Here is a 72,089-nt window from a genome sequence, read left to right as displayed (position 1 = left end):
TTCACATAGGCTAAGCAGCAATCCTCCTTCATGCCCCAGGGACATTCAGGAGGGGTCAGCAACATCACACATAGAGTCCCCAGCAGCGTCAGACACAGGGCGAGTGAGGCAAGTGTCTGTGTAGAACCTGCACTCGGGTTAGCTATAGGAATGACAGCATGCCTCCTCTGAGTTCACACAGGCCTGGGCCCTGGAACAGGGTGCGCTAACCTTCCCAGAGCCCTGCTGAAAACCCAGAAAAAGCACCTGATGTCCCTGTGATCAGGCGAGCCCAGGGCCTCCTGGATCCTTTGTGTCCTCTGGACTTTGCTCATCTCTGTGGACAGATCTGAAAATCCTCCAGACAGGGCGATCACATCATGGCTGACCTTTAGCCTCCAAAGCATAAAACCCTTCTAGTGTCTTGTTTTTCTCGGTCAGAGTCCAGGCTGCTGGCTCCCAACTCACATGGACTGGCTCTGTGCCAGCTGCTGCCCCAGAACGAGGAAGGGCAGGAACTAATGACCCCCAATTGATATGTAACTTGCCCTAATATTGACCCTGGCCCCATGGTTAGCGAGTCTCATTGCAGAGTAAATGATTGGTCTGAGTTGGGTTTCACCCCACTTGACTCTCCTGGGTTAAAACTGTGACATATAGGAGCAGCCCTCTGCACGGGCTGCCAGGGAAAAGCACACTTCTGAAGCTTGGTGGATGTGGTGACCAACTGTACAATGTGTCTCCTGAATGCCTGAGGGAGTCTACCTGCACTTTCATTAAATACAACTATGCCCAGACCTTGTTGGAAGTGTGTCTGTGCCACACTGCTCGAATACTGATACTAATAATTGAGATCGATATTCATCGGACACAAAGAGGGTCCACTTATTTCTCAATTACTGACTCCCACACATCCGCTAAGCTCTATATACATACCCCTGTGGTTACAACCGAGTCCCTGCCCTTTTGTGAGGTGACAGGCTATCATTAGGTCTAGATCACCAGAGATGTGAGAATGTTATTATTAGGACAGAGACTGTGTGTGTTTACTACACAGCAGAGGTCACATTTTAACACCATTACCATTTTCATTCTTTTCTATGGCTGAAGATCAGAATTAAAGTAACAAATCCAAGGCCATACACCTGGTGTAAATCATGGGCAGAAGTGGAATTCCCTCCTGGCTGACTCCTGAGCTCTTAACACAAGAGATGGGCTGTTCCCATCCAAATCACAGCTCTGCCTCTTAGTAGATGCAGGCAAGTTCCTGCTCTCTGGACTCTTGTTTCTTGGTCTGAAAATTGAGTTTTAAATCACTCCTTTCACAGAGTGGTCATAGGAAGTGGTGAGTTGAGTAGGAAAAGTGATTGGGACAGTCACCATATGACTTCCACACTGTGTAAGAGCCTGTGAGTTTACACACTGTGTCACAAGAACATTGAACATAACTCTAGCAGAGCTGGAGAAGGGACAGCAATGTTAATGCTGGATGAGCCATTAAGACCTTGTAGATAGGAAGGAAGAAGGTAGAAGAGACCCTTTTCATAAGGACCCCATGCTCTGGCACACATGGCCAGCTCAGAGTGACACACTGGCTATCTAGGACAATGGGAAGACAACTGTGTAGACATGGAGGAAGCAGGAGCTGGGGCTTCTGCAGAGGAGGGTGAGTGCTTCCCTATGGGTTGTGGGAAGATGCTGAGAACAGGAAGCAGGCAAGCGACTCACTCCTCCCCTGAGAATGGAAGGCTCTAGAACCAACACAGGTCAATGCTAAGACAAGTCTTTCTTGTGGACAGATGGGATACCATTTCTTCCTCTTTCTCTCCCTTCTCCCCTCCTCTTCCATTTTTCTTTTTTTCTTCCCTCTCCTCCTTCTCCCTTTCCTTTCTTGCTCCTGCTCCTTTCCCTCCTCTCTCTCCTCCTCTTCTCCCTCTCTCCCTTTCTTCCTTCCTTTCATCCTCCCTCAATGAGAAGTTTCCAAGGAGAATTGTAGTAATAAGGGCGGTGGGGCTGCATCCCCAGCACCCCAGTCGCCTGCTCGGCTAGCTTATGCCCGAAATAACAACACACAAACTGTATTCATTTAAACACTGCTTGGCCCATCTCTTCTAGGCTAATTCTCACATATTAATTTAGCCCATTTCTAATCATCTGTGTTGCGCCCCTAGGTGCGCTTACCGGGAAGATTCTAGCCTATGTCCATCCTGGGTCGGAGCTTCATCCTGGGAGCGGGGCATGGCGTCTCTCTCAGGCGTCTGCTCCCGAGAGGAGAGCTGTGGAGATTGAGCTCACTTCCTCTTCCTCCCAGCGTCCTGTTCTACCTACTCCTTCCACCTATCTTCCAACCAATAAAATGGGCCAAGGCAGTTCCTTTATTATCCAATGACCTTCCTCCATCAGAGAATCTGCCTTCTATCTGCATTCTCAGAGATCCCAAGCCCTATGGTATCACAAAGGGCCTGAGGAGTGTGCTAAGCTTTCAATTAACTTCCCATCTATAGGCAAATACAGTATCACCCATGGGTAATGTCACAGCTCATGTGTTCAGAGCATGAGGATCTTGTTGCTATCACTCATGGGTGTATGTCACAACTCATGGACCATGGACCAAGGTTATGGGATTAACAGTGGTTTGCAGGTCCATGGGCTCTGAGGCCTGTCAGAACATGATCCACTGAAGTACAGAGCCAGCCCTGACAAACTGGGAGTTCAACTGAACAATGTCACCAGGATCAGAGGACTGTCCCTCCAGGAGTCACATCTCAGAGAGAGACTGCAGCTAAGTGGACAGACCTGCCAGGACCTCTTCATAGACACTTCTGTTCTCAAGAAAGCATCAGAATGGAAAACGGAGCTTGATGGGTCTTAGCCTGGTCCAAAGGCCTCCTGCCAGCCCCAGGGAAGAGAGCCTGCCTCCACTGGTTCCCAGATCCATGTGGGCTATCACAAAGGAGCTTTTGAGGGTAAACAAATGCAGAATTGAGAAAATAAGGAAGGAGCCGGCATGCAAAGAATGTGAATATTTAGAAAATGCTGGGGAGTAGAGACAGAGTGGTCTGTTCTGTTGGAGGCTGGGTGGCTGGTAGCCTGGGATGGGGGAAAGGGAAGGAAAAAACACCGTCTTGGTGGTGACAAGGATCAAGCTCCTTCAGAGTGGACTGTTTCCTAGAGCCTACACAAGCTAAGGACATGGAGGGAATAATGAGGAGGCTGACACTTCCATAGGTCAGACCCTAGCTACTATGACACTCCGAAGGTTACACCACAGTGGACAGTATAGTTCACATCATAAGAACGTATCGTCTCAGTGACTGGCTTCTAATCCTGGCTTGAACACATTTACCTAGAGGAGCTCTGAAAGGTACTGAAAAGTCCATTTTATTTGTCTCCTTAGTTCCCAGTCAGATAGGTTTAGGTTTTTGTCGTATAGAGGGAACATCTGATAACATCTGGAAACAGCATTGGCTGACACAGATGGGCCTGGGGAAATAAATGATGCCACATCAATTCCTGGTCAAGCCAGGAATACTGCTGAAATGTCACTGAGGATGGTCCTCACGACTGTGGCTGCTCTAGGCCCTGTCCCCCATGCTAGCAGGATGCAAGTTTAAGCCCCAAGAGTACATCAAAATAGAAGTAGCACTGAGAAATTGGAGGTGATGCCTACTATGCTTGCCATGTTGCATGGTGCATGCTGGGTAGGTGCCAGCATGAACCATACCAATGGGTATAAACAGCATATCAATTGCACTGTTCTACGCTCTGGTTCATAACACCTTCATGCCTAATTGGAAAACCACTTCTATAGCCAGATCCAGATCCAGTGTGCATTTTTCAGTGTGCATTTTTCACAGAGGCCTTCAGTGGTGGAGAAGACATTGTTCACACTGGCTTGGGTGAATAAACTCCCAGCATCCTTGAAAACGCTCATGCTTGGCCCACTCCTCACTAATTCCTGGGACAGAGGCCAAGTACTATTGTGGCCATTTCCACCCCCATTAAAACAATTGTTATCATGTATCTGGCACTTCATATACATTATTTTAATTTAATATTTTCTATAACCCAGCAATTAGATCTTATGACTGCCCAGATGGCCAAGGCTCAGAAAATATGAAGCAACTTGGCCCAAATTAAAGGGCTCTAGAGAAAAGCAGTAGCCAAATTTAATCTCATCTCCACTTGCCTCTGATGGACCATTCTAGGCTCCCATCATGGCCTGCTGGGTTTGGATAGAAATTCACAATGAGGTAATTGCCAGGATCTGGCCCTTCGAGTGTTGGAGTTTCTCCTTCAGGTCTCTGGCATTGTGAACAGCCCTTAGGTACCCAGTTGGACATACAGGTTTCGTTCATTGAGAATAGATGTAAGGATTAAGCCTTGGAGGCAGGCATAATGGCTCGCACTGTTAAGCCCAGAACTAGGTAGGCTGAGGCAGGAGGTCACGATACGTACAAAACCAGTCTCTGGGAAAAACAAACAAACAAACAAACAAAAAAGAAAAAACAGAGAAAATAAGATTTCAACCTCTAAGCATCTGTTATTATTTATTCACAAGATATTAAAACCTCATTTTCTAGAACACTGATAAGTTCCCCCTCCAAGTTAGCAACAGAATCTATGCTTTTACAATCCATAACTCAAAGGCAACCTTGGGAGAACTGTTACAAAGACAAACGTGTTGCTGGTGATGTGTGCTTATTCAATGATGCTGCCCCTGTTGAGCAGGGGAATTAGGCCTGTGGTAGATGTGCTTTTGAATGAGATGTCTGCAGAATTGAGGGACTCTGAAAGACATTTTTCTTCTGGGGACAACATGTGGCCCTGTGTACCTCTGTTCTTGAAGTTCCTTAAAAACACATTGGCCTTTCCCCTTCCTTTCAGACTCAGGTTTCCAATGCCTGCTCATCCATTCATTTTCAAGATGCTTTTAACCTCTCTCTCTCTCTCTCTCTCTCTCTCTCTCTCTCTCTCTCTCTCAATAGAATAGGAAAATATTTCTCGAATTTAGGCCTATGTTATTATCTATGTCAACTTTTCCATTGTAGATGCTTTTAATCTCTCTCTCTCTCCTCTCTCTCCAACACCCACACAAACACACAGCACACATCTTGGAAGACACGCACATGGGTGCACACATATACACACCCATGTTACATTCATGTGTGGGCATGTACCTGCGGTGCAGCTTCACTGTTTTGCATAGTCTAAAGGATAATCTACACTATTTGTATATTCTAGTTTGAATGAATGAGTGTAGAATGTACTCAGCAAACCACAGGGATATAAAAAAGATTCTGTAGCAGGTAGATAGATGATAGACAATCATCTTCATGGTAGTTTGAATGAGAGTGGCGAGCCCATAGTCTCCTACTTGAATGTTTGGTTCCCAGCTGATGGATGAATTAAGAATGATTAGGAGGTGTGGCCTTTTGGGAATAGATATATCAGTGGGGGTGAGCTTCGAGGTTTCAAAAGCCCATGCCAGGCCCAGTCTCTCTTTGTGCTTGTGGATTAGGCATAAGCTCTCAGCTACTGCTCCAGCACCACGGCTGCCTGCCTGTTGCCATGCTCCCTGCCATGATGAAAATGTACTAATACTCTGAAACTGTAAGTAAGCTCCCAATTAAATGCTCTTTTAATACTTGCCTTGCTCATTGTGTCTCTTCACAGCAATAGAACAGTAACCAAGACGATCATCCAACTGCATGTCAAAAATCCCAGCACAAATCATCTGGGAGAAGGCCCTCTGAGGCAAATGGAAAATAGAGCTGAGTGTCTCCTGGAGTGAGACTTCTGTGTCAAAGAACACATAACATCAGAGAGAGAGAGAGATGGCATCGCTAAATTGAGTGCTTACAATGCCCAGCAGAAGTGGACTGAGGAAGCAGAGGCAGTCAGTTGGCATTTCCAACTGAGATTTCTCACCATGGCTGAAGTTCCAACTTCTGTCTTCCACCACAGACAGCTTTACCTTTGTATCATGGGAACAAGAGCTGAGCCTGTTCACCTTGGGAAGGTGTCTGAGGTGCAGAACTTACCAGCAAAGTGCTGCAGATAAGATACTGAGCACTTAGCCCTAAATGGGACATCTGTATCAGCACCGCTACCCAGAAGGCTCATTTTGAACATTACAGAAGAGGATGCAGAAAGAATTATCTTTTACATTACTCAAACTTTATCTAGTTGAAATAAAGAGAAATTATTCAAAAACGTATATACAATTGCAATATAAACTATTTTTTTATCATATTTACTTTGATTTATTTGTGTGTGTGTGTGTTTCCTGCACACTACAGCCTGTCTCTGAAGGTCAAAAGACAACTTGTGGTTCTTCGTTCCATTATCTAAGTCCTGAGGAATGAATTCAAGAGTGTTGGGCTCAGTAGTAAGCACCTTTACCCATTAATACCTGTCACTGGCCCCAAAATGCTTTTATTCCAACTGTAATAATTAAAAACACACAGAAATGCTTTGGGATAATCAACAAAGGAATGGAAAACAAACAACAGGCATACCCCCCCCCATACACAAACACACAAGCACAAACAGGATTTCTGTGGCTACTGAAACAAATCAAGAAACAAGGGTCAGGGGTGGGGTAGCTGTGGGTCAGGTGCTTGTTGCACTAGCTTAAAAACCCAACACCCACAAAACAAGCCAGCTGTGGTAGCACCTGCTTATAATCCCAGCACTAGGAAGGATGCCTGGAGCCTTTGAGCCAGGCAGATTAACCAGTGGTGATTGATCCCAGGTGCCAGTGAGAGACTCTGACTCAAATATATATCTCAAAGACATACACACACACATATCTATACATACACATATATCTATACACACACACACACACACACACACACACACACACACAGTCTCAAAAAACATTGTATATATGGCTCCTGAGGAAGAACACCCAAGCTTGGCCTCTGGCCTTCAAAAGCATGTTTACACACTCACCTACATGTACACAATAATAAACAAATGATTTAATTAATCAATTAATGAATTAAATTGGGTTTGGCACAGTAGTGAACACCTTCAATCTCAATATCTGGGATGGAGGAATTGGAGGATCAAGAGTTTGAAGCCAGTTGGGCAATAGTGGTGCATGCTTTTAATCCCAGTGCTTGGGAGGCAGAGGCAGTTGAATCCCTGCAAGTCTGAGGCCAGCCTGGTCTAGAAAGCGAGGTTCAGGATTGCCAGGACTACACACAGAAAACCTGTCTCGAAAAACTAAAGAAAGAATAAGCGGATCTCTGTGAGTTCGAGGCCAGCCTGGTCTACAGAGCTAGTTCCAGGACAGCAACCAAAAGCTACAGAGAAACCCTGTCTTGAAAAAAAAAAAAGTGTGAAGCCAGCCTGGAATTACAATGCCATGCTGTCTCAAAATAAATAAATACCTAGGTGGGGAGAGAGAGAGAAAGAGAGAGAGAGAGAGGTGGTAGGTAATGGCGGTTCATGGGAGAGGTGAAAGGGGTCTTACTGTGGAACTTGCTCATTTTAAGATGTGCCCTGAAGTGGGAAGCCAAGCTTCCCTTTGGAGGAGAATCCCTCTGAGCTTTCTCATGGTTCTACTACGTATAGACCCAGTTCCATTCTGACTGACAAGATGAGAGGTGAAAGGGGTCACACCTTGTTTACATTTGTAAAATTTTCAAAGAATAAATTTGCAGTATTATTTTAAAACCAATATAAACCAATGGGGTGGATTCCTGAATAGGGAGACTTGGGAAGGGAAAGTGGAGAGTGGTGGGTGCATCTGTCTGTGCACATATGCATCTATTCACCAAACATCCCTCCCAGCACTGAGAGGCAGGAAGCATCTCTCGTTTGACCCACTCCTGGCTTGTATTGATTTCTATAAATCAAGTGAATGAATAAAAGAAAAGTAAAAAGAAAGGAAATATAGTCTGTTTCTTGGTTTTTGTTAAGGATTACTGTTCTGTTTCTTGTTCCCTTGCCTATCCCTGAAGGAGAGCAGCTTGTAGTGAGGGTCTTACTGTGGAACTTGCTCGTTTTAAGATGTGCCCTGAAGTGGGAAGACAAGCTTCCCTTTGGAGGAGAATCCCTCTGAGCTTTCTCATGGTTCTACTACGTATAGACCCAGTTCCATTCTGACTGACAAGATCACTTTTTCTTTGCTCTCATTGTACATCACCCTTGCCCAGGAGGCGGGAAGTATGCCCGGAGGTGTCCCAGCTAAGTTCACATTGTAGGAAGCAGCAGAATCAATTCCCCAGGTAACACATCCGACTCTAAATCATATGGGGAGCAGAGGCCCAGCATGATTCCAGCTACTCGTGTCTTTAAAGATGTCACTCGTTGAGTCCTACGCTTGGATCTCTTAGGAATATGGACGACTACTTATCTTGTTGTAAGATGGCAAGCTCAAAAATCATGGTCTTCTGCCTTCAAACTATTTCATAGTTGTTTGACTTCCTTAATGTGTGCGTGCTGACTTCTGTCATTTATAAGACAGTGATCACAACATGGCTGGCTGCCCTTCAGGGACTGTTGTAGAATTAATGAACGGATGCTCGCAGCACAATAGAGGAGATGCCTAGCTGACAGAAAACAGGCTGACAATTGAGAGCAGTAATGGTTAACATTAAATCTATTCTGTAACCTAGTTACTGGAAGCCTCAGTTTCCCCCGTTACAAAATGGAGGAAGTAATTCCCTTTCTCAGGGGATTTATGGTGCATAGATGACACCATGCTCCTTTTTGAGTCTGACCTTCAGCTGAGTGGCTCAGGCTTCATGGGAGTTGAAATGGTGTTTGTGCCCTGACTGTTAGCATCCATGAGGAAAAGGTGACCATCCTGCTTAAGAACAACCTGGGGGGATATTTATGAGTAAGGCAAACGGGAGCAAAGTTCAACATTCCTGCAGCCAAGAACTTATGGAGCTTAGCACAGAGGATGAAGAAGAAATGGGTACTCAGAGAACTTTCTGGAATCTCAGGAAGAACACAAGAGCAGACAGATTGGGAGCTAGTATTTCCTAGCTCAGACTGAAAATCCGAGGAAGCATTTTCAGTTCTTCTTGGAGCATGGATTCTTCATGCTTCGGAACAGTGTTGATAAGCAAGAGATGCCCAATGTCCTCATCAGAGCTGTGAACATCAGCTATTCTCTCTCCCAGAAAAGGCCATGTGGGACAATCATCAAGAATACAGGGGTGCTGTGGAGATAGACCTGTGAGGACCAGAGTCATGTAAATGTGGGGTGGTCACAGCAGCCTGTCTGTGATGCCTGCCTCAAAAAGTGGAGAGGTGATTCCCAGAACAAGCTGCTGGCAAGACCAAACATATCAGAAGTTTTAGGTTTCATTTCCTGACTTCATAAGATGGAAAGTTGATACAGCATAAATTTTGACATAATCCATGAGTCATGCGCACATATGCACACATGCTTGTGTGCCCACACACATTTGAAATACACACGTCCACATGGACACATTCACAAACACATGCTGGAGAAACACTACAGAGACAAGGATTGACCTTATAGAGCTGGAATCTGGAGTCCCGAACAGGTTCGGCACTTTTTATTTTCTCATCTGTAAGATAAAGAAAATGAAGTGCTCTGTTCATAGGGTGTTAGTGAGGACCAAAAAGGATTGCACCTTGAATTTTCTCCCCATTGCACATGGCATTGTGAATGCTCAACCCACAGGAGACCGGTGTTTCCATTCTTGTGGTTTTATCCTCTTGAGAAGACCCTCACTACCTCCTGGATGTGGAGAGGTGACTTTCAAAGTGTCAGCTCGGCCGTTAATTGGACCATGCCTGCTGTCTGGATCCGAGTCTTAATGACAAGCCATTACACTTTAGCTTCCCCATCTGTAAAATGGAGATAATAACACACCTTGCAGGAGTTCTGAGGGGATTAGATGAAGTCATGTCTGTGGAATGCCTGGCCTGGAGTCGACACTCTGTAAACAGGAGCCCTAGGTAGCCCATCCTCTCTGCTCCAAAGCAAGAATACCCCAAGTCAGAGGTGTTTTCATTTTTGTTTTTAGTATGAGTGATTAAAAAAAAAACATGATTGCTTCAATATTGCACAAAATGTATTGGGTGATCAAGGTGTATTCTGAAGTAAATGTTTGGCTGTTTCAATTTGCATCGAGTGTCTGCTCATGGTTACAGTGTTGGTAGTTTATATAAAAAAATCTTATTTACTTTGTTTAGTTTTCAGTCCAAAGTTATCTTGGGGGCAGCTACTAGAGAGAAATTAAAAAAAAAAAAGGGAGGAGATGGTTCAGTTCATAAAGTGTTTGCAGCATCAGTATGAGGATCTGAGTTCCCATCCCCAGGACCCATGTAAGATGCCCTGGTGTGAACATGTCACCCCAATCCTGAGGAGGGTTGAATGGACGGTCCCTACGGCTAGTTGCTCAGAATTATCTCCAGGTTTTCTTTCTTTCTTTCTTCCTTTCTTTCTTTCTTTCTTTCTTTCTTTCTTGAGAAACCTCAGAGATAGATAGATAGATAGATAGATAGATAGATAGATAGATAGATAGATAGAATATAAACCCAACATCAGGCTCTGGCCTCCACATGGGCACACACAAACCCACAGACCCATATACTTATTAGTGCCTGAGATCTCCATACTTATCCTGGTCTTCTTTGTGTAGGGTAGGTGCTCAACGAAGATCTGTTGAATAAATAACACATGAGATCTAGTATGTCAATCATCTGTCTCTTCATTTGTCAAGCCCTCACTGGCTCAGGCATTGTGAAGAAGAATGTTTCCTGCTGAGATCTGACTCAGAGGGCTAGGATAAAGGACAGTGTGTTGTGCCTTTGTACAAAGATGTGGGAATGACCGTCTAGAGTCAAGGGGCATCTACAATGCCATCCTACTTCTCTGGATTGGCTTCTGAACTTGGACACTGAAGGACAGGATTAAAGGAACTCCTTTTGCACTCTTCCTTATGTTCTGTTACTTTCTGGAAGCCACGGCATGACAATGAGTCAGAGCTCAGCTTCTTTGGGAAATCACAAAGGCCAGTGTGTGACATCTTTTGCAATCACCCATCACGTAGAGGGTGTCAAGCTCCCAACCTTCCCCGTGTCTCGGGGGTTCTCATCTTCAGGACAGCAATAACCAGAGCCTCTCAGGGTGGCTCAAGGATGCAGCGAGGTATGGGCCATCTCAAATGTAGCAAGGGCACTGGTGCAGATAAGGCACTCGGCAACTGATGCCCATCGTTTCTTGCATCTGGATGACCTCCCTGACCAGATCTCTATGCTGAAGGTGACAGTCACAGTTCTCTTCCTCAGTCCTCTCTTTAACTAATTAAGAGAAACCTCCAGGAGGACAATGCTGATGAAGTCAATAATATGAATTCAGCGTTTTGGGGATATGCACTTAGATCACTCAAAGCACACTGGTCCATCGCCACGTGCTGCACCGTGCGACATCTGATACAAGCCTGAAGGCTGCTCCTTCCTCTCTCAAAGCCGACTTTATTGATCCCCCTCATCCTAACGGGGGCAGAGGAGGAAGGAACAACAAGGAAATGTTAGCAAAGAGGTAAGTGGGGGCCGCTGGGTCTTTTCTACACTCACAGGGGTGGGAGCAGCTGAAAGATTGGGAAGAGTCCAGGATTAACCTGCAGCCCTGGCTTTTTCTTCTGTTTTTCCAATCAATTCCCAGATGGTAGCCATTTTTAATTCTCCATTTATCTTACTTGACCAGGGTCATGTCTGTTTGCAGGGCAAAGATGAGAGAAGCGGTAGATAAGTGGCTGATATGGCTGGTAATAAATGAATATAAGCTTTAAGTCCGGTGTAATTAAAAATGTATAACCTCACATTTTGTTCCCTGGAAAAGTTCCTGGTCTTCCTTTGCTTTGAATTACTGTTCGGTTTGCTTTTCTGTCATTGTTGTTCCATGAAAAAGAAAATGACCACCCCATGGAAAGTAACTCCCGCCAGGCAAAATCAAATTCACACCAGGGAGGGAGATGGCAGGTTCCCTTGGCTTCTGCAGGGCCACCAAGAGGGGAAAGGTGGTTCAGACCACTTCAGATTTCCTTCTGCAGATATGAAGCTCAGAGCCAAAACCAGGGTTATCTCTACTCAAGATAAGCAACAGAAAGTAAGCCAGGCTAATCTCATCCACGATGATTAGCTAGGCCTGGTCCCCGGCTGCCTTAAGCAACCTCAGGCTCCAGGGCCAGAGAACGTCCATGCCAATGAATACCACCACCCGTCCTATCCAGGGGCTGCCCAGAGCTGCCCAAGGAGGAGCTGCAATGGAGAGACTCTCTATTCCCAGGACTGACTCCACCCAAGAGGAAGGCTGTGTTTTGGGAAAGTGAGGAAATAAGAAGCCACAGGAATGACTACGTGCAGGCCACTGTGTTAGCTTTTCACTTGGGCCTTGGAGGAGCCCAGGAAGCAGTGTTACTTTTCCCATCTCACAGGTACCATGATAAAGGCTTTGTGAGTAAATGGCTTCTGATCTTGCTCAGGGGCGAGGAGCCTAGGCTCAGCTGTAACCCATCTGCCTTTCTCTCCATCACGCAGGGGGAGCATGCTGGCCATGAAACTGGTTTAGTCTCTGAAGACCATCTTGGGCGGTGGCTGTACTGGACAAGAGAATACCACGACTCGCTTCCCCGTGCCATGCCGCTGCTTTGGAGGACTCACGGCAGTGAAGCGGTTACCAACCATTTTGCTCGAGCAGGACTATTTACAAGTAGTAACCGTCTATCTGTTTCCTGTCATCTCCATCATATATCTTAAGGCAGAGAGATTGGAAGCCCATTACAGCCTGATATCTAATCAATACACACCGTATTCCTACAGCAGGAAGTAAAAGAATAGGCCCTGGGGAGTCAGAGTTCAAATTACTCCACTGTCAATTCCAGATAGCGGCTAATGATAGGCTAAGCTAGGGTAGGGTGGGGGTGTGAGGCAGGGGAGGGTGTGGGGAGGAGGAAGAAGCGAACATAGTAATGGGATAGTTAATTCCAAGATCGGATATATATTCACTTTTGCCTCTTTGCGAGAGTGCATGAAGTCTCTCAGCAGGTGGGAGGACGGGCGGATCCAGATCTGGGCCACAGGCTCTCCTTCCGACTCGAAAATGTTTTCCTTCGAGCGGTGCCAAAATATATTTTAGACATACACCTGTGCCTCGTATAATTTATATATGTTTGAGTATGAGATTATGGACTTGGATATGCTCCCTTATCATACATAAAAAGTCCACAGGCACTTAGCGGTGCTGAATAAACATTCAGGGGGTTGCTCATTCAACAAAGAGCGGCTGGTGCCTATGTGCCAGTCAGAGTGTACCGCAGTTACCCACACAAGGCTTTCAGAGTCACAGGCCTTATGCTAGTGACGAAGGAACAGCTTGATCGCGGCAGGGGTTTGCTGGTGTGGACAGAGGGATTATAAAGAAATCATTCAGTGAAAGTGGAAGCCATCAGTCCAGGGTAGACGCCCCATCTCTCTGACTACTAGCTTTGTGTCGCTCAGAAATGTATGCAAACTCGCTGAGACTCAAGGAGTCTGCCTGGAAAACAAGACCAGTGTCAACCATACTAGAAAACTCCTCCTTGGCTTCTCATGAGGATGAAGGAGAGAAAGGGTGTGAGTGGCATGCGTTCATTTCAGCATCCATTCACAGTCGTTCCACAAAGAGTGCAGGGGTCAAGGAGATGGTAATGCGGAAGCTGCCCAAGTCTAAGAACAGGAACGCTACCAGAGATAAAAGTAAAGGATATTTCATATGATCAGAGAGTGTCCATTGGGATGGGGATACATGTGCACACATGCGCGAGAGCGCGCGCGCGCACACACACACACACACACACACACACACACACGAGAGCAAATCAAAGGGGGCCAGTGGGAGAAAGATGAGAGGATAACGATGGAGGTGCATTTAGTAAAAATGCATCACAGACAGGTATGAGACCCAGGGTTATAGACAACTGTTATGCAGAATGAGTTTCCAAGTGTCACTTTATCAAGCAGATATAACAAGGCTACGTGTGTGTAAACCGTAGATACTACAGCTTCACAAACCAAAGCACCACAGAACTGAAGTGAAGAAACCTCCGCAATCCTGTGTAGGGACTTCTAGATGCCTACCTCAAGAAGAAACGACAGAAACCTGGAAGAATGCAGAACATTCAACACGTTAAACCAAGGCTACACGTATGACTGCTCTTGTCACTGATAGCATAACACAGTTTTCCCAATGTCTCTTACAGGTTAAACAACGCAAATGACTTTCTGCGACATGAAGGGCTTGCTCTATATAAGACAACTGAAATCACATAAAATATATTCACTAAACACACAGAATTTAATGAGTAATCAATAATAGATGGGTAAGCAGAAAATCCTTGGACATTCAAAAGTTGAACTACAATCATTGATAATTCATTACTCAAAAGATAGTGGTTTTAGATAACATTTTAAAGTGAAAAATTCTATCAGAATCTGTGAGATTCAGCTTAAGCAATACTCAGAGGGGAAAATATACACAAATTTTATTACCTAAAAATTGTGTTTTTCTGGCATGAAGTTGGGAAGGGGTTTATGAGTGCTTACCTCTAGTTGAGAATCTGGGGACAGTTGGTGGCTTCTGAGAGAAGGAGTGCCAATTTCCTTTAAGGGCATAGCCCTTGGTGAGTAGACCACCCTCCAATGGGTGATACCACGCCTATGCAGATAGAGGCAGGCAAACTGGGCTCAGTGGGTCATAGAAAGAATAGTAGACAGTAATTGAGGGAGGGAGGTGAAAGGATAGATCCACGAAGAGTTGGGAAAGAGTGGAGGTGAAGATGACCAAGATGCCTTGCATGAAATTCTCAAAAAAGTTATTATAAATATTAAATTTAAATATAAACTTAAGTCAGTAATCTATCTGAATCAACTAAAAGAACAAATTAATCAAAGGGGCTGAAACAAGGAAAGAATACAATATAACTAGTGGTCAACAAAAGAACAAGACAGAAAACTGAGATCAAAGGTTCTTTACCAAGTTATAAACGGCTAGTCAGTCTTCAGACAAACTGAGCACACACACCTACACACACACACCCATACACTTTGCATGTCATACTGAATACACACATACCATTTGTCTGATTTAATACACCCAACACATGTCAAACTAAACACACATACACACACAGGTACACACACATACATACCACATGTATGGACACATACTTTAGACTCATGCATGGCTCTATTAGGAGACTATAAAGTTCTCAGACACAGTGTTATCATCACTTAGTATTGGATACCCAGTGTCCAACCCATAACTGCACAACACAGAATCATGTTCAGCAAGTCCATATGGAATTTATAAAATCAGAAAACTATTGCCCACCACAGAGCTGGAAATGACCCTGACTCCCCAATGGTTTCTATGCAGAATGAAACCCCACGTGCCTTCGTGGCACTGAGACCAGGATCAGCCACCTCCTTCAACGGCACACTTTGCCTTCTTTTGATGGATATTCTGTATTTCTCTCATTTTGCGAGACCCTTTGGGACACAGGTCTTCAAGCCCAACACTTGTTGAAAACTGGTCCAGAGAGAGAAAGAACTAGAAAGAAAGCAGAATGAGAAGGCAGCTTTCATTCCAGCCAAACTGTTGGCTTAACTTCCTAAAAATACCGTTGAATTTTCTTGCTCATACAGCTGTGTTTATAGAAGGCAATATCATGTATGTAAATAAATTCAGATGCCGCATGAGTTATTTTAAAACAATCAGTCTAACACTAATCAGCTTACTCAGAGACATAATCTTACCCTAAAAAAGTGACAAATCAGAACACTCTGCACAGGAAAACACCCAGCGAGCAAGACCAATACAAATGCTAAAATGCTGCCCCTGTGAGAATCTGACTTTGGCCATTCTAGATGCAGAGGAGCAGATGACAAGGACCGCCTCACCCACTCCATCCCCGATCCTGGAGGCATCAGTGAGGCATTATTTCTACTGCTGAAGCTTGGGGTGGAGCACACCTGTCATCCCAGAAACGGACAAACAAGCCATGACAGCAAAACCAACCAAAGAAACAGAAAACAAAAGCTAAACAAAAACTGAACAGAACAAAAATAGAACAGCGAAGGGCTTGCCACGCAAATGCAAAGACATGAGCTGGATCCCCAGAACCCAGGCAGCTAAGAGCCAGTCCTGGTGCTGCACACTTGCAATCCCAGGCTTGGGGAGGCAGAGATACGCAGATCCCAGGACTCCTTGGCCAACCAGACCAGCTAAAGTGGTGATCCTCAAACCAATTGCAAGTCTGCTTCAGAAAACAAGGCAGATGCTGCCTGAGGTACAACTCCTGAAGTTGTTCATTGACTCCACAGACATATTCACATTTATACATGTGTACACACATTTGTGCATACATAACTACATGTACAGGGACACATATACATACAAATCAAGGACCTAATTTTTATTGAAAGTCACACCTTGTCTGTCTGCTGTGTTTATGCTGTTTAGTCTGCAATCTGTGATAGCTCCTTGCCTTCTAGTCATTGTTAGTATTAGTTTATATGAGTTAAGTCCAGTTTCTGAAACTATTAATATTTCTGTTTCTACCAGATATCACAACTACCACTGTGGCACAATTAATAAAAACCCAGAGACAAAGATTGGGGTTCAACCTGAAGGTCAGAAAAGCAAAACAGCCGGTCACTGGTTCTAACCTCTGCCTCAGTCTGAAATGGTGATCTTGCCTCCAGGAATCACAGAAGGAGAGGTCTGAGAGCTGTCTCCTGTTGTCTTATATTCCACTCTAGAGCTGGGATTAAAGGTGTGCACTGCCTGGTTTCTATGAAAAACTAGTGTGGCTACTGGGATTAAAGGTGTGTGTCACCACTGCCTGGTCTGTAAGGCTGACCAGTGGGGCTGTTTTACTCTTTGAACTTTAGGCAAACTTTATTTATTAAAATACAAATGAAAATCACTATGTACCACCATCACTACTTGTCCTTCCCTGGGTACTTCTCCTCTTCCTTCTCCTCCTTCTGCTAACTCATTCCCAGGACACTGCTTTTTTTGAATCCTCCCCCTTCCCCTTCTCTTATATCTTCTTTGCTTCTTCCTCTTCCCCCTCCTCATTTTTTAGGTGCTCTCACCATGGCCATCCTATTAAAATTCACTCTTCACCTGCTATAGTAACTGTGTACTGAAGTGCCTGGGTTGGGGGAAGCCAAATCCATGCTAAGGATTAGAACTTGAGAACTTTTGGAAAGTTGCAATGTTGCAGAACCAGAATTTAATGGCCTTGAGCTATCTATAGTCCCAATTAACAGTCAGGCATTGCCCATCTTTGTGCCTGACCAAATTCCCTTTTGACTATCAGGGACAATCATTGGCATGCATTAACAGATCTCTTACTTCTGCAAACTTCCATATTAAGAATGACATCAGTCAGCACCTAAGGCCTATAGCAGCAGAACTTCACAAGCTTTGTTCAAGGCTACCCACCTAATAACCTCAAATACTGTCTTGGGTTATGGCTTTCCTTTTTCATTCTTTAGAAGTTCATGTAAAGACTTTCATATTGAAATATGCTGTGGAGACCCAAATCTGTGTTCAACGAGCCAACGTCATTCACTTGACTACCTACTATGACTCCTGCTTCTCATCCTAGTAACACGTCCAACATCACCACCACCTGTGGCCCCTCTCTGTTCGTCCCCTTTCCATTTCCACCACCATTGCCATATGACTTTTGCTTTCACTGTGACTGCCACCACCGTTGTCATAGATTGCTGTTGTGCCTTCTCCCTTCCTCCATGTGCTGACTACTGTACTATGTTACCATTCTGTTAATGGCTTCCATGTTGCAAAGCAATAGGAAGCTCCCAGTCTTCATCTCCCTGGACCTATAAGCAGCATGTTTTTCAGGTGGTCATTTTTTTTTCTTGTTACTTGACCTCCTTGGAAATCTTTCTCTGATTTCATTCCTGAATTCTTCTTCTGTAACTCCCATGACTGACTGCTATTACTCTGTACTTACAGCCACCTTCTTCTTCCTGCTCTTACACTAATATTTAACTACCTATACCTACACCTTCTTGCTGTGGGACAATGGTTTTACCCTGTAAAGATTTGTTTTTGTACTTGTTTAATAAAATGCTGTTTGGCCAGGAGCCAGGCAGGAAGTAGAGGCGGGGCAATGAGAACAGGAGAATTCTGGGAAGAGGAAGGTCAGTCGGCAGTCATCATCCAGACACAGAGTAAGCAAGATGTGACTGCCTTGCTGAAAAATGTACCAAGCCACGTGGCTAGCACAGGCAAGAATTATGGGCTAATATAAGTTATAAGAGTTAATAAGAAGCCTGAGCTAATAGGCCAATCAGCTTATAATTAATGTAGGCCTCTGTGTGTTTATTTGGAGCTAAATGGATTTGAGACCTGGTAGGACAGAACCTCTATCAACACCTCCTTCTCCTCCTCCTCTTCCATTGTTACAACATTACAACCATTAACCTCTTAGCAGCAATGTTTTTGACATTAGTTAAGTTTTTTTTTTTGACAGCTTACCACTGTGAAAATTCTGTGGTGTCCATAGTTTCTAGCATTCTCATGTGGCACATGAGTACATCACAGTACAGGGATGTAATGGCAATCCCAAGGCTCTGTTTTGGGAGTCACACATTTCTCTCGCATTTCTAGACCTCTGCTCTTCTGAGCTATCAGGCTTCTTCCAGCCATTTCAGCTTGGGCAATGAACCTTTAATTTTTCTCTTTTTGTGTGCCCTACTATATGGATATGGAAAGTCCTCCCTGCTGAGAAAGGACAATGACTGGCCACAGAGTTTCTGGAAAACAGGAAGCTCACACAAAGCAACCAGACGGGCAGGCAGCTCATCTGCTGACCTTGGTCTTGGCCACCCAGCCTCCCATATCCACTCAGTGAACAATTCTACACCTCAGTACTCTATGCTATGACATTTCCAGGTGGCATTCTGTTGTCACTTAGATGACCTTATACCGGGCTCATAATAACACAAATATCAGTGATGGTAGATAATAGCACACCTTGTCTTTACAGGGAGTCTCTATCACCTGCACCCCAATTTCCTTGAACCCTACTCATTCCTCTCCAACCTGATTTTTTGGTGTGTTCTACAGAGAAAGCCAAAATAATTAGATTCATCCAATAATAGACACATCTGAAACCTCCATTTATAAATTCAGTTAAAATCATTGCTTCAACAAATATTTAGAAAGAAAATAATTCATGTCAGAACAAAGACACTGAACAGGACAGAGGTTATATAACTTCTGAGATTATCACTGCTGACATAGAGAATACATTCAGTAGGGAGAGGATTCAAAACAGAAAGAGAAGAGTGGTATCATAGCTAGTGATAAAATCTAAAGAGAAAGCAGACAAGGTCAAGTAAAGATAAGGAGAAGGGGGGACCAGTATATGCTATATAGAGACATTTCTAATGATTCCGCCTTTAAGATAAAGGTAAGGCACTATCATGTATTCCAATACCAACTCCAGAGGGTTGGAAGTAGACAGAGCTCTAACCAATCCATCCATGAGCATCAGGTTCAGTGAGAAAGTATTTTATAAAACAAGATAGTGATTGCTACTCAACATAGACTTCCATTCTCCACATGCAATGTGGAGAGAAGGAGAGAGAGAGAGAAAGAGAGAGAGAGAGAGAGAGAGAGAGAGAGAGAGGATAAGCCATGCAGTATGCAAATGATGCAACCAAGGCATTCAGTTAAGGAGATAACATTGCAAAGCCTTCACATGCTCCTGTACTCACATATACACCAAGAGAAAGCAGAGAGAAGAGGAAAAGAGAGGAGAAGGAGTAGGAGAAAAAGGAAAAGGAGTCAAAGAAGAATTTAACAATAGACAAACTAAGTGTCTCAGTGAAGTCAGAGAAGGACCTCAAAGGAGGACTCTGAAGGTCAAGTAACAAGGAAGAAATGACCACTTGAACAGATGACTGGTAATAGGCCCAGTGCAATGGACACTGGGAATTGTCCATGGCTTTGCAAAGTGGAGAGTAAGGTAAGAACAGTTGGAATTAAATACTAGATGTGAAAGCCCAAATGTTAGATAGAAGAAAAAAATGAAGGGATGGGCAGAAATGTGTGACAGCACCAATAAAAATCTGAGCCATTGGAGATTTGCTTATGAGGTAGGAGGTGACAGACTTGTGCAGGCTGGTGGTATGGTCCCATGAAGAAGAAGATATGATGATGTAGGAAAGAGAAAGGGAAATGGCCCCATGAAAAGCCTTGTGACTTTCCTATTTCTGTTCCGATTCTGGTCTCAATGAGGAATACTGAGAACTCAAGAACAATCGCAGTGGGTTTTTGATCCTATTGCACGTACTGGCTTTGGGGGAGCCTAGGCAGTTTGGATGCTCACCTTACGAGACCTGGATAGAGGTGGGCAGTCCTTGGGCTTCCCACAGGTCAGGGAACCCTGATTGCTCTTGGAGCAGATGAGGAAGGGGGACTTGATCGGGGGAGGGGGAGGGAAATGGGAAGCGGTTGAGGGGAGGAGGCAGAAATCCTTAATAAATAAATAAATTAAAAAAAATAAAATAAAAAAAACAATGACAGATGGAAAAAAAATTGCTCCACACCCTTTCTGTGGTGAAACTGACAAGATTATATGAAGAGATTATAAACCTCTGGTGTAGATAAAATGGATCACCTCTTCAGGACCTTCTGCTGAAGGTGACTTTTGGATAAGCTCCCTGGGTTACCTCCCAGCCTCTTCATCAACCTGTATATAGTTAAGTTTAGAGTTAGATGCAGAAAAAGTCCACTGCCTCATAAAAATACAATCCATGTTTGTTAAACAGTATTGAGCAGTCAATGAATGAAGGAATTAATGCAGTACAGTCTAACACATGGGATCTTCAGATGGGCGTATCATTCTACCTAGTAAGATGCTGAGCTACAAAAGTTAAGAATTGTTCTGCAGTTTTGGTTGGATTGAGATAATACCCTAGTGGTGAGCTATATCAAGAAAGGCTGAGTAGTAAGATACACAGAAACCCAGGAATATTGTGTTAAGTAATCTGCTATGATTGGGTCAGCTAAGCCTTTCTTTTGAAATCTAAGCTTGATTTTTGGGGTTTTTTTGATGCATATTAATTGCCCCTATCTCAGAGAACTAATCCATGTTCACATTGTGTGTGATGATGATGAAGTTGAGGATACCGGTATATCCATCATCCCACTTCTTTATGATGATAAGTCTGCCAACATAAGCATACAGGGGCCTGACTTAAGAAGAAACACAGAATTGTCTTGCGGTAAAAAAAAAAAAAAAAAAAAAAAAAAAAAAAAAAAAAAAAAAAAAGACCTCTTGATCCCTCTGGGATCAGAACTATTGACCTGACCAAAACCTCATTGCCCCAGATTACATTAATTGTCTTCTACTTTCTCATCTATGCTTTCTTTTCTTTTTAAGCATATACAGCAACTTATCATTGTGACCAAAAACCTGAGAGAAGTAACTTAGAGAGAAGGATTTGTTTTGGCTCAAAGTTTGGGAGGACACAGTCCATTCTGGTGGGAAAGCTCATGATGGCAGAAGAGTAAGCTGGGGACCTTCATAACTCCTCAAGAAGCAGTAACTAATATCCTTCAAAAATACACACCATGTAGCCTACATCTGCCAGCTAGACAGTACCTCCCAAAGCTTCCATTAACTTCCAAATACTGTCACTAGCTGGGGATGGGAGTGTTCAGCTGCATGAATCCATGGAAAACATGTGACATAAACAACAAGAGAAAGTACTTAACACAGCATCTTTCCTTCATAGTAATCATATCTCCTAAAAAAATACAAAATCTGAATCTTTATTTCCCAGAAAAAAATGTAAAAATGATGTTGAAATTACCTAGTTAATGAGGTTGGGTAAGAATAGGGGAAAAATAATTTTCTGACCCAGTGAGCAAAACTCATGTAACTCCTCACCCATCTTTTTCTTATTCTGAAAGAAAACAAGGAGTTGTGGATAACCAGAGATTGCGTTAAAGAGAAATGGGAGCGAGCTCTGGCCAATTAGAGGGTTCTGGTACTCACGGTGTTTGCCATTAGACAAAAGACCATTGTGAAAAAAGAAAGTCACAGGTAGATTGCCATCAGAGGCAATATTCAAGCTCCCAGGAATAAGGACATCTTGGCTCTTGGTGCATGCTTTCTCTCTAAAGAGGATAAGGCCTGTCAGCTTCTTTCTTGATGATATTATGTCACTGAAAACCAAATAATAGATAGATGGTGGCATGGCTGTCCTCTTTTCCTTCCTCTCTCTTTTCTGGGTCCCCTCTCTGCCACTCTTTTAATTAATTATTTATATATCTTTATTTTAAATGAGATAAATCCATACTAATACATAATATAATATATAATAATCTATGCTAATATACTGAGCCCATGGTACCTAAATTCTGGATTCTCTTGATTGCTTCCTAGGGGTTGGAATATTCATCTTTTCATTTGGATATTGCTCCATTCTGTTTTCTGTTGCTGTGATAAAAACACTCCGACCCAAAAGACACCCGGGCAAGAAAGAATTTATTTCATCTTCCACTTCCAGTTCCTAGCCCATTACTGAGAGAAGTGGGGCAGAAACCTGAAGACATGACAGCTTGCTATTCCATACAGATTTATTTCTGACCAGGACATTTACTCAGGGCCAAGGAAGTAAAGCAGGAACCAGGAGGACGGTGCTAGCTGGTTTCCTCCAAGGCTCATCCATGCTCAGTTAGGTTTCTAACACAACGAATAGCAGCCTCCTGCAGGAGGGCACTATCCGTGGTGGACTGGGCTTTCCTGCAGTAACTAATAATCAAATAAATCCCATGGTTTAGTCTGATCAGAGGAGGTTTTCTTCTCAAATAACACTAAGGTGTGAAGCTGACAGAGACCCTGTGGCAGAGTACACACATTGTCACCTTTGATGTTCAGGCTGAGTTCAAATCCTGTGTCTGTATCAATAATACAGGCCAGAGATTTAAAGGGTTGCACCTGTTTTACAGGAACATGAAAAGGTACTAAATACATGGTTCCAAACACGTCAGAAACAAGTCCAGGTCACTGATAAAATGCTGGACTTAAACTTTGAGACATTTCTTCTCCATGGCCCTTTTCTAACACTTTGGAAGTATTTATTCAATACCATTTATTCAAAAAGTATTCACTAGCATACCCGTTAGACTTTGACACCCTTTCTTTCTAAATAAATACTTACTGTCAAACCCCATTTTCTATAATTTTTCTTAAGGAAAGGCTCCAATGTAGATCAGCCTTAGGGCCCACAAAACCCATACAATGAGCAGTTCTGTAGACAGAACATTAATAATTGCCAGCAACAGCAATTCCATCCAATCTTTAGAACTGGATATGGTTCTCATATCCATAACTTTCTAACCGTGGTGACGAAATAAAAGACTAAATTTGCCTAAAGTTCTTAAAAGAGAGCTGGACCACTCAGGAATTAGCAGGCCTTCTTCATTATCACTGTTCCGTCCTTGTGGTTCAGTCTATTAAATTTCCTCATTGAGAATCAGCGCCTTCTTGGAGGCCAGCATCAGGGGCCCCCTAGTACCTCTCGCCACGTACTGTCTGTGTGCCCCGCCATTGTGTGTCTTCACAATCAGGGCCCGAGCAGCCTTCATCCGTCCCACTTGGCTCCACACTGTGGTCTCATTTTTCCACAGAGCCGAACCCTTGAGATAACGCGGGTTTGAAAATGGGAGCCCTCCTGGGCATATTAGAACACTCTTTGTTTAAACTCCCTCCCATCCCATTTCTCTGCAAAGGAGCCCGGTCAGGCGGAAGGCATGAGCAAAGGGAAAAGAGCCCAGCTGCATATTTAAAATTCCATCAGCTGGGTGTCTTTAATGCAATATGGTCATTTTTAATCTTGCTCTGCTTGATAAATACCCGCCTTGCAAGTAATTGTGAAGATTGTGTCTGTTTTTATTAGAACTGATTTGTCATTATTTGACAGTTGTTTCTAACCACATTTGTCAAGTATTGGGTGTCCTATGAGAATACTGATGGCTCTTGGAATCGATCTTTGGGCAGCCCCGCTCATCCCTGAGTGCACCCAGTATGCCCACTACCTGGGAGACCCTTCTTTTAGTCATTCAGAAATGGAACTGGGAAGAGAAAGTGGAAGGTTTATCTTCAGATGCAGAACGTGGAACGGTGGGGATCATTTTGGAATTCTGAAGACAGGATTCTGTGCCGTGAGTTCTAGCAATTGTACATTTGGAAGGTTTAGACGTTTAGGCAGTCAGAACACAACATGTTGACAGGTTTAAATTCAGAGTTGTCGGCGGCATCAGTTCAGCTTGAATTCCTTAGCAGTGTGGGAAAGTTAACACAGCCAAGTCTTGCCTTGTCATTCGAGAAATAACTGTCCATCCATTCACTCGGCAACTGGTTAGCTGCCGGCAGAACTCATTCACCGCCCCCCCCCCCAGACACATATTCATTCAAGAGACATTGATTCATCCATTTATTAATGGATGAATATGCCTTTTAGAAGGTATCTGGGAAATTTCAACTATGTATACGCCTGGGACATGGGACATCGTAGCAGCTGTATTTTTCTTGTCCTGAGACCTCAAATCCCAAGAAAGCTCCATCATCAAAAGGCCATTTAATGATTGGATTTAGAGTCACCATGGAAACACTTCTTGGAGTATCTATGAGTGCATTTCCAGAAAGGTTTAACTACTGAGGGAAGCCTCACCTTGACGGTAGGCAGCACCATCCAGCCGCCTAGGATCCCGGACTGAATACAAAAATGAGGAAGTGAGCAGAGCTCCAACATTCATGTCTCTCTGTTTCCAGGATGTGGGTGTGATGCGGCCAGCTGTCTCCAGCTCCTGTTCCTATCCCTTCTCCACCATGGTGGACTGTACCCAGAAACATGGTCTAAAGTTAACCCTTGATTTCTAGCTGCTTCGTATTAGATATTCGGTCACAGCCACCGGACAAATAAGGAATAGTCTCTTATGATCATTGTGCTCCAGCTTCATGGCCTTTGTAAGGTGGAAGAGTGTGAAGACAAGGTCTCTCCGAGGCTAGCTTTTCTCTTCCAAAGAGCAGAGGTTTGAATGGCTTCTGCACACAAAGGTTTACTTTTGGTACTAAAACTAAAAATCAGGTAGGACACCACCTCCACCAAACCTCATGGCCTAGACAGTTGTTCTCTCAACCTTCCTAATGTTGAGATGCTTTAATACAGTTTCCCATATTGTGGTGATTTCTAACCATAAAATTCTTTTGATTGATATTTCATAACTGTGATTTTGCCACTATTATCAGTTGCAATGCAAATCACTGATACGTAGGATATCTGAAATGTGGCCCCCTGTGAAAGGGTCATTTAATGCCCAAAGGGGTCAGCATGCATAGATTGAGAACTGTTAGCCTAGAGGGTTCCAGGACGTGCCAGGAATTCACATTTGAGTTTGGGATAGAGTAGAGATTGAGGTGAATGAACGAATAGTCGATGGCACCTTCTGGGGCTCAAACTAGGTGTCTTCCCCTAAAAACAAGTCCGTGTCTCACCACGTGACTCATGCGGGTTGCAGACCCTGAATTCCCACCAATGAAGGACGCAATTATCAAAGGAGCAAGGTGAGCATTTTCCCTGAGCCTTCCCATAAGGAGGTGGGGCCGAGTTTTGTCCTGTGGCGGGTCTCACTTATCCTCACTGCAGGCCCAGCTTGGCTGCATACCAACCCCTGAGTCAAATGGGAGAGGGTCACGGGCACCCAGCGCTGGATTGTCTGAACCAAGGAGGGAAGAATGATAGGCTTGGGTGTGTGGTAGCAAACATCAATTAGAGTCTTCAGACCCTTCAGACACCTTCTTCTCCCTTCCCAAGAGCTTATAATCATAGAAGAGTAAATCATGAGCTTAGCAACTCTCAGAAATCACCTCTGCAAACTGCACACACCCAGCAACATCTGCTAACCCCTACGGCCATGGGCTAAGGCAGTATGTGCACTAGCTTAAGGTCTTGGAGTGGAGAGAGGATGTGAGAACCACATGACATCATCTTATGCTCTTTGAAAGATGATGGGACATTGTAGGTCTGGAAGAGCAGAGATCTAAGATCTAAGACTGAAGAACTTCCCTAAGACCTCTGAGTCTCTCTTTTCTGATCTGTAAAGTGGGAAGAAAGTCAACTAATGCTGGAGGGTTTTTAGGAAGCTTGTGGAATGCCTACAATATGCCTGGTGTGACCTGTGACTCATGGGAAATGCCCCAAAAGTGACAATAGCTATCACATAACCAAACACATCATCATTTATTTCAAATAGACATCAATTCCCAAATCTGTGGTATTGAACAATTGCCAATCTTCCTACAGTTCTCCAGTCCTTAACATAACCTCTTCATTTATTGTAAGCTTCCCCCTGCCCCAGATGAGGCAGCAAAAAGAACAGAGATGCTCTACTTTGCAAGACAACCACTCATGATTACCCAGAATTTGAAAGAACCTGGGATCATTCTGCAATTTGATCTGGAGTGTGGCATTGGTTAATCTTGCTTTGTTCTCTTCTGGTTGTGCTAATGTCCCCTTTGTGTGTGTACACGTGTCCGATACTGCCTGAGAAACAATCACCTTAATTGCTTGGTGTTAACCTCTGGCTGCTTAAGACAGAGGCTTTTTATCTATCGCTCAATCCTCGCTCCAGACATAATTCCCTATAGTGCTTACATCTCTGTTACCCTCACAGGTGGGTCCTTCTGAGGAAGGCATTTGAGTAAACAATGCTACTGCAAACAAAACAGACCTTTTTACCCCAGAGGACCCCCCAATATGGTGGGAAAGTCCTGTGGTCGTCTTAGGCCTGGTCTGGCGGTGAGCGTGGTGATGGATTCCACTCAGGTGTCACTGTTTTCGGGCCCCTGAGAAGGATTGATGGTTTACAGTAGGCTGATCCATCATCCAAGGCAGGTGGCACCCTATCGGAATTTCAGAAATCTGTTCCCGGCCACGTTCACTGTTGGGTGACTCCGTAACGACCCTATTTGCGGTGCGTTACTGAAAATCAATGTGGCGCACTCAAGGTCAATGTACTGTTGGAAAACTCTTTAAGCGCTGATGGATGGATTGTGCTTGTTCAGAATAAATGTGAACAGAAGATGACAGTTGAGCGCCCAACAGTTGTAAGACTCTCAGAGATGGACTTCCTCCTTCGGGGAGCAGTGGGACTCTGGGTGGCAGCACACATTTCCTCCTGCTCTCTATTTAGGGGACACATCTACACATGTTAATGTATCCTTCCTCATACATTTAAGGCTGCCACGAGATCTCATCAGCACAGTGCTTGTACTGCCTTCACAAGTCCCCACAAATTCACTCTGCTCAGTGTTGGAAGCAAGGCCACCCAAAATGTAGATGAGCAGAAGACATCTATCTTTTGAAATAGTCTAAAGAAATAGCCAAAGATAAAACAATCATTCAAGGGGCTGGCTGTGTCAGTGGTTAATTTCACTTGCTCCTGCTCGTCTAGAGGGTCAGAGTTCTAGTCCCAACACTCGTCCAGTGGCTCAAAATCGCCTGTAACTCTAGCTTCAGGGGAGCCTCTGCCCCCTTCTGGCCTTTATAGGTACTGCACTCATGTGCATATACACAGGCATGCACTTCATAAATCTTGGGCTTTTTTTAAAAAAAAAATAATTCAAATTGAATCTGGGGTCATAGACTCTAAAGATTAAAGGTCGGTTAGCCCACTCAAGGTTAAATCCACTCAAGAAATTTAAGGTCAAGGAAGCAAGATAAATATGCAGCCAATTTTGGAATGTGTGGGAAGTGCCTGTGCCCACTGTGGGGAGAAGGGTGGGTCTGAGTGACACACACAAAACTTGAAAACCAAGGAAGGATTCATGGCAGCACTCAGGCCCTTTTACAAACTAGAATGCTAGCAACTGTGACAAACCCTCGGGAAAGTCAAAAAGAAAGCAAGCTGAGACAGATGCAGGGATCTCTGGTCTCCAGCATATTTAAATATTAAAACAAAAGAGGCCTCTAAAGTGGTGAAGTAACTTTTGCCAGTAAGAGACACCCAGGACATAAAACAGATCACATTTTATCACCATAACACCCTTGCCTGGTGACCTATTTATCAACCAAGCAGAGATAATGCTCCATCAGGCCTCTCTGTGTTCCCTGCCTCCCCGTGGTAAAATGGAAACCTCCCCCAGGGAAAATCAGAAAATATACATGTGCTGTTGCCTTGGATAGAGAATGAATTTCAGTGAGTCACTTCTTTTCCCTTCAGTCCCTCCCTTCCTCCCCTTATCTCCCCTTTCCTTCCTTTCCTCCTTTTCTTCCACCCTCCCTCCTTCTCCCTTTCCCCATTACCTCTCTCCCTCTCCATCCTTGCCAATGTATATCTATTTTATCTATTTTTGCTGTTTGGGCTATGATAGCCAGTCAAACAAATGCTTCTTCTTTATTGAGGACTCAATAATTTTTTTGCAGATGGGTTATGAAAAATAATTCTTATAAGGAATGCAAAGCCCCACTAGAGTCAGGTTATCGCTGTCAGTCTGTCTGTCTGTCTTCTGTCCTCTGTCCCTCCCTATTTCATTACTGCCCTTTCATCCTACATTCCTATTGTGGTTTTTACTTCCCAAAAGAAAATGTAATCACTGCCTACATAAAGTAAAAAAAAAAATGATACTTAATAAGTAATGCAAGTGACCTGAGGAGGGCTTAGGCTTGTTTGATATAAACAAAATCATGATCCTGAAGGAATCAGGGCAGATGAAATGGTAGCTATTTTCTGGTTCTCGGTAATCAGGTTGGATCAACTTAAAGACATATTTATGGGATTTTGCTCCCTCTCTGTGGTCTTCAGCACGTAGCAGGCTGCCTAGCAGAGAGCTGCTGTTTAATACAGAGCCATAAATGGATAAGGATTTACGTGAGTACCGAGATCTAGGTATACCAGATGGACGGTATAGAATCCCAAGAACAGATCCTTTCGCTGTGGTCATTTATGGGATGGAGTCTGTAGGACTTGAGAAGGAGGTAATGAAAGATCTTTAAATACACCACACTATTAAATGTATGTAGCAAAGCAACTAAGAAAACATACATAGAGTGGACTATGGGGCTAGAAGGAGAGCAATTAAGGGTGATTTTCAATTGAATGGAATTGGATATCCAACTAGATGCTCAAGGTAAGGAAAAACAAAGCTTTGGTAGATGAGAACAAGTGTTGGGGCTAGGAGACAGATTAGCTGAGAGAGTGCTTACCTGCCAACATGAAGTCCTGAATTCGATACCCAGAACCCATGTCAAAAGCAAGGCATGATGGAACATGCTTGCAGTCCCATCACTGGGGAGACAGAGTCAGGTGAATCTCTGCAGCTCACTGGCCAGTCTGCCTGGCTTGCTTGGTGAGCTTCAGGCCAGTGAGAAAGTGAAGCTCTCTCCCAGAACAAGTGTAGAGCACTTGAGGAACAACATCTAACATTGTCCTCCTGCTTCCACAGGTGTGCACAAACATGTGCACACATATAATACGAACACGGACACATGGGAGCAGATTTCCTGAGCATGGTTCTTCCAATATACTCTTAAACTGCTCACCAAAGGCGCTGTGATTGTTCTACACAGTAAACACAACAAAGGTTTACTCAATGAAATGTGTATCTTTTCAAGTATACCATTAGTTTTAGGAACATGGAACCCAGATGTGTGTTTCTTTTAATTACTTTATCTCTGGTGACTAGTTTGATGTGGGCCTAATGGAGACACATGTACACACACACACACACACACACACACACACACCTACTTGAACAAGGACACAAGCAGAAGTTTCTTTTAAATGATTTGTCTAAAACACAGGAATTTTCCCCTTTGATAGATGCAGATTTCAATATTTGTCTTGGATTCTCCTTTCCAGACAGAAGTTCAGCATGCCACGTGTCTAACTATTGCCATCAATTATGGATGAAAATGGAAAGTTACAGGTGAGATAATAAATTAATTTCCATGTTGTCCTAACATAATTCAGCGCTGCAATCTGAAAGAAGAAGCTCATATAATGAAAAGGACACTGCTTTTAATCCCAATGCGTTCTAATCAGCAAGCAATCATCTCTGCCCATTTCCTCTAATGATGCTCTCATGTTGGCTTACTAAGAGCTAATGTCTGCTTTTGTGAATGAGCTGCAGAGCCTGAGTGCTTCAGCGGGCCTCATCCTGCCTCCACATTCCCAGACATTAATTAAAGATTTGGCTCTCTTGCCTGTAATAAGTTTCTGCCTGGCCATTGCTAATAGTGGGGTCAGAGAAATATGTGTGTGTGGGGGAGGGGGGCAAGATGAGAGAAAAAGCACGGTGTACATGCGCAAGCCATCATTTAAAAAGCATCAGAGGCCGGGCGGTAGTGGCTCACACCTTTAATCCCAGCACTCGGGAGGCAGAGGCAGGTGGATCTCTGTGAGTTCGAGACCAGCCTGGTCTACAAGAGCTAGTTCCAGGACAGGCTCCAAAGCTACAGAGAAACTCTGTCTCAAAAAACCAAAACAAACAAACAAACAAAAACCATCATCAAAGATGAGAGAACAGTTGTGCTGTGCGGTTGTAGTGAGCCCCTGGTTTCCTCTGTGGCCCTGATCACCCCTGGGAAAACCTTCAGCCATGTTATATTATATCATGAACGAAAATGACCCAAACTCTTGATTTAGAATAGTAATCTATCAAATGCTACCTTCCCTAATATTTACATCTGGTCAGTTACCAGTTCTAAAATGGGTCAGTCCAAACTGATAGGTGAAATCCACTCTTCTCTTTGGTTATGTGGGTCAGGAATTCAGAAGTGCTATCACTAAATATGATATCCAGAGGCAAGATTTTGAGAGGTATTGGGATTTAGATGAGGTAAATAGAGTGAAGCCCTCGTGGGGTTGAGATTGAAACAATCCTTTGTCCATACTCACATACTGAAGCAAGGCAGAGAACAGTAGGCCTACCCCTAGATTCAAATCAAATTTGGACTTGGGCTTCACAGCCTCCAGAAATATTATCAATTAGTGTAGATTAATTAAGCCACTCGGGTCACAGCCTGATTGCACAGGCTTTGATGAAAGAACTCAATACAGATGGCATTAATTAACCACAGGTTCATATACTCGGTTGGACAGTATGCATAAAGAGGCCCTGGGAGACAAAGGATGGCATAGTGTGTGCCCACAATCGTTGCTTGTACCCATTTCACAGGTAAAGAAAGTGGAGGTAACATTTCCGATTCATCAGAGATAAAAATCTAATGATAGTGCCTGCATATTCACCTAAGATTATAATACACATCAGGCCAGCAAGGTGGCCTAGTGGGCAAAAGAACTGTCCCTCAAGCCTGTTGGCCAGAAGTTCAAGCCCCAAGACTCACAGGATGGAAGTGATCCCTGCACTCTGTCTTTGGACCTCCACACACACACACTGGTGTTCACACACACATGCATGCACACACACACACACACACACACACACACACACACACACACACAGAGAGAGAGAGAGAGAGAGAGAGAGAGAGAGAGAGAGAGAGAAAGTAAATAAGTGAAAACTAAGGGAATACAATTATGTCAGGTGCAACCATTTCTACCAATCTTCTCACACCCACCTGCTCACTGTCATTTTTCTTTGCCAAGTGAGTGAAGTCAAAGGGGCCCAGTATGGTTCCTCAGTACCGGCTTCTCCACCTTCTGTTTCAACTCATTTAAACATATGTATGTTCCCATTGGTTATATAGATTCTAGTTGTGAAAATAATGCATATCAATTGTCCACAGGTCAGAAGGTGTAAAGAAGTTCAAGTCTAAAATAAAAGCCATCCTTTTTTTTTTTTACCATCCTAAAAGGATTTGTCAGATGGTCCTTTCAATCCTCCAGATGTATAGATATTTGAATCTGTGCGTATGCGCACTGGATATGTAGAATAATGTATGCCCAGCTTTCAATGCCATAAAGCACTCTTTATAAACTTAGTTTTCAATGGCTGCTAAATAACTCCATTGTGTATATGCACCCCAATTCATGCAATAATTAACCTTCCTGTTTAAAAGGACAGAAGACCATTCTGTGATTATCACGAGTGCATTAATTACCCTTTCTTGTTAAAAATACTCATTCTATTTCTTAGTTAAAAAATGAGCTCATGTCTTTAGCTTAGAATATGATCCCTTGGCCTAATGAGGCTATCTATATTCCACCCATAATCCATAGAATATTACTGTGAGGTGCTTATGGAAAGCATGGCCCTCAACCCTTTTATCAAGCAATGCAGAGAACTGACGCTCAGAGAAGGGTGGTTATCGGCTAAGGTCAAGATCAAAATCTGGGGCTACAACATGGACCTTCTGAAGTCCAGATCTTTGCTATGATCTTTTCAAAACAAGAGATCATTGTCGTGACTTTGTTCACTTCTTAGCTATGTGTCCTATGTTCTGTGGGTATCAGGGGTTTTATCTACAATAGTGAGGTTGAACAGCTCCCTCTTTTGTAAAACAGCTACCTTACTTTCGTGCACTCTAGAGATTATCAACTGAAGTTTCATTACACAGACACAGCTTTTACTCTCCAGCCCTTGAATGTGGATTGTACTCTAGATATGCAGGCTGAAGTGTCTGAGAGCTATCTGCACAACCAAGGAGGGGTGGGAGTCAGAGAATCAACAGTCTGCCCCTCTCGCACTCAGCACCCAGCAAGGGCACAGCTGTGAGGCAGGTTCTGCTGCCTCTACTCAGCTGCTTTCAACCTGTGAGTTAAGACTCGTTCAAGGTCAAGTGACTCTTTCACAGACCACCAGAAAACACACATATTTATATCGTAAGTTGTAGCAGTAGCAAAATTACAGTTATGAAGTAGCAATGAAAATAATTTTATATTTGGGGGTCACCAAAGCATGAGGAACTGTATTAAACAATCCAAACATTAGGAAAATTGAGAACCATTGGCCTAGCCAGTTCCCAGTGGGATGGAAACCCAATCTCTGGTTGATCAGTCCCTGCTTTGTTCAAAGCATTTCCTTGGATAATGGCAGAAACAAGCAAAATGCAACTAAGAATGATCCTAAGTGTTGGTATGTGTGTGTGTGTGTGTGTGTGTGTGTGTGTGTGTGTGTGTGTGTGTGCAGAGTAGAGGAAATGCACACTTAGGCTTAGAAATGCTATCTTTTGATGTGATCTCCCAGTCACCCACAATGAACCCCTTGTCTTGGGTCTTGTTTCTGAGAGAAGTTCAAATCAAGAAAGGTGATGTCAGTGTTGAACACATTCATTTCATGACAAGAACATATGGGAAGTCATTAACTAACACAGCAAGTCAACCCACCCAGGTGCCCACTGCTACACACAGAAAGTATGATCACTGCTTACCTCTTACAGACCTAAGTGGATGGGCCCAGTAGCTTTGGGTTCATATTCACGATTTCCGTGTTGAAACTGGTAGTGGTCATTTTGGAAAAGGAGATACATCTGGCCAGCTAACACCATTATCCTTTCCTATTAATCTGAGGCTACTTACCTTACAGGAAACGACTCAATATCTTTCAGTTTTCTAATCAAAGGGAATCCTTTGAGAGCCGAAGAGATCTAGCTTTCAGATAAATGTGTTGTAATTTTCTTAATGAATGAAGTCAACATGAATCACCGTGGAGACTCGCCTCTGCATGGTGGAGCCTTTGACATTTCCAACAATGTAACAGTATTTGGGAAATATTAAAGACTAAAGATGAAGGGGTTAAGAAATGACCTTTCAACCCGCATGGAGTATGTTAATTTCTAAAATGCAGTCATTGGTTCCAAAGTACTGTTCCACTGCTGTCACCACAGAAGCACGCCCCCGCCTTTTGGTTATGAATTACCCTTACAAGAAATACGGGTGCGTGACACTTGCATCGAAAGTGTCACTTGGCATGAGTATGCATTTTTCTTAATGACTTTAGGCCCTGCATATCCTTAAATATTGGCATGTGTTTAAGCCTCAAGATAGTCTCAAATTTCTTCTAAGAATCTAGAGACATGGCAGAATGGTGTCGTGAATGGAATCAGAGGGGAGTCATATTTGCGTTTCTGTAAACCGCGACTCTGTCACTAATGTGTGACCCAGCTGAGTTTTATTTAAACTAGAATGCCTCACATTGATTTGATCTCAAAACATTGTTTTCCAGCAAATGTCTTGCTACACCACAAATTTATAGCATTTGCACTTGGGGCTTACAGTATAAAAAAAATTGGATGCTAGGACCTGGTAGATATCCCAAACCCATGATTCACTAAATATAGGTGTGAAATTCTGTGCCTGTTGTCTTCGTCTTTCTTATATCAAAGTGAAAGACTTGATCAAGCAAGATCGTTTCCTAAGAGAATAAATGCGACGTAGGAAGTGTTGTTGAAGGGCTGCCACAGAACAAGGCAAACAGCTCAGTCTAGCAGCCATATTCTAACCTTCTGCACCCCCAGGGCTTGGCACATGAGTAACGCTTGGAGTCTGTTGGATTCCTTCCAGGAAGATAGTGTTGGTATGAAGAACTCAGGGTCAGGGGGCAAGTGGCATGACTGAGGAGGCAAGAACCCAAGTTTCCTGGGGCTCATTTCTGAGTCCTTTTCACTAGAGACTGTGACTTTACCAAGTTGGAAGAAGCCCAAAGTGTATGGCTTAGAATGAAAGAGTAACGGGAAGAATTGAATAAAAATAATATTATTACAAAAATAAAAGATGAGAAGGTAAGGAAGGGAGGATTGTTAGCTGATGATAGGTAGATGATAAGTAGGTAGCTAGATGATAGATAGATAGATAGATAGATAGATAGATAGATAGATAGATGCATGCAAACATATATACATACATACATACATGCAGAGGTACATAGATTAAATCAGAAACAGAGAGAATGAATGGACGAAGATACAGAGAAAAATGAAGGAGAGAAGAGAAGAAAGATATTAGAATTCAAAGGAACAGAAGAGAAAGGGAAGGGACTTTTTAGACAGAATTAAATTTCTGAATAGCCTCTGAAGCATCCTTTAGCCAGAGTTCTCCACTGTAGAGTGGCGCCTGATCCACACTGACTTGCAGGGAGGGTCCTACCCACTGAGAACCTCTGATGCGCTCTCCTAACCGCCATGATTTTTAATCTTTCCATTATTACCCTTTGAGAATGTCCATGATGAGACAATAAGGCTTCATATGTAAGACACTTAGCTCAACACCTGGCCCATGATCAAACATTCAATGTCAGCCCGGATGTGGTCATTATAGTTGGGGTGTACCCTATGATGCTCTCAGAACTGAACACCTGAGGGTCAATGTAATACCAAGGAAGACTAAACAAGGGGAAGAAAGTGTTCGGGTAAGTTAAATATTGTAGAAACTCCAAGAAATAAACACGTAGGAGGAAATTTTATAAGAGTGAGGTAGATTCTTTGTATATTTTTGTGAGTAGAAAATTACTTGTGTTGGGGGAAAAAGATGATTTGTTACTAAGCCAATTCCACTTGACTAAGTAAATTGCTGGAAGATGACCTGATTTAATAGACATACTAGCTAGCCCAAATTCTTTTAAAAATCTTTTCTCTTTTTCTTCTTCTATATGTTTTTCTGGAACTTGTGGTTATTTAATGCTGTAATCACAAGGCTTAGCCACCACAATTACCTTTTAAATATCTTCTTCAATTTTTATTTTAATAAACTTGAATATTTTCAAACGAAGCCAAGACTGTGAAACACAGACAGAGATAGGCATTAGTTGTTGACCAGTTCAACGTATGCCACTAAAATTCATCTCTCAATTTCTCATACTATGACAGGGAGGAGCGAACTTCTGTGTTTAAACTTAGAACATTTCTGGAACAAGAAGGGAACCAGACTTTCCTCTTAAATTGCTGGAAGTGTGTGGACTGGGTATGTTTAAGTTTTGTCGAGAAATATTCTTATGTCTCAGGGGAAACAGGTACATAGAACAAACGAGAACAAGTTGAAAGAATGGACAAATGAGGAGCGGTGAAAGAAACATCTTGAAATATCACATGCCTCCTATGAACTAAGAACTAGAACCAATGGCATCCAAATGTCCCAAGATTCACTCTCATCATAATTATTTCTGTCAATGGAAGTGGCCTTCTTTGAGAGGCAGTGAGTTCTGTATTACCTGGTAACTCAGAGGAGAGTTTGAATGGATATGTGATGTGTTTCCTCATAGACTGTGTTCGAGCACTGGGTCCCCAGCTGGTGAGACTGCTTAGGAGGGTTGCAGGATGCTAAGATATGGAACCATGCTGGAGGAAGTGTGTGTTTAGGGAGCACAGCTAGAAGCAGTATAACCCACCCATCCATTCCTTCTCTTCCACTCTCTGCTTCCTGACCACATGAGCGAGCGAGCAATGTGAACAACTGCTTTACCCTCCTGCTGCCACGCCTTTCCCAGCATGAAGGAATGCACTCCTTAAACCGCCAGTCAAATAAAGCCTTCCTTCCTTACTATGGTTTTGTCCAAGTCAACAAGTAAAAGTAACTGGTTTACTATTCCATCAAGAACACAAGCAGGGGGCATCTATGAATATGAGTGTCAGATTATGTCATTAAAATTACCATGACAAGATATTGTTATTTGAGAAAAACATTAAAGAAAGGACAATCTTTGGTCAGAAAAATGTCATAAAATATTAACTTAAAGTAAATCATGTAAAAGAACTTAAGCATGGGGGTGTTGCAAGAGGGAACATTAGTACAAAGTCCTTCTCAGGAAATTCTGCAAGAGGCGCATCGTGATGCGTATATGGGGGTGTGTGGGTGACAAATGACATTTCGGCGTCTATGTTCTTCAAGTTATTTTCAGCTTCAGGGTTCCAGGAATACATGTACAAATCACAACAAAAGTCCTGGTTATGGCCTAGAGTTTGAGGTAAAGAGCCATAAAAACCAAGAATACAGTAACCACAACAAAGCCAGAGGCCACAAACTTAGAAGAGATGGAACTGAGTGGGAAAAATAGAATTATCGGCTCTGCAGAGATGGCTCTAAGTCACTGTGAGCTGAATCCACAGTAGGCCAAAATAGAGAAACTGATAGCCTATGCTTGGGGGGTGGGGGGACAGAGGGAGAGAAGGAGAGAGAGATTTAACCAACAAAACCAGACCCATAAAAAATGGAACAAAATGAAGTAAGGATGGGCGTGGATGTGTCTTTTTATTTTTAAGCATGAGATGTACCTGGCTAGAGACCAGACCAATGTGGACATAGTCAGCTTCCTTCCCGATGGGAAGAGTCACTCAGGAAATCCATCCTGAAGGTCCCACAGGAAATGTGGATTCAGGCAGGACTGGTTCTTTATGACAGAGAATGTCCCTCAGCACACTGCTCTGAGCACACTGTGCCCTGGCACACTGTCGCCTAAGCACACCGTCTGATGCGTATGTGGGATGCGGCTGTTTGGTGTTGTGAAGCTGGCACATCTTCTCAGACTAAAGACTCTTTTAGAGCGTGCTTCATGTTCTGCTATTTTCTCCAGCATTGTACAAAAACCATTGCCTTTTCTAAAGTCAGTCACTGTGCCCTAATGCCAGCCTAGTTATTAAACTGTTGTCTGCAGGGTGTGTCCTTTCCTGGCACCTCCAGTGTCTGACCACTGCACCTCGTCTGAGTTGAAGATCCACCAGAACGCTCACCCTTCCTGCCTCCAGCTTTGTTTCCTCGTGGCAGAATTCCAGGCAGCCTCTGATGAGCAGAGAGTCCTTCCTATTATTCTGTAAGCCCCTAAACCAAATCTGAGTCAGGACAAAAGAGATGTTTCTCTTCCAAACCAGCCCTATAGGATGCCCACCCTGGGACCCCCCCAACCGTCTCCATCCTGACAAACCTCGTATTTCTCACCAAATCCACAGCTTACTGAGTCACATTATAGCCCTTCAGTACATCTGGGGAGATTAGAGCCTATTAAAAAAGCCTTTGGCACCAGCAATTTAATGCTCAAGGCTCTAATCTGGAATTGGTATATTTATCCTGGTCTTTAATTATTAACGTTGCATTATTGATCCAATACCAAAACGCAAACAACAAAAACTATTCTAACTAATTATTGTGGGTTTTCTACCTTTTGGGGGTTCTCTACTAGGCTTCGCATCTAAGCCGTTCCTTTGTACCAATCAATAGGGTTTAATTCATTAACACGTTTCAGAGCCTTGTTTCCTTTGCTTGGCAGTTTTCCTCAGATTGCGAGGGAGTGGACAGAGTTCCTTCCCTGGCATTAGCATCATTGTCTATCCAAATGTGTTTACCTTGGAACACCCAAATGAGTTTAACAAACCCGCTTCCTGGTATTCAGGGCCCAGTGACTGGCCAATGCTTCATAAACAGTCACTGCATACTGCTTATGTCTCTAAAAGGACATTATATTATCAAAGTGTCTTATGCACTGGGGCAGGTCAGTGTTGACGTGGAGACTCAAGGTCACCTTGAATCTTCTCAGGGCTTTTCCTTGGGTGAAAAGACAATGCTAGTTAGGTGCAAATGTAGCCTGAGTATTTATTGATGAAGAACTCGATGAGTTATAGAATGTTACTACAGTGCTGGGTCATTGGTCAGATTTCTGTATCATGAATGTGGTCCCTGTCCCTTCCCCAAACAGTTAGGTGGCTTTCCATTTTGGCTTCCTGACCTTAAAGATGGTATAAGATGTAAACAGACATTAGAAAAAGGGATTATAGGAAGGTGAAAATGGTAGTTAGTTATTATCAACTTTGGTCACTGCTGACTATACAGTAGGCACTCAGTACATTTACTTTTAACCTAGGAAATGAGCCTAGGTCCTCAAGCATGCTGGTCAAGCCCTCTGTCACTGAAATTCACCCTTCAGCATCCGGGTACTTGAGGCTGGCCTCGAACTCGTCATCTCCCCTCCTTCCGCTTATGGCACATCCTACTGATTGACTTGTACCACAGCAACTGACTCCATAAGCATTTGTGGGAAGGATAAATGAATGTCAACCATCTGACTCTCTGCTACCAAGAAACCTGCAGTCCTGGAAGGATTCAAAAAGGATACCACTGATCCATCCTCTTGTCAGTGACAAGGACCCCTGAGGAGAGAATATGGCATTCTCTGACTTCCACATATGCCCATAAAACCCTTTAAGAGAATAAACATGAGTTCTGTTTGTATCACCTCTTAGAATAACCAGGACCATATGTTTAAATTCTCAGTGGAAAACAGGAGGACTACATTCATTTTGCTCTTTGAATTATCCACATGCCCCCGGGGAAACCATTATGTTTAACAAAGCCAGGGTCATTTGGGAAGCTTTGCTACCAATGGGTAGTCCTTTCTTCACTTTGAGAAGTATACAACGGAAAGAGAGAAACAATCCAAGATGATGAAAACCATATGGCATATCTTTTACTTTCCTATGACTATACTTTAGATATAGTCTCTAGTAAATCCATACTGGCTTAACGCACACATGTCTAGTGATGCTGTTTGAACTACTTAAAAGAAGACCCAATTGACTTTCAAAAAGAGTTTGGCGTCCCCTGGTTAACTGCATGATTTCCTTTTCAGTGTCATTTAATTCGGGTGTGAAAAGTTAATGCAAAATAGTTAAAAAGTATCAAAGTGTGGAGAGAGAAGTGAAATTTTAAGGGCACTAGAAAGTACTCAGTGTTTAAGAACATGTACTGCTCTTGCAGAGTACACACGCTCAATATCCAGCAACCACGCAGGTGGCTCACATCTGAGTGTAACTCTAGCTCCAGGGGATCTAACGCCCTCTTCTGGACTCTGTAGGTACCTGCATTCACATGCATATTCACACACAAACATACGCATACATACACACAATTAAAGTAAACCATTCACACAAACTAAAACAAGGTAAAATGAAAACAAAATGAAAAGTATATATATATATATATATATATATATATATATATATATATGCAAAGTGCACATCCAAAAAACAGGCTTTCTCAGAGAACTGGCATGGTAAGTCCAACACCAGAGGTGACACTGGTACATGCACACCTACTAGTGTAATTATCTGTTAATTATTCTTTTGTGAGTGCATGAAATGAAACGCAGGGCACATGTCAAGCAAGTGCCCTAATGACCGACCTACTTACCCAGCCCTGAAATCTTTACAGTCTTCAAAACACCACCATCTTTTAAAATTATACGATGAAGCATGAGTGGTATTGATGACAGATTGGGTTTAACTGCAAAAAAAAAAAACAATTTAAATTCTTATATTTGATCAAAATAAATACAGTTCTCTACATTGTCCTATGCTTATTTTGCTATCATGTTTAGACAATGACATTTTAAAGACAATTTTCCCTTTTGCTTTCTGGCAAACTAAAACATAATTTTATGTAGTTATATCAAGAATGGTTGAACCTTTTCCCTCAAGACATATGAGAGCCATAAAAAATCCAAGCAACAGAGATGATGTCATATGGAAGACTAATTAACACACCTACAGGATAATGTATGTTATATGGTCTTTAAATTTTTATTAAGGTCACCGTGAAGTATGGCTTAGAAGTAATGATGATGAAGGCATAGGTCTCCAACACCACCTGTGGGAGTGATAAGTCGTGGTGAAGAGGCTGTCTGGATATGATGGGTTGGGTATCCTTTAGCACTTCGTCACAGTAGTCCATTATCCCCGGAAGAGCCCTTAGAGGGACTGACATCTCAGGAGCTTGTCCAGGAAGAGGTAGAGAGACAGCATCTAGATGGAAGAAAGAACAGCAAAGATATAGAGGAGCTACCCTTCAGAAGCATCCAGGAAACCACAAGGATTATGATACAGAAGATGAGCCCATACGGAGATGCTGAAGAGGATGCTACGGAGGGATTGTGTGGATTCTGGTGATGAAGAGACTATAGCAGACAGCGGTGATCATGTCCCTCCTCAGTCTATTCTTCCTCCTTTCAGTGCTCTTGCATTTAGGGGCAGCCAGCCCTGCGACCAACTGAACTGACAGACCACAGTCAGGCACGATGCTGTGACTCCCAAGCGAACCAGATTCAGCCCTGAAAGATGCAACTCAGAACATTCTAAAAGGTACCTTCCCTTGCTCTGTGATTCATTCTTTCTCTCTCTCTGTCTCTCTCTCTCTCTCTGTCTCTCTCTCTCTCTCCTCCCCTCCCCCTGGCCTCCTAGTTTTTAACATTTTTAATTTTGAGACAGAGTCTCTTGTGCCTTAAGCCAATCTTGAACTTGTGGTATAACTGAGGATGGCGCCTAGCTTCTGATCCCTCTGCCTGCACTTTCTGAGTGCTGGAATTGCAGATGTAAGCCACCACACCTGGTTTAGATGATACAGGTGCTTATATGACAAGCCTTCTTTCTACTGAGTTGCATCCCCGAGTCCCTTCTCTCTCTATTTATCCCACTTCCTCCTTCCTGACTGCCACAAAGCAAGCAACTTTGGTCCACCATATGCTCTGGCCATCATGATGCTTTGCCTCGCCAGTGGCACGCAGCAATGGAGCTAGCTCACCACACACTGACACCTCTGACACTATGCGTTCAATGCAACCATTCCCTCTTTAGAAAGCTCCTCGTGTTATCTATCTGGCTAGCATGAAGCTCTCTTACATTCCCAAAGTGTATACTGTGAGATCCTCTGCTAGATGCCTTCCTCTAGAGCCCCGGGACACCCTATGCCACGTAATACAGACACCCAGCTGTATGCAATGCTTTATAGGGTTCTCTTTATGGAGGAAAGGGAAAAAGCAGGGTTGCGGTAAAATCAAATTGCTAATAAGGTAACAAAAGAATAGGGAGAGGTGAAGATAGAAATCCCCAAAGAGTTGCAAACTCCAGCGATGTGCATGTCTAGACCATTGATGGAAACAGGACAAAGCACACTACACACGGGTGTGGATCTTGGTCCTTTAACTTTACTTCTCTTTGACAACCATAGTCTCAAATGGCGTTTACTCTGGACAATATTCTCTCCAGGCACTTACCTTCCAGGATATGTTCTGAAGCTCCCACAGGATTTTCTATCCCCTCCCATTGACACTCACCTCCCGCCTTTAATGTTTGTCTAAGTATCTGTCTCCACTGCTGGTTTTTACATCACTGAGAACAGTAGCAGCTATGTGTATATATCCTAGTCTGTGCTCTCCATTCAGGTGTTTGATTTGGAAAGATGAATTTCCAGCCTCCAGGGCTGAAAAGGAACCTTCCTGTGGAGTTACCCCCTAAAGTCTCAGTGCTGAAGGAGAAATCGGAATACTCAAGCATAGAAGCTCAGCAGATTGAAGGGCTTTAAGCAAATTTATCCATGGATAAACTGCAGACTTGAAACAAGATGGGACTCTGACATTCATGATTGGTCCACTCTGTCCCTCTGTTCCACACAGACTATTCCTTATCCAAATCTCTGACAAGGCCATGGGAGCCAATTTTTGACAACGTCAAGAGGCATTCCTAAGGTATAGAAGGGAAATTGAGGCCTCTGTCAATATCCTAGATTAAACACAAGATGTCTAAGTGATCTTTGGGGAGAGCTTCAATCTTTGAAACCCTCTGAACTGCTTTCTTCACTGTCATTAATCACCCTCGCATAGCATCTATCCAGGGTCCTCATGTGTCACAGAAACAGGAGGCATCAAGCATCCTGTCCTCTTTCCTGAGTCACTCCTAGAAAAAATACCTTTTTCTGAGATGCCAGTGAGCACTTAGTTGTTGGGAATTCTTATTTGACGCCAGAGGTTCCTTAGGGCCGGAGGGAAGACTTATCAGTAAAAGCACTCTTGTACAGTGTGTGGGTTATGTCCCCAGCACCCACATGGTGCCACAGAACCATCCATGACTGTCATTCCATGTCATCTGAGGCTCTCTTGTGGCCTCCTCGGGCATCAGGCCCACAGGTGGTACACATACATGCCTGAATGGAAAACACTCAAGCACATACAATAAAATACATTTGCAAAACTGGTTTTTCAGCTGTTCAAACAGTACACAGGATGATCTTTCCACTATCATGTATGCATTCACTTGCGTATATTGTAATTTTTCTTTTTGGTTTTCTGTCTGAAAAAAAGGTTTAGTTTTCTGATTCTCTTTCCACATTTCCCAACTGCATTGAAGCCCTATTGGAAACATCCCTCCTTGGAATGCCTGGTATTCCCATCTGTCCATTGGACAACTGGAACATCCCCTTGGACCTCCGGGTCCAAGTCACTTTATATCAGTAAGAAAGGGGCCATTAGCAGCTTCTGTGCCTCCAGAGAAGTCACACAGTCTCAAAGGTGTGTGAATCTACTCTGAGAAGCTTAGAAAACCTTCCTTTTCTACACCAGTGAGGGCAGTGCACTGAACCACACTGAAGAGGAAAAGCTGGCAGCGACACCAAAGAGGAAGCTGGAGCCAAGATGATACTTAGGGTTTCATATTGGGCCCCTTGCCCAAGCACCCGATGGATCTGAAATTGTGGACATAAAGCAAGAACTTGGCACGGGATGCGAGGAGATGAGTGTGCATGAGGTTTCGGTTGTGCAAGGGAGGGAGGCTGATGGGAAATGTTTCAACTCACAGATCTAGACAGTGTCTGGCTAAGTCTCATGGAGCCAGAGAGAGTCCCAGCCGAGCGCTGCAGCTCGTCTCTTGCAGAAAGTAAATAAATGTGCTGCCAATGTTGTATCGAGAGACAAAGACCCATATGAAAGGGAAGCACTTAGGAACATTGTCAGTTGGCCAGACCCAGGTTCTAAGGCTTAGCGGAGCTGATGAGCTGTACTGTAACCTGGATAAGTCCTCCGTGAGTCAAGGACGCTCTTTGATCTATCCAGTCTTGCATAATCTGGGGCAAGCAGAGGAGACTATCGGTGATGGAAAGGGGAGGAAAGCAAGGTTTTCAGTGGCTACAAATTTCTGTGAAAGACCGAGTCTGGATTATTAACATGTATTTTAGTGGCAGATGCACCCAGGAGTGTTGTTAGGTACATGAGGTACGAACAGAAGTCAGTGGTATTACCTCCATGCATGCAAGTTGAACTCTTTCTTGGTGCCCTAATCCTGGTCCTGTTAGAGCCTGCCTTTTGGTTTCAGAGTGAACTGGTTTGTTAATTTTGAATTTTATCAACTACCGCATTAAATGTTATTTATTTTGATGATCGGGGCTTTGACGCAGCCCCTTGGATTTTGCACCTGAGTTCAGGGCCTCTCCCCACCCCCCACCCCCCCAGCCTGTTCTTACCCTCAGGTCATTTTGCAAACAGAAAAGTGAGGCTCAGAGGACATTTGCGCTTTGCCCAAGGCTATGTGTCTAGTCAACACAAGAGCTTAAACTTAAACCGCCCTGGCTCCCAAGCCCCACTCTTCCCATCCAGGACACTGTCTCTGTGGAGTAAGCACTTCTGTCTATTCTGATGGTTGACATTGTCAGGCACAAGGATGCCATTACAAGGAAGGCTGTCCCCAAAGACTGCGTAATTGGAGAGGACTTGGGGAGAGACACATTGATGAAATGTTGTCAGGGAAGAAGCTGAAAAGCTGTTATACAACTTATAGCAAATGTCAAAAAAAGAAGACTGAGGATTGGGGAGACTAGTCAGGAAAATGCTTACTTTATAAGTATGAAGCCTGGAGTTCAATTCCTAGAATCCATGTTTTAAATGGGGCGGGAATAGGGCAGGAGTAATGCAGGTGTGCAATCCCAGTGTTGGAGAGATGGATGCGGAATATCCCTGGTACACAATAGTCAGCCAACCTAATCTGCCTGGTCAGCTCCAAGCCAGTGAGAAACCCTGTCTCCAAAAAATAAAAAGAAGGAGAAGAAGAAAGAAAGAAAGAAAGAAAGAGAGAGAAAGGAAGTTGACTTCTGACCTCCACACACAAAACATACATGTTTCAATCATGTCTACCTACACATGAACATGCATGCATACATTCATACACACAAACTAGCATATACCCAAGAAGTATTGGCAAAGACTGGCAGATGAAGTATGTACTGACTTAAATAGGAGGATTTGAATCCCGTGTGGTCATGGATAACTTCAGAGGAGCTGTTTGTTAACTTTGCTTAGAAGACATTGAGGTAGGAGAGGGAAAAAGGCTGATTTGGATGCTACTATAGCATAAGCAGTATTTCCCGAGAGCAGTCAACAAATGGTGTGCAAGGGTGCATTAAATTCAGTGGTTAGCGTAGATTTCCATGCCTGCGAACTCTTGTTAATGGCATTATTTATCTTCTCTGGGAGCATGGTCATTCATTGCTGTGAAAAGGAGAGTTCATGAAGAGGCCGGGCCTTCCCACCTGCAAATTTACTGTTCAGGCCAACATTTCATGATCAAATATCTGTTTTTGCCAATTCAATTATTATTTAAGAAATATTTTCTCTGTCTCATTTGTTGAATGAGGACAAATGTTATATTAGCTTCGCTTGCCCTTTTAACTCCATGCATAGTAAATGCTTAATAAATATTTTTAATAAATAAATAATTAAGTTTGAATGAATTTTTATAATCTATTTCTCAGAGAGAAGAAAATCCCCTGGGTTATTCCTGCCGGTCTGGGAAATAGTTCAAACCAATCCTTTCAATACGTAGATATATGCCCTATGTCCCTCCATTTCTGCATTGCTGTAATGAAAAGCCTGGGGCATGCTCACTTTAAAAGAAAACAGGTTTATTCAATTAATGCAAGGTTTTAGGCACTCGAAGTGCTCTTGGCATGACACGGGCTTTTGTAAAAGTCCCCACCCTTTGTTTCACCTATTGGTAGACACAAACGGCACATGGAGGAAGAAAGTTCCCATCTCAAAACTATAAAAGGAGTGAGCGGACATCCCATTTCCCCTTACATTTCCATTCCACTACATCCTACTTGTTAAAGGTCCATACCGTCTCTGAACACTGCTACCCTAAGGATCAAGCACACAGCATGTGGACCGCTCAAGCTGTATCCAAGCAGCGGCAGGCCCTCCGCAGTTACAGTATGCTGGCTCTCATTTAGTCACTGAAAGAGCCACAGTTATTGTGCTATGGTCATGGGCAGTTGGGCCATCTGCTTAGCTTGTCCTTCCGCCCACTATGTCTCCCTCCACTCCGTTTTAACGTCACTTCCTAAGAAACATTGCCTAGCCAGCTAATTGTTATTTTCAATTAAAGCCTTCCTTTAATTTGGCTTCTCCATATAACCCATTGCCCTGATTTATTATTTTACCCAATATCTCATATATTCTGAAAAAAAAAAAAGCCTTCCGGTGTCTTTCTAATTTGCCCACTAGAATCTTCCCTCTTTGAAGACACGCACACCCTTGATCTTGGCCAGAGATCTTGAAGGTACTCTGACTTTGGAAGCACTTGCAGATATTTGTTGGAAGATTAAATGAAATGACAGATGAATGAAAACGCCATGGCCTTACTATTTTGACCTGCAAGATAATAAGGGTGACCTGTACGCGTGACATGGATAGATCTCTAAGACACATTAAACAAATAAAAGGAAAATATTCACACCATTCGACCCAACTTACTTTTAAGTCAAATAAAATGCATGTGTGCTTAGAATCAATCCCCCAGGTTCACCTGAAGAAAGGCTTTTAGGAAGCTGTGTGAGTGAACAGGCAGTTGATTGGTATAGAAGAATACTTTTTGAACTAGCATTATAGCTAAAAGTGACTCTTGCCCTCTTGGGAAAGGGCCTAGAGGACTTCTCTGATAGCTGTGGTCCCTTGTTGGCAGTAACAGATACTTTAACAACAGGTGTAACTTCCCCTTTTAAACAGTCTAGCACTACTCCGGGCATGAGCAGACATTCAGTATCTGTTCTTGGATGAGCAAGCTAAAGAAAGATCCTGTAATGCAGGTGATGAGCCAGTGTCTGCTTCCCACTGGAAAGAGATGCAGTCTTGGAGAAACCACCCTAGGGCCTACCGATGGTGTGGAAAAGGGGACCTTTGCAAATGCGAAGAACACAGTTGCACAAGTGAAAGGTGAAGTCAAGTCCCGGCGGCAGTGGGGCAGACGTAGCAGACTATATGCAATGGTTTGCAAGCAGGGCCTTTCCTTGGAAGATGCTCAGGATCAGCATGGGAACGGCAGAGGAAGACTAGGACTAGGCAGAGGGAGAAGTTGGTCTCTGACAGGCAGCAGAGGATGCCACCAGCCTCCGAAGGATCTGGGATTGCCCATCAACACAGTCTTGAAATAGAGTGATCAGGTTTCTGTGCCTTGCACTGGCCAGGCATTAGAAGTGAGCTGCTTTGGGGAAGAAGGTGTGATCTTGGACTTCTCTTTACAATCAGGCAGAATGGTATCTTACTGCATAGTTCTAAAGATGGGGTTGATGTTGTATCCTTGCATTTATTATCCCACTAATCCAGAACAAAAATATGTACAACTATAACCAATATGTAATTGTTGATAGATAGAAGTCGTTACAGAACTCTTTTCTAGTTTTCTAGGCAATCTAATGACTAAATTGATCTTTGTAAACCCAATCTTAAATAATATTAATAATAATAATAACAGCATGCTTTATGCCATGCAATATTTACTGATTGTCTATTAAATGCAATGTCCCATTCTAAGTGTTATTGATAACAAAGATGAAAAATGCCTATCTTCTCAGTATAAAATCTAGAGAGAAAAGACAAACAAGATAGACAGAGCCAGCTGGATGGAGTATGAATTGGTGAATGAGCAGACTCAAAAATGAAAGTGGATATAGTCAGGTAAAGAGAAGAATATACATATATATATATATATATATATATATATATATATATATAACTTATAGGAAGAAATGGTAAATAGATGAAAATTGATAGGTGATAGATATATGACAGATAGATGAATGTTGATAGATAGGCGATAGATAAGAGATAGCAGATAGATTTAAGCTAAGAGATGATAGACAGATCAAAGTTCAAAAATGGTAGATGAATAGATAAAAGTTGAGGGATGATATCTGATGATAGATGACAGATAGATGATGGATAGATAAACGATAGATGTATTATTATAGAGGTTATCTACAATGTATAAAAAAATAAGACAAAAGGAAGAGAAGGCTGGTGCTGGGACAGACACACAAGTCATTATTTTATGTCATAGAAAATGTCAACCAAGAAATTGGGTGTTGAGCAAAGCCAGAAGGAAGACAATGACCAAGCCACGTGTGTCCTGAGGGAAGATGCCTCCTCCCTTAGAGAACATAGCAGTAGCTCTCCTGTACAGAAAGCATAAAAATCTTGCAATGTTGACACAGTTGACACACTTTATCTTGCTTAATCCCTCAACAGGTAATATCAGTTTCCTTAGAAAAAACAATTGAGATCTAGGGAGATTAAGGATTTTTTTTCTCCAGGCCCCTCAGAAGGCAGGGTTCAAACCCAAGAGAAAACGGCAAAGTTTGCCCCTGAACTGAAGAGGAAGAGGAAACTGGACTGTGTTAGATTCCAGAAACACACCCTCTTGCTGAAACTGTTAACACCTGGATTTGCCTGTATACTACAGGTAGCCATGAAGACATGGCTATATTGACTCTGCTAGCCTAATTCTAAAGCAAGAGCGGCTAAGGACTTCACTACGCTGCCCTCAAAGTCTGGTGTGGGGCAGCCTGCTGCTTGGTCTGGCTAAACGTTCAGTGCCTCTCAGAGCTCAGTCCTAAGGAATTCCTCAGTGGGCACTACATTAACCAGCTTTCCCAGGGGCTAAGACCAACAACCAAGCAGAACAAAACAGTTCAAAGGGAAAACCTCAGAGCTCCCTGAGGAGAGGCAGCAGGGGTAGGCAGGCCTGGTGACAGACAGGTTGGCTGTCATTGTTCTGAGAGAGGTCCAGTTGGCTCCATGCCCACAGGTTTCCCCTGTGTTCTCTCAAATTCTCTGATAGAGCTATTGACCTCTATGGCAGCCATATCCTTAACATCTTCCCCAGTTCTCTGGACCACACACGCCCAGGGTGCAGCCCGCAGAGATCACGCAGAGGGACATAGACTACTCAATGTCTCACGTTTTGTTTCTCTCCCACCGACCACACTAATTCTACATCAGAAAACCATTAATTCTACCAGACCCTCCCCCAAGTTCAAGAGACCAACCCAGTAGGCCAAAGAAATCACCTGCACCCCTTGCTAGAACTTCCTGTGACTTATCTCTCACAATAATTTTACAAGATAGGTACGCATCTCCATTTTTGTCAGTGAAGAAACCAAACAAAGAGGGGGTGGCCATGGATCAAGGCCAGTGCCCTTCACTTAGCTGAATTTGCTTCATAGCTGTTCCTATGAAGGATACATTGGGCCATGTGCAGAGGGCAGCCAGGGCTGGCCAGTTTCACAGTTCTGCTACCGCCACACTGCCATGGCTCTACACATCTGTGGCTTTAGTCAATGTTGACTTGAAAATTTTTGAGAAAAATCTTGCATTGGCAGCAGACTGGCACATTCTTGATATTTTTCGCCAAATTTCCTTAGCAATAGAGTAGAGCTACAATTCACATAGTCTTAATTTTAATGTCGTTTATGATTTATTTTTTCTTTTACTTAGGGGTGTGTGTGTGTGTCCTCGGAAAAGGAAAGAAGGACCAGAAAAGAGTGTCAGAGTCCTTGGAGCTAACAGGTAGTTGTGAGCTGCCAAAAATTGGTGCTGGGAACTGAACTCTTAATTATTCAGTGAACTCTCCAGCCCATACATTAGATATGATAGGTAATGGAGTGGTTATTTAAAGACACAGGAAGGAATATGCAGGTTCCGTGGAAGCACCACATCACTCTATAAGGGCTGATGAGTATATCGGGTCTGTGAGTGAAGACTGTCCCGGAATCACTGAGTCTCCTCTCACATGGTGAGGGACAACCACACCTGTTGAGCATGGCTAGAAAGCACATTAAGACCTGAAGATCCAGGAGTTCCGGTAAGAGACAAAGACCTTGCTTTGAGCACTCCATGCCGGGTTGAATATTACACTGTACAGTTGGAAGTGATTCCAGCCTATGGTCCAGGCCCCACTTCTAGCACATCAGCAGGGAGTTGTCAGTTCGTGAGGGGTGCTCTGCAGCTTGCTCACCTCACACAATTGCTCAGAGCTTGAAGTTGGAAAGAGTTTTATCTCAAGTCTCTCCTCTCTTCCAAGTCTGAAGTTTCAGCTTTACCCTCACCTCTGTGAGAACGACTGAGCATGGGGGTGGCTTTCTGTTCCAGGTCATTGGACCCTCTCCACACCTTATAGCCGTCCAGATCTGAAGTTGAAGCTTTCAAGAGTATTCCCCTGCACCTAGCATTTCCACCTTGATGCTGGGGAATTAAACTCAGGTGCTCACGTTGACTGAGCAATCTCTCCAAGCTCCAAATGTCCTTACATCTCATTCATTCATTCATTCATTCATTCATGGTTTTCTAGTATGGTGTTGAGGATTGAAACCAGGGCATTATACACACAAGGCAAACAATCTACCACTCTATACATTAAAAAGATGTATTATCTTCTTGGATTCTTTCTTCATTTGTTTCTTTCTTATGCACCCTTATATCTCATCTTCTGCTCCCCTAAGTCTATCCATGAGCTAGAAAGCTGTTGAGTTTGGACGGGCAGAGTAAAGAAACATGGAATCAGGACGAATCAATTTAGTGGAAGAGGCAAGCCCTCCAGATGGAAACGGCCTGATGTATTATGAAATTGCCTCTGATGCTGGCTTGACAGATCTCCCTCCTGCTTATGCTTTCAAAGCATCCCAATCTTTACCCGTCACAAATCTCCATTTTGCTTCTCTGACTTTGAGTTCTTTAAGTCCTTTTTAAAAGTCTCTCAACTGACTCAGCAATCTCTCAAAAACCATAAGGAAGATGTCCTGTTTCCTGCTGGAGGGGTGCCATCCAGTCTAGCTACAAAGCTGCGTGTTAATTAACCATCTAACCTCCCATTTCCCAAGTGGGCCTTGATAATAGTTTCAGAGAAAAACGAAGTTTGGACTGGTTTGTCCAGGAGACTTAGGTTGAGCTCACCTCCCTCCTCCCTGCTTTGACCTTTTCAAAGAAATTTAGCCTCTGGAGTTTTCTATCTTGGTATTTATAATATACCCAACAGAAATACTAACCAAGTAATAATTAAAACAAAAACGCAGGCATTAATGTTTTGAAAAGGAACACATGGACTATTAGATAGCTTGGTATTCTTATTTTCTGTTTTTTTTTTTTTTTTGATATCTCATCGCAAAGCTGAAATGTCTTCGTACTCCTGGATCCCACTCTACTCTCCACAGATGCGCCTATGTCCAAATTCCATCCGTTTCCTGGTCCTGCCAGATGTTTCCTGGTTATAATTGCGACACTTGTCCGTCATCTTTAGGTACTTCCTTTGGCCAGGAGGAAGGCTGTTTCCAGTTACCATGTTCTCACACCGAGTGAGCACCTTCCTCCGTGGCCTTCCTCAACCCTCTTTTCCTTTCTCACCATGGCTGCCAAGAGGGGTACTCAGCAGCTTCCACCCATTCCAAAGCACAGAACATGCTTAGCAGGGACCCCAGAACCGACCAAGTCAATAGTATCCGTGAACTAACCTCATCTACCCGGATCTGTTTAAGCCTTCTTCCTTCTGTGCAGAATATTCTCTGTGGTGAATGCGGAGTCTTCCCCAAACTTTATTATATGAGACACATCAGAAGAACACACTAGAGGAGAAGGTTCTTACCTATGGAGGCCGTAGTATGTCACAGACTGAATACACCACTCACGGGCCATAGGATGCTGCAGACTTATATTTCCTTTCTACATAACATTAATACGCCCTGCTTATTGGGTCATTTAAAATATGCCATCAGTCCTGCAAAGGTGGGGCTGCTTCTCCCAGACAAAGGGAGAGAGAACAGAAAGTTGGAGCCATTTATAGATTCATCTTTTCTTTGCTCATAGATGTCCCCAGATTCTAATACAAAGAGCCTCCCACCCTGGGAAAGTTAGTAGTTGGATTTACTTTCATATTTGATGTAGGTCAAGGAAATGGAGTTACTAGAGTATTCTTTTTTTTTTATTTTTATTGAGAAAAGGAGAAAAAAAAAACAAGTTTCCACCTCCTCCCAGCCTCCCATTTCCCTCCCCCTCCTCCCCCCCTACGCCCCCTCCTCCCACCCTTCTCCCCCTCCCCCCACTCCTTTCCCCCTCCCTCTCCAGTCCAAGGAGCAGTCAGGGTTTTCTGCCCTGTGGTAAGACCTAGGACCTCCCACCTCCGTCCATATCTAGGAAGGTGAACATCCAGACTGGCTGGGCTCCCACAAAGCCATCACATTACGTAGGATCAAACCCCCGTGCCATTGTCCTTTGCGTCTCATCAGCCCTCATAGTTCGCCATGTTCAGAGAGTCCAGTTTTATCCCATGACTTTTTCAGTCACAGTCCAGCTGGTCTTGGTGAGCTCTCAATAGATCAGCTCCACTGTCTCAGTGGGTGGGTGCATCCCTCGTGGTCCCGACTTCTTTGCTCATGTTCTCCCTCCTTCTGCTCCTCATTGGGACTTTGGGAGCTCAGTCCAGTGCTCCAGTGTGGGTCTCTGTCTCTATCTCCATCCATCACCAGATGAAGGTTCTATGATGATATGCAAGATATTCATCAGTATTGCTCAAGGATAGGGTCATTTCAGGTTCCCTATTCTCAACTGCCCAAGGAACTAACTGGGGACCTCAGCTTGGGCATCTGGGAGCCCCTCTAGGGTCAGGTCTCTTGCCAACCCTAAAGTGGTTCCCTTAACTAAGAATTGTGGTTCCGTGCTCCCCTGTCCAACCTTCCTTTATCCCAATCCTCCTGCTTTCCCAAGGCCCGACCTCCTTCCCTTCTAAGTTTTCTCTCCCCATCTCCCCTTACCCCCAACCCACCCCACCCCAAGATCCCAATTTTCTCCCCGGCAATTTTGTCTACTTTCCTTAGCCAAGAGGATAACTATATGTTTTTCCTTGGGTTCCCCTTCTTACTTAGCTTCTTAGAGTATTCTTATAAATGCAAACTAAAAAAAAATCATCTCAGGCTAGAGAGATGGCTCAGGGACTAAAGCATTTGCCACATAAATGTAAGGACAGGAGTTTAGGTTCCCAGGACACCTGTGACATCTGAGTGGGTGTGGCAGCACACCCGAACTGGACTCTCAGTGTGCCTAGAGGAATGGGGTGGTAAGACAGGTTCTATGCTACTATCTGGCTAACCATATTGAGCCAGCTCTAGGTACAGAGAGACAATGTCTCCATAGAAAAGACGGGTTCTATGCTACTATCTGGCTAACCATATTGAGCCAGCTCTAGGTACAGAGAGACAATGTCTCCATAGACAAGTTGGAGAGTGATCAAGAAAGATGTTTCCAACATCAGCCTCAGTCAACACCATGGCTGTAAAACATGTACATGTATCTGCACATGTTCATACACTCACACATGTGCAAACACACGCACATTATGTGCACTAACAACACACCACACAAACACACACATTCAGATATAAAACCAGTCTTCACACAGTCTGTGTATGTATTTGTGTTGCATCCACGCTTTACAGTACACAGCATAGCTTACTTTAGGATAAAACAAAACGCTCAAAAGCTTCGAGCAGATAACTCTTAGTTACGGCTTTTAAACAAAGACTAACAAACATTGGTTGATCAGAAGAACTATAAATGTACCCATGAAAAGTGAGCATTTCCTCTATGATTATTACTGGAGAGGGATTAATAGGAAGCCCTGAGGATAGCACAAATCTCCTGGCCAATTCCAACAGCAGCCGGTGTAGTCCAGGCATTTGAATACAGGAATGTTTGTAGTGTGCTGTTTATTTCAATTGGTGGTATGAAGTCCGGACATCTTATCCAACCTTGTGATGTGCCCCAGACACTTCCTCTGCACTGTCCTTGTCCTCTTGAGTTGTCTCAGTGCCAATACCTCTTTGATTGATTGATTGATTGATTGATTGATTTTATTTTATTTTTTTGGTTTTTCGAGACAGGGTTTCTCTGTGGTTTTGGAGCCTGTCCTGGAACTAGCTCTTGTAGACCAGGCTGGTCTCGAACTCACAGAGATCCACCTTCCTCTGCCTCCCAAGTGCCGGGATTAAAGGCGTGCGCCACCACCGCCCAGTTTACCTCTTTGATTTTGTAAATAAAGTTTTATCAGAACATTCCTACTCAATGGACAAGATGTGTCCATCATATCACCCTATCTGCTGTACAGATACGTGGATAAAACCCAGATTTTATCAGTGTATTTGCTGGTAACAGTGTCAGCATCAACTCCCTGGGGTTGTTTACGAAAATTTATATTCTAGGAAAAAGGGCAACAAACACATTCTCTAAAAGTCCAAGGAGTAAGTGCTTTTGGTTTTGTGGGCTAGACAGTGTCTGTCAGGACTACTCAACTCTGCCCATTGTAGTTTCAAAAAAAGCCATAGATATACATAAATAGATGTTTTGTTGTATGCCAATAAAACTTTATTTACAAAAACAGATTTGAAAAAGAAGAAATGAAAAAACTTTGACTACTGGGCATAGTTTGCCAAGCTGCCATTCTAAAGAAGTTCTTGATGAGGCAGAGATGACAAAACCCGTTCAGGAATATTTTCACAGAATGATTTATCTGAACTCACAAAGGTATAAATGCACCTACTTCAGAAAGAAAGAGAAAATTCTCCACAGTTGTTTCTGGCAGGTACTATAAAAGATTAATATAATCTATTTACAAATTGCTATTTTAATTATCACAAAAATGATAATAAATATCTGATATATATTGATAGCAGATAGATAGATAGATAGATAGATAGATAGATAGATATAGAGAGATGATACAGAATAGGTGATAGAGAGATGACAGATAAATTGAGAGCTATTGTGTGTGTGTGTGTGTGTGTGTGTGTGTGTGTGTGTGTGTGTGTGTGTGTAGATAGAGGACAGGCAGGCAATAGGTTGTTTAAAAGGTCATATGAATGTATGTTGTATGTGCTTTACGTTGCTCGCATTTCCAGTTTCACAGTAAACTGGGCAATCTTGAGAAGTGGTGACTATCCAGTTCCTGAAATAAGCAAACAGAAAGCTATAAAGTTTTTTTTTTTGACAGAAATGATTCTTAAGAATTTGTATTGAAGATCATTGAAAAAAAATACTACATTTTTTCTAGAATATTTCATGGCTCAAGAGTATTCTTGAACTTGATCTTCAACATCAAACATAACTGGTTGAATCTCTGGCTTACCATTGTACACATGAGGTGTTTGATCCTGGTCATGTTTCTGGTCTTCTCTGAGAGCTAGTTTGCTTTGCCTTCAAATGAGATGAATACTTGATTGGCATCATGGTGGTTTAGATAAGTAACACAGGCATAAAATGACTAGCCAACTACGGTTCTCAAGAAAGTGAGTGTGTCATTAGTGTTCATATTAGTGCTGACGTGGCCTATCTTGAGCTAGTTTGACAAAATATCAGAAGTCCAAGGTGTGTGACATCTGTGCTATACTCACCCATCTCAACTTGGCTTCACTGTGTTTGAGAAACTCATATGAAATAATCACATATTACCTTTGACTCTCTTTAACTTTGTTTGTGTGATATCCTTCCCAGTCAGAGGAAGTGCTCTTTTCTATTTGCCTTAAGGGGTGCCCCACAGGGCATTAAAACAGTTCTGGTGAAAGGTTCTAGGTAGAGCTTCCCTGACTGGACACCTGCCTCAGAGATGCTCTCAGGCCACAAAAAAATGTTTGGCTAGACCATGTGCTAACTGTTCTCGTCTATTCTGTTGTGGACCCACCTTCCACGTGATATTATCAACTCCTCAGATCATGAGATCATGTCATACACAACCCCGCCCCCAGGCTAAGAGGTCACTTTTTAAATCTTGAGACATGCAGTTCCTACACAGCACAGAAATTACCCTCCCCTACAGAACACTTTGCAATCCTGGGCCTGAGGACAGGATGTTGTCACTGTGGACTCCCTAGGGACCCATATAGTACTTCTAAGTATTGCACTTTTGGAGGCAATGTGGCCACAAATGATTAGTCTTCAAATCCAGGGCTGGTCTAGATAAACTTCTAATCAATATGACTTATAGTAAGTTATCAGTAGAGACAGATCTTGGGGAAGTGGTCCCCAAATGATTTTATCACAATGAACGAGACATTAATAACCCTACCCTATTTTCTGTGTCATTTATAATTCTAGAGACTGAGCCCCCTGCCTCAACTCCTTCCCTGAGCCTAGATGTTGCAACTTTAACACAGCAACATTAACATATTGTGGAGGATAAATATCTCCTGGTTTTGGAGTCTTTGTTTTCTGGTTCCATCACTCATTTGAGCCTGTGCTACAGAGAAAGCTGGAGAAAATGAGAGTGGGGGCAGGCTTCACCTGAAAGGGAAGACTCTGGTGTCATTCAGGGGCGACGTGCTGGATCACCTAGCAGTGAATTGACTCATTGGGACAACTCAAGAGCTTCCACATCAGTGATCCAGTTCTGGCCTCTACTGCATCCTCCAGGCTAATGTTTGCTGGAATTTTATGTTTCTCTCTTATAAAGGAAACCTTAAATACATTTTTTCAAAGGAACTCTACTCACCAAGACCAACTTTTTAAAACATAAAGAGATGGTTGTGTTGACATTTCTTAGAAGAGATAGCATGCCTGTGTTTTCACAGAATGATACAGTTTTTAGATGGGAAAATCCAGTGTCCAGAGCCTAGACATTTCTTCCAAAACTGTAGGAGATTCAATCTTATACCTATGTATGTGACTAAGTTACATAAAGCATTACTTACAGCAGACTAACTGGTACAATGTAGATATCAATCAATAGCATTATATTCCCATGGACACGTGATATTTACCCATATTCATCCAGTGCACTTTAGTGTCAGAGAGAATTGCCATTAACAAGGCAAACATGGTACCAGGCTCACAGCGAATAGAAGCTTGTGGGAAAGACAAATGCTGCCCAGATACTAAACAGTTCAGTAAAGACAGTGCTCTGTTGATCGAGCTGCTGAAGGGATGCATGAGAAAGGAGAGGAAGGTTGAAGAAGGCTGTGGGAAGGGACTCACTCCGTGTGTGAACAGGGTAACTGGAAGCAGGTTTCCTCCTGGCCAAAGGATGTCAAAAGATGATGGAAGGGTGTCACAGTCATAGCCAGGAAACATCTGGGGCTTGGGATAAATAGAAGCGACAGGGAAGAAAGGAAAATAGATTTTAGAGAATCCTCTCACATAAGAGTGTGGGCCAGCCAGTCTGATATCTGCTGAGGGGGTTGTCGTCATGGAGACATGGGAGGGTTAATACCATTGGTCAAGTCATAGTGCAGCCTAGGGGAAGACTTGTTTCTTTCTGGGGAGTGGGGAGCCTTCTTAAGCTCTACAATTGTTGTTCACATGAGAGCCCTCTCAGGGAAGACAAGATGCTTTGCACAAAGTCTACCAATTTCAATTCAGTCTCACTTAAAAAAAAAATACCTCCAACTGAAATTAAAGATGGTATTTTCCCATACACTGTGGTACTAAGACCTAGTCAAACTGACGCATAAAATCAATGATCAGAGGTTTTGTTCTCCTAAGAACAGGGTGCTATACAAGCATATGAGAAAGGGTCATGGCTAATCCGAGGGTGTGGCAATGAGTTTCTCAGATGACCCCAAGTGACTTCTGATCCCAGAGTTCCTATCTCTCTTCCTTGGAATATGGTTGACTTTATGTCTTGCTTCAAACAAGCAAGATAAAGGCAAAAGTGATGGGTTCTTACACCTGTGGGGCGATTCAAATGAGTCTGACTTCTGTCAGGCTAACAGACTCTTTCTTGTTGCCTCACACTCAGATAAAGCAAGCTACCATATGGAAGCAGCTCCTAGGACAAAGAGTGCCCTTCTGCCCACCAGGTAGAGAACAGAGGTCCACAGACCAAAAGCTTTTGAGGAACTGGATGTTGCTAACAATCTTCAGAGACGTTTCCAGTGCAATGTGTCTCTAGTTGGGTCTTCAGGTGGCACTGCCCACTCTTAACTAACTGTAATCTTGTAAAACAGAAACCCACAAAACACAGGACCCAGTGAAGCTGCACCTCAGCTCCTTTTCAAGAAAGACATGAATTCACAATGTGGATGGTTTTCAGCTAAGGTGTTTGGGGGCAGCAGCTACAATGAGCCCTCGGCAGCTTCACTGGTACAGGGACAGTAAAACATGTTGTGAGAGGCCCATCACATGGCGAACTGTGTCTATTGCTTAAGAACATGGGAGCTGGTGGGGGAAGCAAGAACTGTGTAATCCATTTATCCTTGAGATATATATGAATGAGGATTCTGTCTCCTATAGAGAAGAGACCAAATTATGTGAATTATTAGAATTAGGTGAGTTTTTGTTCAAATTGAAGTCATCAGGGAACTTCTTTCATACCTAATGGGGTTTGTGAGGGGAACTGCATTTCCTCATGTCTGTGTCCTGAGTGTCTGGACCACTGTAGGTAGGATACATACTTCTCCTATAAAACCACCAGGCAAGGAGCAGATGGCTGAGGATAACCCAGGATGGAAACAAGCTGTGGATGTATTAACAGTCACATGTAGAACAGGTAAAGATTGGAAAGGGGCAATTTCCCAGCTGTTTGGGGACATTGCTCTGCCTGGGCTGGTGGAAAATCCAGCGCATGCTGATATCTTAAGCAGGAGGGATGATGCCACGGCATCACAGCTCAAATCACAAGCCAGGGGCATCCCAACCCAAACCATCAGTCCAAAGTAACTGAGTCTGCATTTGCTTTATGACTGATTGTTGTGGATGGGAGTTAGGATGGTACAAAGAGCTCACAGCTGAGCTGGTCACTGGACAATGCATTTGTCTGGTGCCAGGGCTTTCCTGCTGATGTAGGACTCTGTCATCCACAAAAGGACCTGGTCAGGAATGTGTCATTGCTGCGTGACCTACATGCTTCTGGAATCTCCAGCAGGCTTCATCTCCCAAATGGATCTGGATGTGAAAAAAAAACAAAAAACAAAAAACAAAACACTATGCTTTGAAGCCCAAGCCCTAAAGTATGAGTGTGAGAGGTTAGAAACGCAGACATTCGGGCTCTCCCCTCACCTGCCCTATTAGAAAGCAGGAGGGTCTGAGGAACCGGAACGAGTGTGTGTGATTCATGCCCAAGGGCCCTACAATAGCCAGTTATAGGTGCCTCGTTAGTATTTACCCTCCACTTAAAACAATCCACAGTGACAGGATTAAAAAAGTCTCAACTGAGAATTGTGCTTATCAAGTAGGCCCCTGAGTATGTCTTTGAGGGATTGTCTTGACTATCAGTTGATGTAGGGATACCCTGGCCTACTGTGGGCAGCACCATCCTTAGGCATGCCGTTCTTGGACAGTGGTTCTCAGCCTTTCTAATGCTTCTCTTAATACAGTAGTCCCTCATGTTGTGGTGACTCCTAACCATAAGATTATTTTTCTTTCTGCTTCATGACTGTAATTTTGCTACTGTTATGAATTGTGAATATTTTGGGAAATAGAGGTTTGTCAAGGGGGCTGCGACCCACAGGTTGAGAATCACTGTTCTAGGCAGTACAATGAAGCTAGCTGAGTATATAAACCAGAACTATCCAATGGATATCAAGCAATGTTCCTCCTTGGTTTCTGCTTCAAGATCTGCCTTAAGTTCTTGCACTGACTTCCCTCAGTACTGAACTCTGACCTGAAAGCGCAAGATGAAACTAACCCTTTCCTCTGTTAAGTTGTTCTTGGTCACAGCATTGGTCACAGCAACAGAATGGAGCTAGCACAGTAGGTCATCATGGGAGAGCCATTGGAAGCCAACCGGTCAATGAAGTTCAAATGGATCTATGAAGGCTCACCTGGGTTCTTTTTCAACCTAAGAACAGCTTGTGTCTGATAACTAGTTAAATGTAAAGAGGCGATGTGGCAGAGGACTTCAGGCTGGCTCGGATATGTTTGAGCTTAGATGCGAGGAGGAGTGGGTTTGATCATGACTGCAACAGGAATTTCCCAGGATGCAGGAACTTTAGTGTTATAGCCAGGAGTATTCACGGCAGGCAAAGACATGAAGATGGCTAATCTCCCAGCAGTAGAATTTTGGAGATACATAGTAATGATGATGATGATTAACATGGACTGAATTGAGAGTGTCAAAGATTATTGATGCCTGGGTCTGGCTAGCAAGAGTAGTCAGAGTCGGGTTCATTTGAACACTGGGCTATTTAAAAGGTGCATGGCTGAGAGCTCTCTGTGATATAATCACTTGGTAAATGCATGAATGAATAGATATCAGCCTTACCCTATAACACACAATTCAGAAGCCATGCTGTACACTCCTTGGCTACAAAATGGATTTCCTGTTGACTTGACTATCTGCCTTCTGGAACTGCCCAATGATTGCAGAATGTCCACATGGAATTGCTAAGGTATGTATCCTTATATTCACAGGTACACAGTGGGTCAAGGATGGAATTAGATAAAGACCTAAGGATGTTCAATTTAATAATAGAAGTTGGGTGCCAGTGGTAGTGGCTCAGGGCTGGATGTAAGCAGATCTCTGTGAGTTTGAGGCCAGTAGCCTGGTTTACATAGTGAGTTCCAGGACAGCCAGAGCTACATAGTGAGACCTCTCCTCGAATAAAATGAACAAGAAAATAAAAAAGAAAAGAAGTTGGTACCTGAATTTTATAAGGGTCTACACGGGTCCTGGACATAAAAAGTGAAGAAGAACTCCAAAGCACGTGGGATGTTGGCAGATGTTTCTTTCTCTGGGAGAAAGGATCTCCAAGATAGCACTAAGCATTGGATAAGATATGTCCGTCACAGGAAAGTCCGTCCTGTTACCTTTGTGGATATATTAAGTTGACCAGAAGAGTAGGAGAGAGAGAATCTTATCAAAGAGCAAACAATCAGCTCCGATCTTCTTCATAAGATGCCTGGCAAGCATATGGCCCTGCGGTTTCACACCATTGATTGTAGAGTCAAGCCGATTAGGAAGCATTATGTGGCTGTGTCAGGGAGAAAAAACTCTAAACCAAAGGGGAAAATACCCTATGAGTTTGTCGGATGTGATCCAATGTAATCAGCCTCATGCTATAAAGTGAAGAAATGAAAAGCAGAAGTCAAGGATCTATTTATAGTTTTTTTTGAACATTCCCTCTCAATTATTTAATTATTCTAAAGTCTAAATTGAGAGTTCCAAGAAGTGGAAGCATTTCCTGTTCATCCCTGACTCCTTGGGGCCCACAGCAGTCCTCACTACACTGCTGTATGACTGACTTTGCCAATCAATGTGTACAGAGATTTGTATACTGAGGCTAGGATGAAAATTAGTCAAAATTACTCAAGGACATTATCCAGAATGATATTTGGCTCAATGACAGAAAGGCCACGAGGTCTCAGTCTGATTGTATCCCCAATTCTCCCTAAAGCACTTGGCCCGGACAAAGGGCCTGTGCTGGTGTTCATTCAGCCACAGCCAGAAAATGTAACACCGAAGAGACACAGCCTGCAGGAAGAGAGGGAGCAAGGATGGAGAGATGGCACAGCGCTTAGCACCACCTGTTGTTCTTGCAGAGATCTGGAGCTTGGTTCCCAGCACCCATGTAATACCACACAACTGTCTGTTACTCCAGTTCCAAGGGACGTGTTGCCTTCTTCTGGCCTCTGGGACTACATGCACAAGATACACATATACAGACAAAACACTCATATACATAAAAAATTAATAAATGTAAAAATTTGAAAAGAAATAGCTTTTTGGTGGTGGGAAAATAGGAAAAGAAGAGAGGGAACTTTTAGACAAAGTTAATTTTGTTTCTAATTATTTCAAGAAAAATAGATGCAAAAATTTGGTACTCTCCTTTAATGGTATGCCATATTATATCAAATATTACATCATTCTTTGTTCTTCTGAAACATATAAGCATATAAATGCATATATATGTATATGTCACCATATACTAACACCTGTATAGTAAAAGGAAATGCATGTTGTTACTTCTTTGTCTAAATTTCCTTCCTATGTTATATCTATTACTTACTCTTTGAAGACTTCATACATAAAACATATTTTGATTGTATGTACTGCTCAATCCCCTTCCAGTCCAGCTCCCATCCTCCAAGACCCCCATGCATCTCCCTCCCAACTTCATGGTCTTCTTTTCTTTTATTTTTCACCTTCTAAATACAGTTAGTCCTGCCTATATGCACACAGGCATGGGGTGATCCACTGGAGCACAAACAGCCCTTCAATGACTGTACCCCCCCAAAGAAAAGTGACCGTCCCTTTTTCAACAGACATCAACTGTTAATAGCTGTGGAAGTAGATGTGGGGCCTCAGGAGCTCCTCCTCCCTTCAGGTTGGAATTGTTAAATGGCTTGATACTCAGCAGATGACCACAGCTGCTGGAGGTTCATACCTGCAACAGCCATGACATCCCCAGTGGACACGATTTCACAGGCCTTCCCTGCTTCATTCTTTCAAGATACATAGTTTTCAAATTCTCATCAGATTTCTCAAAAAATACTTTTAACAGCTTTGTTTAGGTGATGATAAGTCCAAAGGACTCGGACAATGATTTCCACATGATAATTATCTATAATAGGTAAGTCAAATCAGGATTTTATTCACATGTGGTCACTCTTTGTTAAAATGTCATGAGTTTCTTTTCTAACAAAATCAATAAACTGGCAAGGAAGCTACACCAAGCCTGCCAGCCTTCAGGTGCCCGTGTGCAGATTAGCAAGAGAACTATATGGAAGAAATCACTTATTTGATGAAATTGGAGGTGTCCCCCAAAATAAACATTAATTTCCAAATTGCAGGAAAAATATCACTTTTTTAATATCGCTAATTATTATTCATTATTTTGGGCCTGTGAACCATCTCCAGGATGATTTATTGATGAGGCTGACTTCAAAGAACACTGTTTAGGCACAGAGAGGTGCGGAACTCAGAGCCACACCAAAATAACAGCTCAGAGAACATGGCACCAGATTTAGTGCTGTTGGCTTTTGACTTCTTCAAGAGACAAAATAGAAGGTTTTGGTTGTTGTTACTTATGTTTTGATTTCTTAAATTTATTTTTTCTTTTTAATTACCCTTTTAGGAAAAAAAAGAAGTCATGAGGATGGAATTAATACTGAGGATATCGGAAGGTAAACACAGCATTCGCAGAGATGGTTCAATTAGTAAGGTGCTCACAGTATAAGCATGAAGACCCAAGTTCAATGCTCAGAACCTCCATAAAACAATGGAAAAAGACATGAAGGCATGCATGATTGTGACCTAGCAGTTGTAAAATGGGCAGACCCTCCAGCTGAATTGGCTAAGTTCTAGACCAATGAGAGACCCTTTCTCAAAGAAAACGTGGATGGTATCAAGGCAAATGCTACTCAACACTGATTTTCCTTTCTCTCTCTCCCTCCCTCCCTCCCCCCCCCCCACACTCTTTCTCATACACACAAACACACACACACACACCAGAGAGAACGAGAGAGAATATAGAAATATGGAAACTATGAAAGCAGACATTTTGAAAAACTCAGTCCCCTTTTTCTCCCTAAAAACTATCTGGAGGAACCAAAGTACCAATTGATAGACTGGGATGGGGGCATCAGACCTGAACACACAGCAAGGTTTCACAGGGGCCTTGCCTCCTGGATGAGGAAAGTACCAAGCCTCCCTGGGAAGTGTTTCATCAGTCCACCTGGCACATCCAGGAAACACCTGGAAACATCCCCTGTCCTGAAAGCAAAATTTATGGCTATTTTTCCACAAGGACATTAAGATCTGAGCCACTCCTCTGATAAGCCAGTGGCAATCAGTTCACCATGAGGCTAAAAGATTACTCTGGCAGTGGCCATGCCATGAAGCAGCTAGCATTGTTCTGGAAACTCGGGCTTGCATAGTTGGCTCACTCATCCATCCACCCTGCCCAGACCCATTCATTCATCCATGGCCTCCCTTAACATGTGAGGATCCTCCCATCATGCTTTGCTACCGTCGCTTTTGCTATTAAAGCTCCCCCCACCCAAAATCATCTTCCTCTTTGTGGATGGCTCACTTTTTCCACCAGCTCTCCCCACTGCAAAAATGAAGCTGGACGCCCACGTCCATCTCACTCTACGTCTCTGACACCTTCTTCTGGCTGTTTATTAGGAATTTCAATGCTAACATGCTCTGGAGAAGCTCGTTACGCAACTCCTCCATGGCCAATCGTCTCCTTATCTTGCTCCTTCTGCCTGTGTAATTGGAAATCCTATTTGCCCAGCTATTCAGACCCCAAATTCTGAAAGACGCTCTAACATCTTCCCTTTTAGAGCAGAGCCACGACTCTCTGCCTAGGCTTTCTCGGAATCTAACCCTCTCCAAGTCCTTTTTCACCATTCCGTTCTCTCTCTCTCAGTTCACTTCCACAATAAGGACTATTGTACTTGGTCCCTACTGTTCACAAAAAACCAGACTCTTTCAAAATTGTGGCCCAGATCCTATTACCTACAACACCAGTCCTGTGGCTACCTACAGAAGTCAAAAGAAAACTCAGATGGCCAAATGATTGACTGCTTGACTGGCTAAGCCCTCACTTCTAGACTTGCTTCTGTTAGTAAATGTGATCCCTTGGATCAATTCATCACAAATTTTAATCAGACGTTAAAGTCAAATAAAGAATTAATTATAAAAGGCCTGATATTCATTTAAACCATTGAAATCAGGATGTTTTTCAGATTGTATTTGGTCATATTTATTTGTATTATTATTACATTGAACCTTGAGGTGAGTTTTATTAGAGTTTAAAAGAAAACTCCAGAACAGACAAGCTGTAAATCTTAACACTGGCTGGAGGAGGAGAATAGAGAAAACAATGAAAAGGGGTCATGCCATTTGAGTGAATCTAACAGGGAGGCCAGCAGCGTGGACCATGAATAGCACTTCAGAGAAAGAGCAAGGAAGCCCAGAGCACCAGAGAAAGCCAGCTTAGGTTCTGGCCAGCATTAAAAGAAAATGTGATTTATTTAACTTTTAATTGTGAGTTTCTCTGCTTCTGTTTGTGATTTTGTACTTGTGTGTGTATTGATGATTGATGCTTATAGAGTCTAAAAGAGGGTGTTGAATTCCCGGGTGCTGGCATTATATGGTTTTGTGTTGCCATCCACGGGTGCCAAGAACCAAACTCAAGACGTCTGCAAGAGCAGCAAGTACTCTTCACCTATTGAGTCGTCTCTCCAATTCCCAAATTGGAATGTCTATGGAAAGGAACTGAGGATCTGTATTTTAAATGTCCTCTTGCACTAGTATTAATAGACATAGTTGAGCACACATTGCCCTGGAGGCACACACAGATGTTCCCTTTCCATCCGTCAACTTTCAGGGCACTTGTCATCTTTCCAGAAATGGTTTCCTGACCACTTAGTCCAAGGGCTTCCCCAGCTTCTCTGGCCCCTTGTTGATTTATAGCCCATTTTCCTGTGTTTCCTTATAGCATATATTATTGCCTGAGTTTATGCAACTTCACTCCTTGTTCTTGGACTGTGTCCCTTTCCAGAACTAAAAAGGTACTGATGATAGAGTTGACACTGTGTTTCTTCTGCTTACCCCTCTGTCACTCTGACAGATTGAGCTAGGGAGTTCATGCCTGGCTATGCTCCCAGGTGAAAAGGGATGCAAGTTAGTAATTTAACATCTTTGTTGCATCAGCTGGAAAAGACACAGCAGTTGAGACTTCTAAGGGAAGGGATGTAAGGCTTCTCCCGTGGGGCAAGACCAAAGCGAAGGCTTGAGGCCAAGTGAGAATCAAGCATGAGAATGGGAGACTCCAGGAAGACTGAGGTCTCCAGATGGGAGGTTCTTTGTCTTTGGACAGAGGTTGAGGATACGATATGTTCTACAGGACAGAAATAGTTCAAGTGCCAGTGGGAATCCTGAACAGAAACAATGTCACTGTCAGGCCCGTGAAAGACGGTACTGGGGGAAGCGAGGACAGACAAGGCAGTGCCAAACCATGTAGGAGAGGTTAGAAGAGGAAGCAAGATGTATGGTCTGCTTTGCATCTTAGAAGATTTATTTGGCAAAAGTGCAGAAGCAGGGATGAGGTTGACAAGTGGTCAAGACTCGGGGACCCTGGGGACCAGTAGCAAATTGCACTAAGCCTGGAGAGATATACGTGATGGAATTTTTAAATGACAAGGGAGACCCATACACCATGTCTATTCAACAGATTATTCTGTGTAATTAACTTCTGAAAATTGGATTATCAGCTTGATGATTCCTTAAAGCACCTGCCAAGGGCTCTGGGTCCATGAGTGGTCACACTTGAGTTTGGGGCATTTGTTTGTGTTTTTTAAAGCCTTCCATTTACCTTGGCCTGCATAAGAATGTACCAGAAGGTAAATTACAGACACGCAAATTGCAATGGAGCCAAGTGAGGAGAGTTTATTATCTCAGGAAGCTAGCTCTGGGATGGACGACAAGGCTGCCAGCATAAAGCATAGTTCTCACCTCCAAAGGTATACAATATAGTTTATTCTGGAGCCAAATATGAGAAAACATGACCCAAACGCATGACATCAGATTACCCTAAATACCATGTCCTAGTTTGATAAGTTTCATGGATTTTTTTTTATATTCCCAACATAAGGGAATGTCTTTCTCAAGCCCCTTTCCAAACACAGCACCAGAACCATCCGGTCTTCATACACCAGCAGGAATGTGTCAGAGGACAGGGACAATGGCAATGAGTAATTATGGACAAGAAAACAAAGTAAGAGAATTCATGCAGGAATGAAGACCCGTTCATGGACTTCTGTTGGAAGCCCACCTTTCTGGAGAAATACAACTGACATTAATACAATCTAATTTGGTTTATATTAAGAAATCCAGGACAGTCTTAATACTACACAGTTGAATACTACATGTACTAAATTCCAACGAGAGACATGCAATGGGTGTTTCATGGAAAGGGAATCATTGTAACATCTACTTGTTTTATTAAATGAGAAGAAGACAGATGAAAGAAAGGATGAAAGAGAAAACACAGGGTCTTCTCTATCCCCATTGGTATCTCCTCCCGCCATTTCTCTGGGGGAGTAATCACTCTACCCTGGGGTGTTTACAATGGGGATTTGTGCAGGCCCCAAATCATTATCACCCCAGGTGGACAGGCCTCCCTGAGGTAAAACAGACAGAACCCAGGCCGAAGTGGTGGCTTTTCGTGAGATGGCTTTTAGTGAAAGGTTCACTCTCGTGTACCTTTAATAATCATTGCCATTACCCAAGGCGATAGTAAAAGCAGGCCTATGTTCACACTCATGAGTCAGGGTGGGTCTGGCGAGGGCTTCTCTGCATCTCCGTGAACCCTCAACTTCCTACAATGACCAACTTCTAGGATTCATGTGCAGCACGGTGACTGTCATCAGCAGTACTGTATTCTATAGCTTGGAATCTGAGACGAGGGTAGATTTTAAGTGCTGTCATCCTTACCCCCAACGGGCACACACAAATGCTAAATGTGACTGGTGACAGTGTGTGGACGTGTGGTGTCATTCCACAATAATATGTGGACATCCAATCATCCCATCACACATTGGGAATCCATCATTTCAACTTGCCAACCGTATCTCCATAATCCCTCCAAAAGATAAACACAACGCCGCCTCCTCTGTGTGCCAGCTTTCACTGTCCAGAAAACAAAAGCCACATTGGAGGCTAGCCATGTGGTCATGCCACCCGCTCCCCCCACCTCACAGTTTTCAGCCAGGGCCACTGTTCTCAATAGCCTTTTTGTTGCCCATCTCAGCCCCCGTGGGGTTACCAGGGGGCTCTCTGTACTCAATGGACTCCCTCTCTGCCATTGTCTCCCAATATCAGTTCATGGTCTCAAGGATACAAACTGCCCGGCAATTAGTCATAATGTCCAGCAGCCCCTGAACCTCACTTTCCACGCAGAGTTTATTGGCTTTTGTGATGGGGACAAAGGGAGACTTGTTGGAAGCTGGACACAAAAGGCAAACACAATGTATGGATTTGAATAATACGCAGGCGGGGGAAGAAGAGCAGGCACACAAACGGCCATGCTATTGACCAGAAACAAGGCCCTTCCCCCAGCTCTTGCCCAGCTTTTCCAAACATTGGACTGACATGTTATTCAAGATATTTTTTTTTATTTTGTTTGCTGTTGTTTTGTTTTGTTTCTCGGGCAGAAAAACTTGTACTGGCTGCACAAGGCATGTGTCTGACATAGCAGAAACACTTTAGCCTGGCGAAGTTTGCTCATGAGGATGTCCTGGGAGATCTTAACTTGACAGAAAACGAAGTTCTGAGGTGCGGAATTGACATGTTCAGAGGCATTCTCTGGGGTTTGTTCAGGTGTATCTGTGGTTGAGTGTCCGGGTATGAGTGCATGAATGTGTGTAACCATGAGCATTTGTAGGTGATTGTATGTCTGTGTTTGTACTGCATATGATAAGCATGCTCATTATAAATGTGCATATTCTACATGTGTATGTACTGGAAAATATGGTAATGTGAGTTTTTGCTTATGTATTTATGGCAGTTTACATATGGGAATGCATGTCAATGTGCATGTGGGTGGCGTAAGAATGCATGTGTAAGTGAGCGTGAACTATCTGTGTACGTGAATCTGTACATTTTAATGTTTAGCTGTGCAGGTGCCATTATTCATGCTTAAGTTTTTGCATGCATGTGCGTGTTAATGAGTGTGTGCTTGTGATAGTGTATGCTTGCACGCCAGCTGAAAGAGTACCATCGCTGCTATTCCAACTTGGGTAAGCCTTTAAATGGGGACTCTGACTCAAAGGCCCATCAGCACTGGGCTCTCATCCCCACTGTGACAGCCTGCCTGTTGCAGCTGTAGACTCTCCTTGGGACCACGGGGGAACCACAAAAAGTATCTGTGGAACAAAGGTGGCCCTGGTGACTTGCAGGCAGCTCTGATCTGTGATCTGACCAAGGGCACCAACTTCACATGTGACAGCCATCTCATCTCCCGAGAGCAGCTCGCTCAGCCAGCTTCCTCTGCAAGTTTTCAGTAGCTCCAACTTCCAGCTAAGTTTGCGACAAACCTCTGAAGACTATCTCTCCCTTGCCAAAAAGCAGGGATGGGCGATCCAGAGGTTGCTGCCATGTCTCAGGCGACCACCGCACACTGTCTCACCTGTCTGCCAGCTCTAATCCACAATCCCCTCCAATTCTCTCCTTTTCCTTCTCTTCCTCTGTCATTCCTCCTTTCTTTCGTTCTCTCTTTGCTTTTCTCTTTCCACCCTTTTTTCTTCCCTCCTACTTTCCTCCTTCCCTCTCTGAACATAGACACGTCTAGGTAAGATTGTCTGCAGACTTCTTTTCTGTCTTGCTCCCCTGGCAGGCCAGCGTTCCCCCTCTGGGCCCTCTGATAATCCCAAGGGGAGCTAATGCATTATGAATCTCTTCTCATAAGCTGCCATGCTTAAACTACATTAAGAAAACACGATGTGGTTTTGACAGTACAATGATCACATCTTGACCACAGACGGAGGACTTGGTCTCACAGAGCATATGTATCTGTAAGCCTAAACCCTGGCTTTTCTAAGCAGTTCTATTTCCACAGTGCCATCTACATATGCCAAAGTGCTCATTTTTCTCACCCGGTCCTTTCTGACTGGGGTCGATTCTTCACACTTTTCAGTTTCTTAGGATGGTTTCTTATCTCATTATCCCATGAGCTATGGACGCTTGACTATACCCATTCTGTACTGACTGTATATCAGAAAACATGCTCTCACTAACATCCATCTGTTCATCCAGTTATTTAACAAATATTTTAAGTACCTCCTTCTACACCAGGCACCATTCTATTCTAAACCTGGAAAATGCACTCTTATACACACACACCCTTCTTTATGAAAGTGTGTGTGTGCCTGTGTAAAAGAGAGAGAGAGGATAGTAATGATAAATAGAGGCAAACCACCTTCACAGTGCTAAGTCTACCTCTGGGACTTGGTTTTGAACATAATACAGAACTGGGGTGGTAATAGGAACACTTCTGTGTGGCCCTTTGCACAGTCTCTGCCCAGGAGGAGAAGTCCAAGTATGCTGGCTATTGTTAATTTGTGCAAAGGCATTTTTCACATTTATACAGACTTCTAAGCTAAAATTATCTAGATGAGAAAGTAACTGGATAATTAAGTCAATAAATTGCTTTCCTTTTCATGGTACTGAGAATCAAGCAATGTATATGAATTGAACTATATCCCGATACTGCTACCCCCACCTTTGAAGAACTCAAATCAGGTTTTGCAAGCTGCATTATGAATTGTGCTTTCGTTTTTTACTTTTAAAATAATTATTTATTGTTTTATAGATTTATTCGTTTGTATGAATGTATGTGTTTATGTGCAGCACATGTGTGCCTGGTGCCCATGTCGGTGAGAAGAGAATGCCAGAATCCCCTGGATCTAGAGTTACAGATGATTGTGAGCTACCATGTAGGTGCCAGGAATTGAACCTGAGTCCTGTAGAAGAGTTCAAGCGCTATAAACCACTGAGTTAAGTCTCTAACACTTGTGCATTCTTTTTTAATTAAGCTTGTTTGCTTGTTTATGTGAGGGGGGCAATCAATCACACATATGCTACATAGGTCTTGCGGTCAAAAGAAAACTTTGAGAAATTGGATCTCTATTTTCACCACAGGAGACCTTGGAAGCAGATTCAGTGTTAGTTTCCAAAGTAGACATGTTATTGGTTGAGTCCCCCTTCTTTCTCTCTCTCTCTCTCTCTCTCTCTCTCTCTCTCTCTCTCTCTCTCTCTCACACACACACACACACACACACACACATACACACACACACACATCTGGCACTCTTTTTGATGCTTTAATTTGAGATAAAGTCTCATTAAGTTTCTCGGGCCAGCCTTCAGCCTTCAACACATTCTGTAGCCCAGCAGGCCTTGCGATCATGGTTCTTCTGCCTCAGGCTCCCAAGTAGCCAAAACTATGAACCAGCAGCACCAGGCCCACCTCAGACAATTGCTTCCTGCAGTTGGTGGGTTCCAAATACTACTTCCCGGCCCTGGCTTTTATCAGCTATGCAAAATCAAATCTTCTTCTTAATCTATAGTTTTTCCATCTGCACAGAGATTATAAATCAAACACGATATGTAAGGTTCTGAGTCCAGAGCTGAGCCAAGACGTAAGAAGACCAACACAGCAAAGCCTACATAACTGGATTTGGATCCCAGGGCTCTGGTGGAGTTGACTTCCCTGTGCTGTTGCTACTTCCTCAGCTTTAAAGCAGAGACAGCGCTTGCATTTTAGAAAGCAGGACCTGGCTTGAGCATATCTGTTATTGGGCCATCCAATGCTGATTCTCTCTTCACTTGTCAGTCAGTCCTGGTAATAAGAATGAATCAACTAATCAAGCCAATAATAATTTTAAGATACCATAGAATGTAATTTAAATTTCAACCATAACGAAAATCTCACTTGAATCTGCCTCAGTTTGTTTTTCCTTTTCTTCCATTTTTTTTTTACTTACGTTGACTATTTCAAAGAGCTAAGACCAAGATACGGCTTACCAGGTCCAATGCTGACTATTGCTGACTGTACAACTCATGAACTAATTATGACATCAACATTTTAAAATAGGAGAACAAATAATTTTTAGTAGGAAAACAAACAGAGGGCATTTATTTTGTGACAGGTGGGAAGCTCATGGAATTCAAGTTTCATTGTTCACAAACAGGATTTGACTGGCACACAGATGTAAACATTGCTTCATCAGTCCTCTGGCTGTTTGGAACAACAAGGGCAGAGATGAATACTTGTGGCAGGAATACTCTTGTCGATAGAAACAAATATGTTATTGTCCAGTCTTTATAAAAAGGTTTGCTAGCCCTCGCTCTCGTTTGCAAAGTCTCCCCTCTCCCTATGCCAAAATCTCAAATTTTTGACAATAGAGCTATATTCATGATGACCCACAGAACTACTGCTGGGATGTTAGATGAACTAAAAACTTATCCATTCCCTTTGCTATGTCTGTTTCCTGATGTAAGGCCTCTTCCGTTTAACTCTGCCTCTGCTGTCCAACAGCCAGGCTCCCTTAAATGCTGGG

This window comes from Microtus oregoni, unplaced genomic scaffold (assembly GCF_018167655.1).
Source record: "Microtus oregoni isolate MIOR12 unplaced genomic scaffold, Mior012 000004F_ref0000308, whole genome shotgun sequence".
In the NCBI taxonomy this organism is placed as follows: Eukaryota; Metazoa; Chordata; class Mammalia; order Rodentia; family Cricetidae; genus Microtus; species Microtus oregoni.
The sequence above is the reverse complement of the archived record's forward strand: the minus strand, read 5'-3'. Positions refer to the sequence as shown.